The sequence below is a fragment of the Furipterus horrens genome, unplaced genomic scaffold, assembly GCF_987537825.1.
Source record: "Furipterus horrens unplaced genomic scaffold, mFurHor1.1.pri manual_scaffold_2, whole genome shotgun sequence".
Taxonomy (NCBI): Eukaryota; Metazoa; Chordata; class Mammalia; order Chiroptera; family Furipteridae; genus Furipterus; species Furipterus horrens.
In genome coordinates, this window is record NW_028327172.1 from 48,247,695 (window position 1) to 48,318,684 (window position 70,990).

At 51.3% G+C, this 70,990-nt stretch overlaps 1 protein-coding gene and 1 pseudogene across 2 annotated transcripts; both read right to left on the reverse strand.

Moving 5' to 3' along the window:
- Nucleotides 1–40: 40 nt before the first annotated feature.
- On the reverse strand, nt 41–11,064 carry LRRC32 (leucine rich repeat containing 32). Of its 2 annotated transcripts, none has more exons than XM_090265664.1 (3): nt 10,932–11,064; nt 6,134–6,224; nt 41–2,805 (listed from the first exon to the last, which is right to left on the reverse strand). In XM_090265664.1, exons 2-3 carry the CDS (start codon nt 6,218–6,220, stop codon nt 913–915), a joined length of 1,980 nt encoding a protein of 659 aa, XP_090121790.1. In that variant the 5' UTR covers nt 6,221–6,224; nt 10,932–11,064; the 3' UTR covers nt 41–912. The 2 variants fall into 2 exon arrangements, with proteins under 2 accessions (XP_090121790.1, XP_090121793.1); XM_090265667.1 differs by lacking the exon at nt 10,932–11,064 and adding an exon at nt 10,211–10,350.
- Nucleotides 11,065–27,270: 16,206 nt separating this feature from the next.
- LOC150018529 (guanylate cyclase D-like) lies at nt 27,271–56,373 on the reverse strand (annotated as a pseudogene).
- Nucleotides 56,374–70,990: the final 14,617 nt, after the last annotated feature.

The following is a 70,990-nucleotide window of genomic DNA, read 5'->3' on the forward strand; positions in this document are numbered from 1 at the left end:
AGCTGGTTGTCATAAAGAGGCAGATGCAGGCTTGGGTTTGTCACAGCTGCCAAGCCTGGTGCAAAACAGAACCAGAGACCTAAGGCTCTAAGTCCTGTCTCCCCAGCCAGGGTGGGGCTGGGATGGAGCAGGGACTGGGGGCTAGGGCAGTATTGGGGCCAGTGTGTGCAAACTATAGTGCCAGGTGGGGAAAAAGCCTGTCCAGAGCAAGAAACGAAATGGACCAGTGCTGGCCAGAGCCCAGGGCAACAGCCTCTTAACCCGGACCTGCTGGAGCCGCCACAGCCTACCCAATAGCACTGGATCCAAGACACTCATGTGGCTCCAGTTCTCTTCCAGTTGCAACTTCTTCACGTTCCAGAGAAGCTGAAAGTCATTACCAGATGATGTGACAAACAATCTGCTTGGAAAAATCTCAGACAAATCCTCTTGGTCTTTCCCCTCCCTGGCCCTGGCCTGGCAGGGGCGGGCCTCCTCGCACTTAGCTTGTGCTGACGAGCTTTGGGGCCCTGGGCTCCACAGTCTGCGTGGTCACTACACAGCTCTGTGACCACCTCTCCACCCAGATTAGGAGATGCTTGAAGACAAGGATGTGTCCCCTTCACCGGTGTTCCCAGGACCAGAGCGGGGTGTGGCATAAAACAGATGTCTGGTGAAGCTTTGTTGATCCGATGGGTCCACCTCATTTTTTGTCACTCCCAATACTGCTCAACTTCCAGCTTCCACAGCTGGCCCACATGCGCGGCCTGGGAGGTGGGTCACCTACTAATGCAGCAGGATTCAGAGACCAGGGTTCTGGGAACCCTGGCCCACTGTGTGACCTTGGGTCAGACCTCACCCTTTTCTGCACCTCCAGCTCCCTCACTGACCTGGAAGGGTCTCCCAGCTGAGGGGTTCTGCAGCCTGGCTTCTCTAGGCTTTGTACTGTTGGTTGAACTTCTGCTGGCGGACACAGCAACAGGTGGCCAGCATGATGAGGACAATAGCAGAGACAAGTGCAAAGGTGAGGATGATGATGAGGTTGACATTCTTGAGCCCCCCCTTCTCACAATCCTCGGGACGCACGTGGCTAAGGAACACCTCCTCCTGGGAACTGAAGCGGCAGATCAGGTCCTGGGTGGCATCCATGTCCACACGACCCTGATGCAGCTGGGTCGCCAGCCAGCCGTTGCCGCAGCAGCTGAGTGGATTCCCCTGCAGGTAGAGGCGCCGGAGGCTAGTCTCCAGGCCGCCCATGGAGCTGCTCGGCAGCAGGCTGAAGCTGTTGTTCCTCAGGTCTAGCACCTCCAGGGACACGGCCTGTGTCCAGGCTGGCAGGCGGCTCAGGCGGTTCTCGGCAAGATTGAGCCTCTTGAGGCAGCTGAAGCGGGGCAAGTCTACCTGCAGGACCTCCATCCCGTTGCCCTGCAGGGCCAGGACCTCCAAGGAGGCCTCCAGCCCTGCCAAGGCCCCGGTGGCCACATCCAGCCCAGGGTTGGAAGAGAGGTCTAGCTCAGTAAGTGGCGTATGGAGGAAGGTACCTGCCCAGAGTCTCTCCATCTCATTGTCCACCAAGTTTAGGATGCAGAGGGAGGAGATGTCAGAGAAGACCACACAGCCAGAGGCTTCAGGCCGCCCTGGCCCCCCACAGGGCCTGACCCGGTTTCTCTGCAGGTTGAGCTTTTGTAAGCTGGCCAGACCAGCAAAGGTGTATGGGGGCAGATCCTGCAGGGCGTTGTCCTGTAGAAGCAGTGTCCGCAGAGAGCCCAGGGCTCTGGTGCCCAGCTGCAGCGTCTCCAGTGCATTGTGGCTGATGTCCAGGAGCTTGAGGCAGGGCAGGGAGCCTGCACGTGGAGCCTCAAAGGTCCGCAAGCAGTTTCCGCTGAGGTTCAGGAAGTGCAGGGAGGTCAGGTGATCGAGAAATCCCTCAGGGACAAGCTCAATCTCATTGTAGCTCAAGTCCAGATTCAAGAGCTGGGAGAGGGAGCGGGTGCTGGCATTCAAGCTGGGGTTCGAAAGGGGCAAGGCTGACCAGCCTTCAGAAGGTGCATGGATGGCCTTGCCATCCTGGGGCGGCCCCGCAGGGAACCGGATGAGGTTGTTGGACACGTTAAGGTGGATAAGTCTTGGGAGTGCAGACAAGTCAGGGAAGTGGAGCAGTTTGTTTTCCCGCAGGTCAAGCCAGGTGAGCTGGTACCCGGCCTGGGGCTCTGGGGCCATCTGAAATGCCTCAATACTGTTGCAGCTCAGGTCCAACACCTGCAGCTGCTGGAGGCTGAAGTCGGAGATGCAGGTGAGGGAGTTCCTGGATAGGTTGAGGTGGGTCAGGCTGGGCAGGGCCTCGAAGGCACCGTCCTCGATGTCCATCAGCACGTTGCTATGTAGGTCCAGCCACTCGAGGGCAGGTGTGCCCCAGAAGGTCTGGCGGGCAAGGCGGGTCAGGCTGTTTTCTGCCAGTGTGAGGGTGCGCAGGGCTGGCGCCTCCCCCAGCAGTTGCTCTAGCAGGCCACTGTACAGGCTGTTCCCAGACAGGTCCAGGGACGTCATGTGCAGCAGGGGGCCCAGACCACCAATGCTCAGTGCCAGGCGGTTATGGGCCAGGTTGAGGTGCTCTAAGTGAGACAGGGCCTGGAAGACACCTGGCTGGAGGAAGCTGATCTCGTTGGAGCTCAGGTCCAGGTGACGAAGCTCTGTGTAGAAGCCCAGGGGCGAGGCCAGGATACTCCGAAGCTGATTTCCAGACAGGTCGAGGGCCTCAATGTCCCACGGGAGCACCGAGGGGACCTGGAGTAGGCCGAGGCTCTGGCACAAGGCATTTTTGTTCACCTAGGGAGGGAGAGGCAGGGAGAGCAGCAGGCATTAGTGGTTGTAGTAGGAGCTGGAATCAGACACATGCCTCTAGGAAGGATGACTTGACCCCCACCCTGCTCCTGTCCGTCTCTGGCACCCAGTACAGCACTGGCATCAGGAATGGACCCAAGGAGGTTTTGATGGGTAGACAGACAGAGACATAATAGAAAGTTAGAAGGACAAATGAACAAACAAAAACCCTCTCAGCCCCACCTGTGGGCTTCCTCCTTGCTGTTCTTTGTGCTGGTTATGCCCTTCCCAACCAGATCTGCATGCTGAGCTCCTGGCGTCTCCTCTGCCAGGAAGCTTTCCCTGACTGCTGGCCAGGTCGGGGCTTCCTCTGGGTTCTCACAGCCTCTGTGCTTGCTCTGCATAGTTTTGGCCCCTGAAATGTGGCTATCTGTGTGGGAACCCGCTAGACAGTGAGCTCAGAGCAAACGGACTGGTTTGATTGATGCAAATGCCTTGGACCTGGCCCACAGCAGGTGCTCAGTAAATTCTTTTAATTAATGTAAGAGTCACAGACATCATCAGCTTACTAAAGGTCTGAGGGATTGACTCAACCACTTTACTAAAAGGAAGAAAAGGGATGATCCATATATTCAGACTAAAATCAGACTGTTAGAGCAAAAATGGTCCTGCCCACCCAATTCCCAGATGGGGAGACCGAGCTTAAAGATGGAAGTGACCCGCATGAGGTCATGGTGAGGCAGTAGCTAAGCCATCAGGGCAGGAACAGCAGCCTGGCTGGGGGTCCCCTTCCTGGCCCAGCCATCAGCTTCCCCTTGAGACCCCCAAGGGGAGGCTGCCCTCCACCAGGCACCTGTGCATCTCTTCCTCCTCCATGCGGCACATGGGACACCCCTGCAGGTGAGCAGAAACATGTAAACCAGAAACACCCTGGCCACCTTGCCAGTCCTGCCTAGTTGCCTGTCCCTTCCTCTCTCACAGACTCTCAGCCAGCTGGGGCCACCAGGCACGGCCTCCTCATCCTGTCCTCGCTCCCGGACCATCCCAATTAAGAAGGAACAGCAAAAGGGACACAAGTACAATGACTCTCTCTAACTGTGGGGCACTGGCTGTGAGTCAGGCTTGTGCTGAATGCACAGACCCCTAACCTCATTTAATCTTCTAAGACGTATTTACCGCATTATACCCTCTAAAGAAATTGAGGCGGGGGCTGAGGGGGCGGTCGCTGACCTCAACCAGATAGTCAGAGACTCAAAATTGCTATTGTGAGTTCCTTCTCTGATTGGTGCTGCCATGTTCTGACCACTGGGCCCTCAGCTGGTTGAGCACCCAGGTTGAGTCCTTCAGCACAGTAAATAGCACCCACCACCACCTCCTCAGTATTTACTCTTGGGGGAATGAGGGCACTGTCCTGTGCATCACATGTTATCCTACAGGCAAGCCCACACCCCGTTTCACCTCTGGGCCATCAGCCCCTGAGAGTTGAGTCAGGACACAAAGCTGGCCAAGCCCGGAATCTAAGACTTGCTTTTTGCCTAGGACCCCTGTCAGAGGCCAGAGGGGGCTGCTGGTAGGCAGCGCTCCCCTGGACTGCCTGGCTCGCCAGGTCCATCCAGGGAGGAGCTTGAGGGCCAGGGCAGCTCTGAGCTCTCCACCGCCAGGGCACCCACCACTGCCTGTGCCCGGAGCCCCCCACCATGACCAATGCACCTGGGAAAGAGTCTTGGGGGAATAAGCCCTTAGCCAAGTTCAGAGCTTCCCTTGACAACCTTCTCTGCACTCTCTCTGGGACGCTAGGACACCACTGCCCAGCTTTTATTTTTCTTTTTTTCTTCTTTTTTAAGGGAAATGGACTGGTCACCCCACTCCATTTTACCTCCTGCACAGAGAAGAGAAGCAAGGTAGTAGGAGTCATGGGCAGTGGAAAGCATAAGCTCTGGAGAGCTGGGTTTGAATACTGCTCTGTTATTTCCTGTCTTTAGAATCTGGTGGGTCATATCTCTTCTCTCAGCCTTGGTTTCCCCACCTAAGAAAAGGGGTTCTGGGTAGGAGAAGAGGAGAAAACGCCCTCAGCATGGTGCAGACACCTTGTGAGCCCTCGGCATGTGGCATTTTCTCTTTTACTATTTTAAAAATCATCATAATTCCTTCTATGGTCATCCAGAAAGTACTTTCCTACCTGTTACCTTATTTGTCCCCAACCCAAAGTTCACCTAGTTCCCCTTCCTGTTGGGTGGCCCAGGGCCCTTGCTTCACTGAGCCTGTCTCTCCCGGTAGCATGTGGGGCTGTATCTGGTGAATCTAAGGCCGCCTCTGCCTGTCATTCTGGGATCTGCGACTCTCAATAAAGCTCCGAAGAGCAAGAGGTGAGGTGAGAGGAGCAGGACACTGAACCCCAGGGACGGGCTGCCCGGCCTCAGCTGCAGCACATCCAGCCTACCGAAGAAGCCGTTCATTCTGTTGTGAGCTTCCAGTCCCAGGTCCAAGTCAGCTACCAGAGGGCCTGTCCCTTCCCCGGCACAAACTCCTGCCTTTACCTCAGGGGCTGCTCAGCCTCACAAGTGGACCCAGGTCCTCTCTTTTCCCTGTGCCCTACAAAGTGACAGTAACTTCAGGGCTGGTCTCCCTGGCTTGGGGCAGGTAAAAGGAACAAAGTGAATCAAACCTGGTCCCTGCCTTCAAGAAGTTCTTGGTCTAACAGGTGAGACAGCCTTGGGCCCATTTGTCAACTTCACCATGAGCTCAGTACTGAGATGGAGGAAAGCGTGGGGCTGTGGAAGCCCAGAAAAGAGAGCAAACTGAACCAAGTCAACCTGAGATCAGAGAGGGCTTTCTGAAGGAGGCAGTATTTGACTTGGGCAGTAATGAGAGAGACTTCCCAGCAGGGGTGTGACAGATGGGCCCAAGTCAAGGAGCTCAGTTAGGAAAGGGGATTTGTCTCCAGGAGGGACCCAATACAGAAGGGCCCTTCCCAGATGGCCCACCTTGATTCTTCATCACCCAGCTAGACCCACTGCCCTATGGGGGCAGCTTGGATGAATAGAGTCCAATACTGGCCCCACTGGTCCTAGCTGAATGACCTTGGGCAAGTCACCCAACCTTTCTAGGCCTCAGCTTCCAGCTCCGTAAAACGGGAATAATGGTACTTACCTGGCAAGATTAATAGTAAATAAGGTTTAATCATTCTAGCAGGTGCTAACCAAATGCAAGGTTTAAATGCATTCCCTTTCCTCTTCTGACTCCTCTAACTTCTGATTTCCAGGGCTGAGACAGTAGAACACCCTAGGGCTGGGGAGCGGGGGTGGAGCTCACCCACCCGGGCAGGGCTTCTTACCATTTTACAGGGCACCTTGTCCTGGTGTTGGGAGGTAGCCAGGACCAGGGTCAGCACGGCCAGGAATAGCAGAATCCGGTGGCTCATGTCTCTGCACAGGGCAGGGAGGAAAAGGGAATACTATAAAACCTCAGGCTCCCTCCCATTGCCACCCCCTCCCCTCATCCTGTCTGTGCCTGCGTTCAGGAACCCCAGAGAGACCACAGTTGTATCTGAAATAAAGGTGCAGTGATAGGGCACCTTGGGAAAGGGGTGGGAAATGGGGCTGTAGGCCATCACAAAGGGCCTCCAATGCCAAGCCAAGGAATTAGGCCATCCCCCCAGCAAGAGTTTCTAAGCAGTGGGTGACATGGTCAGATCTGGGTTTCAAAAGACCACACCTGGTAGAAGACATATGGAGGGAGTGAGCAGGAGGCGGAGGGGCCCTAGGGCTGCCCTGGGCCAACCTCAGGGCAGGTGAGGTAGGAATCTAGGCCTGTGACTCCATTTCTACCTGGGCCGCAAGCAGGTCACCCCATCCTAGCTCCTCAGACCCCAAAAGGGATTCATCACACACACACACCCCCAACCCTGAACTTTTATTTTGCCTTTTTTCTTTTGATTTTCTGATTCTCAAGCCCCTGTCATTGTTTGAAGCCTGGGCCCAGAGCCTTGACAGGAAGCCCCATCAGGAGGTCTGCCCTGCCCCCAGCGCTGTGGCTGTGAACTTCCCCAGGAGCTGGCTGCCAGGCCCTTTACTTTCACTGAAGCCACAGCCAGTGCCAGGGCAGGGGGACACTCAGGCCTGCCGGACCAGCCTTGTCTCTATGGACAGCCAGGGTGAGGCTGAGGGGGAGCATAGAGGCCCTCAGCAGGGTGGAATCCCAGGACTGCTAGGGGCTCACCCACTGAAGACCTGGGTCAAGTGCTAGGAATACACAGATCAATGTACCAATTTCATTCATTCATTCATTCATTCATTCCTCATGCACACTTTTACTGAATGTCTTCTCACATCTAGCTCTGTGCTGGGAATTGGGGACACAAATAAATGCACAGAAGTGACCATAATACATACAGAGCACTAAGAAGACGGGACAAATGAAGCCCCCCAAGAGTACAGGACTCAGAGTTACTTTATCCGACTGCTCCCTCTGACTCCTCCTCTTACCTGCTCTGTGACCTTATGCAAATCACTTTAACCTCTCTGAGCCTCAGTTTCCTTTTCTGAGGTTAATGCCAACTTCATCAAGTTTTGTTGAAGATCAGATGAGATATATTCTATGAAAGTGCCTTCAGAGAGCCCTTATTACAAACCATGCACTCTTCTCCACACTTCACATGTATTAACTCATTTAATCATCACGACAATTCAATGACTTGGCCTCCTGATTACCATTCCCATTTTATAGACGGGGAAACTGCAGCTCAGAGAGATTAAGAAACACATCCAAGATCTCATAGCTCACAAGTCTGGCTCCTGGGTCTGTGCCCTTAAACCCTACACTGTGAGTTCTCCCACAGGTGCTCAATAAGTGGGTGCTGAATTGTGACTCTGAGGGTGCTTTAGAAGAGGCACGTATAGGGCCTTTGAGAGCTGTGTTTTACTGTTGGAACCCACTAGTGTTTCTATAATAAATTTTAAATCAAGGTGGCTGCTCTGAGGTCCTTTATTGTTCAAACAGTGTTCTTTTAAACTCTGTTCCTTGGGTTCCCCTAGGCCATGGGCCTCTGCCCCCAGAGCTGCTCTCTCTTCTCACCTGCATTATAGGTCAGACTTACACAGGAAATTTTGTTCTGCTGTTTAAAAAGCAGAAGCTCACCTCCCATCTGAAAGCTGGTAAACTCAGAATTGAATGGAAACCCCTCAGGGAGGCCTTCAAGGCCCTGGGGAGTGTGCCATGCCTGGCCAGCTCTTCTCCCCAACTATAGTCCTTACTGTTCCCTCTCCCACTCTGGGTTCTGGAAGCTTCCTATTTCCTTCAGTTCTCAGGGACCCTTTACACTGCCCCAAACCTTCACTTCCTCCCTTCTCTTGTAATGAATACCTCCTCATCCTTTGGGTCTTAGCTGAGATGTCCCCTCCTTCAAGAAGCCTTCCCTGGTTCCCGAAGTCTGGGCTAGCTATTGGTTCTTCCTCCAAGTTCTCACCGTCTCTGAGCTTCCAATGAGCACAGCAAGCACTCTACGGTTCACCCCCTCACCCCTTCACTCCTGTGAAAGTGCCCCTAGGGCAGAGGGGGCTCACTCTCCTCTGGGGCCCGCCTCAAACCACTGGGCAGACCGGGGAAGACACTGAGAATGAACATGAGGAACCTCAGTGACACGGTAACACTGGCAAGAGCAGCTGCTCTCCTTAACTCTCCCTTCACCTCCTGCCACACTCCTTCTCCTGTCAGCGGGTTCTGCCTGTTCTCCCTGAGAAACAACCCCCAGATCTACCCATGTTCCTCCTCCATCATTGCCACAGACAAAGCCGCCACCATGACCCTGGGCCTCGACCACAGCAACACCCTGCTCCCACCCAGACACCTTTCAGTCTGTCCTACACAAAGCTGCCAGAGAGGCATTGTTAAATCATAGATCAAATCACGAATCTCACAGCTTAAAAACCTCCAGTATAATCCAAGCTTTACACCTCTCCTCTCTGACTCCATCTACCATTTGCCCTTCCCTCACCAAGTTCTGGCGTTCGCCATTCTCTCGCCACTCCTCAAACACAGCAAGTGAATTCCTGCCTCAGAGCCTTTGCCCCGCTGCTTCCTCCACCTGGAATGCTCTTTCCCAGACCCACACATGTTTTATTGTTTTCATCGCATTGATCATTTCCTGATAATTAATTTTTTATTCTATGAGAACAGGGCTCTATTAAGTGGTACTCACCAAAGATCTATTGAACAAACAGCAGAGAGAAGGGTAGAAGTGCTACTGAAATGGGCTGAGGGGTAAGTGTGAGGTGAGGACAAGGAAGGGCTTGGCGTAGCAGAACCGGAAGGCATCGCTGCCCAAGGGGGCCCCCATTTCCTCCTCCTCTGCCTGCCCAATCCCACCCTGCCCCCAAAGTGGGCATCAGAGCATTCAGCAGGGACTACCCCTGCACCAGTGGAACCCCGCCCTGGCATCTGACAGCAGAGGCCCCTCAGCTGTGGGCATCCACCAGCAGTGCCCAATACAAAGTGTGCAGGATTTGAGGGCAACTCACTAAAGAGGGAGGACGGGGGTGCTCTTAGACCCAGGCTCACAACCAGACTGCTGCTCTCCCCAGCCTGTTCTCTGGGCAAGTCCCTTAACCCTTCAGTGCTTCAGTGTCCCATTGGTGGGGCAAGTAGCTTGTTTCCCATTCTGCCACTGGCTACCCTGGCCATTGTGATGACCAAGCTAAGAATGCCTGTAAAAGTGCTCCGGACATGGGTCGTCTTTTTAGCTGGGACAAGGAGCACAGGGCTGAACAGCCAACGCAAGTTCTGCTGAGGATAGAGGCCTTAGGCCTGCAGACAAGGGGCCTAGGCAAAAGGAGGCAAAAGATATATTAGGACTCTGACTGGGAGAATTGTCAAAGAATATCTATGTCTGTGTCAGAGAGAGTGAAACAGAGAGAGAGATAGGCAGAGGAAATGAGGTGCGGCAATTCCTACTATCATAAATAAGCCCATCCTTACTATGCAAGACATCAGACACTCTTCTAAGTACCTGACCTATTATTATCTCACACAACAAACCAACAAAGTAGTTCCTATAATTTCCATTTTACAGATGAGAAAAACTGAGGCTCAGAATGATGAAATGACTTACCCTATAGTTACCCAGCTCATAAGTGTTTGGGGAATTAGCCCAGGTCGACATGGCCCAAATGCCATTTTCTCCAGCAGGGGCCAAACTGCCTGCCCCTTTTAGAACTGTCCTCAATTTGCCCATGAGTAAAATGAGGCTCGGAGAGGTGACTTACCCAAAGCCACACAGTCAGTAAGTAGAATCAGGATCAGATCCAGTTTATTTGCCTCCAGAGCAAATGTTTCCACTGCACCAGGACAAGATCTCTCCTCTAACCCTGTCTAATGCCAGCCCCCGCCCCCAGTATCCACCAGTTGACAGACTCACAGTGGTTGGGGTGCTTCTGCCCTCCTTTCAAGCCAGGATCACTGGCAGAGTGGGGCCCTGGGAGAGCTGCTGTGGATGCCCCTCCGCTGCAGTGAATCACTAAGGGCAGACATGTGCAGCCCACGGGGAATTAGACCTTAACCCAAAGGAATGTGGCTGTGATGGCGGAATTTCAGGCAGCCAGGGGCGGGGGGAGGGGGGGCGGAGTGCTGTCCTTCACATCTAGCCACCCATGAAGAAGGCTGGCTTCGGAGCCCCTTGGAGAGAGATGGGCGTGTCCCCCCCCTCCTGCCCCCCCCCATACACACCAGGTGGGTAGGCTCTCTGGTGGGGTGGGATGGAAACCAAGCCTGACCAGGTCAGAGGATAATAGGAGACCAGTATTCAAATTCTGAACTGCCCTGGATTAGCCAGCTGTATGCTTCCGCCAAGCGCGGGCCTTTCTGCCCTTATTATCCTATCTGTCAAATGGGAACGACGGCCTCTCCTTTTGCGGGAAAGATCAGTTGAGACAGGAGCCTGGGAGACCTCTGGGGCCACAGGATGGTCAACCCTGGGTCCACTCGTGAAGTCGGGCGGCAACGGGAGGGGGATCTTGGGGATGGGGGATAGGCGTCCTGATGGACTGGCCCCAGCCCAGCTCCACGCCCTCTGCTCTAGAGGAGCCAGGACAGCGGGCTCCCTAGAGGGCTGGCCAGCCTCGCCGCTTGGCGGCTCCTACCTGGCTCAGCGCGGCCGCCGCTCCTCTCCCCGGCAGCCACCGCACATTTTGCGCAAACCCGCCCCCGGTCCCACCCGCGCCAGACGCTGGGGTCACAGCCCGAGGAGGCGCACAGTAACTCCACTGCCCCCCGGGAGCGGGACCCGCGACGGGGCGACTCGGGCTCCAATTTAAATACCTCTCCCGCCCCACCACGCCCCCCCCTCGGCCAAGCCGCGGGGTCCTAGCGCCCGGCCGACGCTCTCCAGCAAGTCTCGGTTTATCCGGAACCCACGAGGCAGTGAAGCATCTTCTTTCCGCTGAAACCCCAGCTGGGAAGGGCGAGTTGGAGGGGGCGGAATGAAAGGGCCGGAGGGAAAGGGGTCACTGAGGAAGCCCAATGGGAGCGAGGCCCGGTCCCGGGCCGCTACACGTGCAGTTCGCGGCCCGTGAGGGGCGGGTGGCTCTAGGAGCCGCAGGTCCGCAGAGGAAATCCGGCCTGGCCCCCATTTTCCCGCTGCCAGCGCCACCGCACTTAGAATAGGGGGGTTGGGGGGGGGGGCGCAAACAGTAGTGACCTCAGGTTTGAACGTGGAAGGAAATGGCCCTTCACTGGCCTGGGACAGCCACCGAAAGGGTTCCCCACCCTACAGCAGTCTCCTCTGGACAGCCCAGGCAAGTTACTTCCCCCACTGGATGTGCTCTAGTATGTAGACCTGTCGCCGACCCTTAAGTAGCACTGTGAAATGGTACCATCACGTTTCCAGATTTCAGACTGAGAAACTGAGGTTAGGGATGGGGACAGCGAATAAAAATAAAAACCGATGGTCTGCGATTGGTAAGATTCCCCGTTTATATCTGGGAGAGATGAGTCTCAGAAAAGTTAAACGGCATATCCAAAGTCATACAGCCCATAAGAGGCAGGGATCTGAGCCTAATTTTTCCATAAAGCTAATTCCAGGCCAATCTGAGTGCCCCTTTCCAAGCACCATTTTGCTCGGGGTGTTTTAAAGAGCTGTGCAAAGTAGCATCATGGTGGCATTACTGTCTTTTATGTCAGAGGTTGAAGCACATCTTCCCCAAAGCCACCCTGTCTTCTAGATGCCTTGACCCTACCAAATCACCAGTACCGTGCCCTGCTGGCTGTGGACTCGAGGATGTGGGTGCTTGCGGGGAGGAGGGTAAGGGCTTTCGTTGAGGTCCTGCTTCCCAGGGTAGAATGGAATTCTTCTTCCACAGTGTTTCTCTTCCCTGATGAAGTGGCACAGGGTGCCCCATTTTACAGATGAGAAAGGGACCACCCAAAGCTTGTGGTAAGTCAAGGTAAAGCTGGGCTTAGAAGCTGGGATTCCTGGATGCTAAATGGCTGCTGGCTTTCCTTTCTCCCACCTGGCTAACTGTGGGGATGGCCTAGAGAAGACAGACCATGAGAGTAGGTGGCCCATCAGGGAAACTTCCCTAAGGAGGGGCCTAAGCTGCAATGAAGACCTGGGAAGGGAAGGTTGCCAGTTGTGGGCAGGGTGTCCAGACCTCTCTGCCTTCCCTCCCAGCCGCCTGAGGCCTCAGATCCCAGCTAGTCACCCCAGCTCTTTCTCTGGGCTCTAGTGCTCACGGAGGTCAAATGGAACCTCAGTTTCCCTGTCTGTAAAGTGGGGAAGATAGAAGCTACTTCTCAAGGTTGATGCCAGAACTAAGTGTAGTGAACCCAGCCTGGGGCCTGCACCCAGTGGTTGTTAGGTAACTTCTCACTGTGTTTGATGGTGATTGGTGATAACCTCTGCTATTCCCTGCAGGCTTCCTTTCCCAGATCCTTATGCAAGAGGCCAATATCCAGGAAGTGATTGCCAGCAGCCCTCCAGCATGGGCAGAACATGGCTGAGTTGGATTCAGGCAATTCCCAGCTCTCCCACCCAACCTGATCCCCCTAGGCCAGCTGATTACTCCCTCACCCTTTCCTGAGCTGCTGCCAAGCTGCAAATAATGGACTGGCACACAGCACTGCCTGGAGCTGGAGTAGGGCAGGCCTGGGACCATGGCAGGCTGGGGGAGAGTGGCCCGCCTTCCCATGCACCCTCAAAGGCTGTGGGTTGTGGTTAGTTAGTTCATGGGGTTCCACCTCAGTGCGCAGATAGGGCTCCCCAAGAGCTAGACACAGATGGGCAACCAAGTGTGCTTACCTGCTGCAGATGCCTCTTGGGACCGGGGAATCTAAAAAATGGGAACCCCACATGCTCAGCACCCTTTACTCCATCTCTTTACTTCTTCAGCAGTCACGTTGCTGTGTGACTTTCAGCAGATTGCTTGATTGTTCTGACCTCAGTTGGCTGATCTGCAAAGTACCGCTAATAATAGCACCTGACGTCCTGGCTGGCTGTGAAGATAAAATGCAACAATGTGTCTCAAATAGCTGGTTTGGGGCCTGGCCCATGGTCCTTGCTCAGTAAACATGATCCCTTCGCTAGTGGGTCCCTGAGAACTGGTAAATAAAAGTGCCCACCACTTACCTTTGTGCAGCGCCCAGTCCAGATGGGAGGCAGAGGAAGACATAGGATGATTGAGGCCTCAAAGGCAGAGTTTGGGAGTCTGAGCTTGATCTGGAGGAGTTGCAACTGAGCAGGGTGGGATTTGTTTGGCAACCATGTGAAAAGTGGCTTTCTTTAAACACCACCAAGGCCAATTTTCCATCTGCTCACACACCTCCAGGAATGGGGAGTTCTCCTGGACGGCCCATCAATGGGCAGCTCAGTGTTCCCTGTGTTGGTATTTTTGTGGATATGCTACCAGTCCCGCATGCATCCGTCAGTGAAAACAGGAGACACATCTCTTCCTGTCTCCTCAGGAGTACCATCCTGAGGTGAGAAAACCCTTTCAGGCACCAAGTCATGCTCAAGACTCCTTGAGAGGATTTCACCTTAGGTAAAAATGATACCCAAGGGTCCCAAGTGAAGAGCAGATGACCCAGGAAGGTAATCATGTGCATATCCTGTGTGACCTTGGCCAAGCTGCTAACTGTAGAACTGGAGTGAGAAGGATCGTGGCACCCTGGACCCACAATTTAGTCTCTACTACTTATTGCTGAATACCCACTGTAGGCCAGTCCTTCATCTCATGTGGCAAATTAGGATAAAGACAGCCACAGACAGCCTTCCAGTTAGGTGTCTTTATTCTCAATTACTCCTAAGAAACTAAGGCTCAGAGAAATTAGGTAGCTGGCCCAAGTCATGTAGCTTGGCAACCAGGAATGGAACCCAGGTCTCCAGGCTCCCAGTCCAGATCTCAGAGCAAAGATGTGGCTATTCTCACTCCTTGCCCCTGCCTATCTCCTCTGTGGGCCCCTGGGAGTCAGGAAGTTCCCTCATCGGCCCCTACTGGGGCCTTGCCTTATGGGGCAGAACCCTGGGTTCCCCAGTGCTTCTGCCAAACCTCCCTTGCTCCCAGGGGAAACTGGGCTCAGATGTACCAGCTCTGGTCCACCTCCCGGAGGATGGTATAACAGGAGAGCAAATGCTGCTGGGCATCCACACTTGTGGGGAGTTTGTGGGCCAGAAGCCAACACTGGGCGCTTGGGGAACAGACGCTATAAAAGGACAGGTGGTGTGGCCCTTGCTCTGAAGAATAGCTGAAGTGTTAAATGGGAAAACTGAGGGCTTGCAGAACTGGGCCTGGTGCCAGGTACTTTACTTGAATTATCTCCTCCTCACAGCCATTGACGAAGAGAGGACTATCATTGCCCGTCTTTATAGGAGAGGGACTGAGCCTCGGAGGGATTCTGTGACTTGTCCATAGTCACACAGCTGACAGGTGGGAAAGGGCACCGCAGCCATTCCCATCTGAGTCCTCAGACTCCAAGGCCCTCGTGTGCAGCCAGCAACTGGCTTGGCTGGCTTTCTGTTCTCACTGGTGTACAAGTCACCCCCTCACTGTGGCACTTGGAGCTACCAATGCAGGGAAGGCACCCCAGCAGCCACACCAGGGGCTTTTGGCTCTGCGTCCTGTCAGTGAGAGCTGAAGTTGAGGAGTCTGGGGTCTCCCAGGGGCCCCAAGGGAGCGAGGGGATATTAGGTTAGAAAACGGGGGGAAGCAGGCAGGGCAGGATCAGAAGTGTTTCCACAGCTCTACTCTGCTGTGTCATGGACCGTGAAACCACAGCTCTCTGCAGCACCCAGGTTGCTGGGAACCTGAGGTTTGTCCCTTTGAGCCACACAACTTTTTCCTCCATTTTAACCATTTGAAGGTTAAATGCAATATACCCTTTTCCTGATAATTCAGGGTTATTGGTATGGGCGTTGGTTATGGCCCATGGTGTCATCAAGTGTCATCTTCATGTTAACAGCAGCCACAGAGCCAAGCCCAGGGTGAGACAGCAGCAGACACGTGAGTGCCTCTGAGGGCAGCGCGAATGAGAGGAAGACCCACCACAAGGGAGCTGGATGACCATGGACAAGTCATTTCCCCCCAGCTGTCTCAGTTTCTCATCTGTAAAATTAGGCAGTCATTCTGCCACTTCAAGAGTGGGGGTAAGGGTTGACATGATGTCACTGTGGAAATCTGAGTGGACTAGGGGTTGGGTCAATATAATTATTGATACTGTCTTCCTCATGTGGAAGTTGGTCATTAACTGAAGGGACCTGTTGGCAGATAGAGCACCCAGTGATGGGAGACAATGATTGAGAGGGAGCTGAGTAGGAGGGACTCCATCTCTGCAGCCTCAGTTGTCCCAGAGCAGAGGTGGGTCCTGGGTTCCTTGGAGAGTATGGCTGTGGCCCAGATAGGACATCCCCTGTTTGGAGTACCTTGCCTCCAGAGGTTCCCTGGAGATCCCTTCTCAACTTCCCAACCTTTTCCAACTTGGGATTCTTTGCTCTGCTGAGCTCCCAGAGGGCGTTGGGCTCCTGCCCTTATCTGGGAGGTCAACCCCTGAGGGCTGGAAGAGCTTCCGGAAGCAGACTCATGGGTACCCAGGATCACCCATGCAGATAATGATCACCTCTTGAAGTGTCAGAGAATCCCCTCCCCCACCCTACTTCTCTCTCTTGCCTCACATGAGGTACTCAAGGTACACACAGCAAGCCCCTTGGGGGCTGTAGCCCAGGTCCTCTCAAACTGTGGAGAGTATCAGAATCCCCAAGGGTGTTAAAGCAGACTGCGAGGAGCTGTAGTTTCCTCCCTCTTGGGTGGAGTGAGCAGCGGCCTGAGGAGAGCAGAGCCCATGGAGACAAGCAGCCCAGGTTTCTGAGAGGGACCCACTTGGGTTCCCATCCTCACTGTGCTGCTCACTGCTGTGTGACTTTGAGTTGGTGGCCTCACCTCTCTGAACCCATTCTGTCTCTGGAAAGTGGAGCTATAATGGATCACTAGGGCTACTTAAAGAGTGAGCTTCTTGTGTCAAGTGCCTGCCCACCCGTGGCACTCACCCATGGCTTGTGGTTCCCAGCTGGGTTATTGTTCGCATGTTTTTGGCAGCAGCTTCATCTGCTTCATGCTGGTTTAGTTCAGGGAGGGGAGTAGAGTGGTTTGTGAAGCTTTCCCTGGCAGGGGATGTGGGGAGGAGAGCGGCTGTGACTGCCTTTCAGGGGCAGTGAGAGTGGGACAGGTGGGGCCCCCAGTGGGTGGACAAGGGGGTGGAGGCCTGGGCACACCAAGCTCTCACTGGGACCGCCCTCTTTAGCATAGACCACTGTGACCCAGTGTCATACTTACATTCCCTTCCTCCTGACCGTAGGGCCCCCCTAAAATATGTCAAATCCTGGTCTTTGAGGGGAATCTGAGGCTTAAGTAGGGCAGGAATTAGCTCAGGTCACACAGCCAGGAGATCCATTAAAGTGGGAGCTGAGACACTGCCCCTCTCTGCTGTATCAGGCTATCATGCCTCCCCCCGTGCCATCTCTACACACACACGCTCCCCCCACGGGCACAGTACACTTCCAGAAATGTACTCCTGCCCCCAACACACACACATTTACACAGCCTTCATATATACCCTCAAACAGCACAGGCCACGCAGGGGCACAATTCATGAAAATAACAAGCATGCATCAACCTCACCTGAAAGTTTCACAAAGGCACATGTGCTAGCCACAAACATTTCAAACATTTCACAGAGACACCCTCAAAAGTGACCATACATGGATGCATACACCCTCACAAATTCAATTCTCATATATACAGCATGCACGAAGCACACAATATAAGCACGTACATTGAACATAAATGATATGCACACCAAACACCAGTCACAAACGCACCACACACATTGCCAACAAATGCACATCGTATCACATATGTACAACAGAGACTTAAAACACCCAGGCTCTCAAACCCAGTGCACACGCACCAGACACTGCACAGATCAGCATGCCGTCTGCGGATGTGGACATGCACAGACACATGTGCACATGTGCGCATGCCCATGGGAACTAGGCTGTGATCTTGCATTGTTGGTGACTCTGCTTTCCTCAGAAGCAGACCGCACATGAGTTGCAAATCTTTCCCTAGGGCTGATTTCCTCAGGTGTGAAAGGGAAGAAGGGGAAAGGGCACAGTATGACAGACTGCTGTGCCTCCCAGGGATCCCATGATTAATCCTGATGGGATGCTGTGAGCCCAAAATCCCAAGAATCTGGAGGCTAGGCTGGGGTCCAGGGTGCAGAGGGCTGAATCCTATCTCCTGAGGACTGGATGCCCATCTTGGTCCCCATAACCAGCCCCTTTCTCTAGGTCTGGAAGCCTGGGAATGGGGGTTCAGCCATTCAGACTGCTGCCCTCTGGCCTCTTCTGTCTGCTTGCCTTCCCTCTCCCCTGTGTGCTGGGGCAGGAGACCTGAGTTTGAGGCCTGAACCAGATCCCTGAAACCAACCTCACCTCTGCCTGCCTCAGGGCCTGCCTGGCCCAGGGTGGGGCTGTGCTGTGCTCCCCGCTGGCAGAGGCTGCCTCTTGGGAAAGCTTTAGGCAGCCCCTCCCCCTGCAGGCTCTCCCATCAGCATGGACCCTCCCACTTCACAAATCCTTCCAGGCCTCCCAGGTCCCTAGCCAGCTACTGCCTGGCCCTCTTGTCTCCTCCTAGCCAGACCTGTCAAAGTTGTCACCTACGCTTGCTGTCTCCATTTACATTCACTCTCCTCACATCTTCCTCCACTTGTCTCCAGCCCCATCATTCCACCCAGCTCATCCCTGGCCCTTGTGTCCAGAACTGCAATGGACAGACACTCTTGTCTCCAGCTGCTTTGGCCACTTGGTCACTTGGCTGCATTCTTCACAGCTGCTCACTCCCTCCTTCCTGAACCTTCTGCTTCCCTTGGTACCTGTCATACCTTCTCCTGGTTCACTTCCTATTTGTCCAGCATTTCCTCCTGGATTCTTGGGCTGGCCCCTCCTTTTCCTCCTCTTCCTCTTCTTCCTCAACCTGATCTTCAAAGTCCTGGGTCTCCCTCCGGCTTTGGCCTTGGCTTCTTTCTCTCCTCCTCTTCCCCCACCCAGGGGAGCTTCCTGCCCCAGAGTCTCCCTTTCCTGTTCATCCAGCCAGCCACTCACCCTCCAAATGGAGGCCAGATGGAGTCTCTCCAAAGACAGATTTGACTAGGTCACACCCCTGCTGAAAACCCTTTGATGGCCCTGGGGTTCCAAGCACACGTCACATTTCCCATTTTCCTGTCTCTTTCACTACTCAGGGGGGCCAGGTTCCATATCATGCACCCACATACATCCTCCATCTTCCCCTCTCTTCTTCCTGGTCTCTCCCACTGTGCTCAGTTATCTCTGTCAAACTCCCTCTCCTCCCTCCCTCTCTCTCCATTTAGAGGGCTAAAGGGACTAACTTATGAGGCTCCCATAGACAGGGGAAGCTGTGGCCACAAGAATGAGAAAACCACCCTCCCCGTGGGCTGCCCACAGGGGTAACCTTAAAGACATCCTGCCCAAATCAGCTCTTTAAAAGGCCCCTGGATGGCCAGAGTAAACTGGCTTCCCTGCTCTTCCGCTCCTACTGCCCCACTTTCACTGCAAGTTACGACCTTGACCTCTGTTCACAGCATACTCTGATGTCTGCCCCATTCAGCTCCTCCATCTGCCAACCGGACACCTGGCTGTTGGCCTTGGCTTTACCCGGGACCCCGGCCTCACCTGCCTGACCCTCTGGACCTCACCCCAGAACTCACCCCATTTCCTTTGGCTGGTCCCACCCTGCGTCTGGTGACTGAAGCTGTTGCTGGATCTGCGTCACCTTTTCCCGTGTAATATGTATCTGTGGCTGGCAAGGCAGTCAGGGTGGTGTCTGTGGTGGGGGCTTTGGGGTCAAGGTCCAGTTCTGACTGACTTGCTGAGTGATTTTGGACTGAGTCTCAGTAGTTTCATTGAAAATAGGGTAGAATGATGTCTACCTTGTATGCTTGTAGGGAAGATTAAAGTGCAGACATTCTATCCATATTGGTTACTTCTTTTCAATGAAATAAAGACCATCCCATGGGCTGCCTGCAGGGGAGCCTTGAAGATATGTGCTTGGGAAGGCCTGCATTTGACCTTTAAAAGTCCCCTGGGCCTTAAATTGAGCTTGTAGTTGTTCTTTGGGTAACTATCAATGAAGCAGGAAGCTGAGACTGGGTGCTGGTTAGCTTGGGACAACAGGGGGTTGGGAGACAAGAGAGTGGTGAGGAAGAGGGGGGAAGGGGATGCTGCCAGGGAAGGGCCTAGGAGGGAAACTGGGAGGTTCGGAGGGGTTCACAAAGCTTAGCTGCACACACGTGATGAAATACTCTCTTCTCTGGTTCCCAGGAAATCTCCCGCAAGTTCTCCATTCCTCACTGATACACTGGGAAGTTGGGTCTGGTTTTAGGTTTATACCAAAGTGTTGAGTATGGGCTCAAGGTGGGCACAAGGGGCAACAAAGACTGCCCCCACGGCTTAGCTTTCCCCAGGCCATGATGAAAGTAATGACCAAGAGGATAGATTTTGCACCTGGACACAGTGGTGAAAGGGGAAGGTTAGACAGTCTCCAGGCCACCAGCTGCAGGTCTTGGAAGGTGTTATAACTGCTAATAAGAATATTTTTATATAAAAATCCCCTATGTTGACACTGGGGTCTGAGCAATTAAGAGGACAAGGTGGGGTTAGGCATCGGGGTGGGAAAGGGCAGAGAGGACGCGATATGGTAGCAGTGAGGCAGCAGTGGCAGCCATGTGTGGTGGATAAAAAATTGGGAGGGATACCTTAGGAGCGAGTGATCCCAGCCCCAGGCCAGACCACGCAGCCCATGGTTCTAGCACCGGGAAAATAAAGCCTCATAACTTCTGGCTGTAAAATCCTGTGGGGGTTGGGGTAGCAGAAGAAATTACTGGTCTCTCAGGAGAGTTGTTTAAAAGGCTCACACCATCCTAGAACACACACAAACCCACCCACTCTGGGAACCACCAGCAGGGCAACAGCCAGAAGGAGGCCAGTTGCATACAGTCAGGGGGTGAAGTGACTGGAAATGGGGTGAGTGCTGAGAGGGCCTCCAGTAGCCAGACAGCAGCCCTGTCACCTCTCTGACCCCCTCTCCCACATAACAGAGCCACAAAGTGGTGACCTGGTTTGCCCCACCCTGGCGAATACCTAAGGCTCCACCCTTTACAACTTAACAGGTGCACTAAGACAGGAAGTCAAACAGCTCTACCTAATACACAGGCACAAACACAGGGAGGCTGCCAAATTGAGGAGACAAAGAAATATGGCCCAAATGAAAGAACAAAACAAAACCCCAGAAGGGAGGGGGAAGGGGGATAATGGGGGAAATGGTGCAGGGATTAAGAAGCATAATTGATAGGTACAAAATAGACAGGGGGATGTTAAGAATAGTTTAGGAAAGGATGAAGCCAAAGAACTTACATGCACGACTATGGGCATGAACTAAGGCGGGAGGCGGAACCAGATTGGGGGAGGAGGTAAAGGGAGAAAAATTGGAACAACTGTAATAGCATAATCAATAGATATACTTAAAAAAATAAAAAATAAAAAAATAAAAGAGCTTCCTTCTCCTGTCTGTTAATGGGGACTGTTAATGGTACTTGTCTCCTAGGAGGAGTTGTGGTAGGCCATGTGAGCTAATGTCCAGAAAAGCACTGAATAAGATAGAATGACACCTACATGTTATTTAATAGGAAAAGCAAATGGCTGCAGACATGACAGACCTCTGACACATGCCCACTTAGGCCAGGCCTTTCGTGTAGGAACAGGACACTGAGATCTGCTGTCCTCTCACTGTCCTTCAGTCGTCAGGGGAATTCCTCAAGCAAAACTTCTCTGAGGGATGGGGTCCCACCTATTACTCTGTGCTGCACCATCCTCCCTCTCTGTCTGGGAAGTCGAACCCAGGGAACCTGAGCAGGGGCCAGGAATCTCAGAGTTGTGGAAGGGGCTTCTGGTTCTCTCTGGAACGGCTTGCCTGCCCTCTAGTGGACGTCTAAAGTGTCTCACTCCCTCCAGCTTGTGTAAATCCAGAGCAGGAGTGCTGTGCAAGCAAGTCCAGCGGCGGGGGGGCGGGGGAGGCAGCATCGCAAGTCCTCAGGTAAGAACTGGGGCTTTGGTGAACTACAGCCCCAGGTGAACTCAGCAGCAATGGGCTGCAAGGACGGCTCCCTGAGACAATGTACACACAACATGCTCAGGCCTCCTGTTCTGCGTCACTTCACCTCTCCCTGTAAGAGTACAGACTCAGCTTCAACAGTCTTTGAGAAAATCTGGACTTTCATGCATTCATGCAGGTGAATTTCCTTAAAGTGAGGTTCACCTGCCATCACAGTGGCCTCCTCCACCTCCCCCACCCTGTTATATTTCTCCTCTCACCAGGGTCACAGAAAGAGGTCTCAGACCCAGCCCTGCCCTCCAGAAGCCCCAAGACTGCTAGACATGGTGCCCAGGAGGCTGAGGAGCCAGAGAGAAAGGTGTCCCTTCCCACAGCACTTGAAGGTGGAAGGGAAGATTTCAGGGAAGCCTTCCTGGAGGAAATGGCAAAGGAGCAGAGGTGTGGAGGGTGAGAAGTTAGCCAGAAGGGGTGGGAAGCAAAGGGGCTGGGAAAGAGCACCCAGGCTGGTGCCGGGTTGGAGGTAGAATGTCCATGGCAGCAGGAGGGGTGGTAGCAAGGAGAGAGGGAACGCAGCCGGGGAAGCCACAGGCTGGCACAGCTAGCATGCAGGGTCCCAGCTAAGCATTAGACTAAGCAAGCCCAGGTGCAGAGAGCAGCAGAGGAGAAACTAGGCAGGAGACGTCAGGAGCGGAGATGGTTCATTAAAGGCCTTTGGGCTAGCCAGTTCATTAGCTTGTTCCTTCATCTACTCGCCCTCCCAATGCACACCTCTTCATGGACACTGGAATGAAGGAATGAACTAGGTCATGTTGCTGCCATCAAGTGAGAGTCAGGCATGGCAACTATGTAATTGAACACAGAGGGCAGTTGGAAAGGGTTTTGGGAGGAGATGGCTTTTCAGGTGGATTTTGAAGGATGTATAGGAGTTCACCAAATGTTGAAAAGGTCATCTAGGTAGAGAAAACAGCAAGAGCAAGCTGTGGCATCATGAGGGGCTTGGGGAAGAGCAAGCAGTCTGTCATGGCCGGAGAGCTGAATGTGTAGGAGGCAGATGAGGTGAGGGCAACGTGTGTTGGGCTTTGAATGCCAGATTCATGTATTTGGACTTTTCTAAGGAGTCCATCCCTGATTGTGCCTGCCTGAAGAACCATGAATCAAGCAAGTTCAGGTCACCTGGCCCTGCGAGGACCTTCTGAGGCCCCATAGGCCCAACGGTCATCACAGGAACCCCATCCCCTAGAGATGTTAAGAGTGTCCTGTTGCTGGGAACCATCCCCAAAGAACAGGAGAGTAGTCCCAGACTGACAGGGGAAGATAGGGGGACTTCAGAGGGACCAGCTGGCACTGACTCAAAGCACGAAAGTCATGGTGTGGGGGCCCCATCTTTGGGGTTCCACCTGGGCATGTGCCCGGAAGCCCCATGCAAATGCTGAGCTGACTCCTCACAGGAGGAGGGCCAGACCTGAGAGCCTCCTCAGCCTCATCTGTCCTCACCTCCATTTGAAGAAGAGGAAGCTGTGTGGCCCCTGAGGCCATCCCCTCTGGGAGCCTTTCAGGGACCATTGCCATTTCTCTGGGATGTTGTAGCACAGTAACCACCTCAGATCAAGAGACTGACTTCACCCTCTCAGCCTCCGTTTTCTCATCTAGAAAGTGCGCAAATAACTCTTCTCTCAGACGGCAGCTGTGGTTGAGAACTGATGAGTGGAAGCTCCAGGCACAGGGTCTGTCCCAGAGCAGGCCGCGGGGTAATGTGGAATCAATGAGCCCAAAACCTCCCAGGACAGAGGAAACCAGCCCAGCCCCTGGCAGGGGCATAGCACAGGAGCCAGGCAGGCACTGGGTAGCCTACCTCCTCTGAGACCTTGTGCCTGGCTGATGGGAGAAGGCTGAAGAGAAGTGAGGACCTCAGTGTGTGGTGGTCTATTTATATGAATTGTGTCAGCTTTGGAGCCAGAGTTCCCTCCCAGAGCCCCCAGGTTCTGCCCTGAGGGTTTGAGCAGAGGGTAGGCAAAGGGCCAGAGGTGGTCCCTCTAAACCATTCAAGAGTAAGGACATCGTGGCTGGATGCAGACACACTTAGACATATAACCCACACATGTATAAGGCATGCATTTGGACACACACCACACATTCAGACACACATTGCGTGCAGAGACAATATAAGGAGATCCATCACTGTTCTCAGACTGGTGCCCAGACAGACATACTTAGACACATAACATACACAGCCAAAGCAGCATACATGCAGACACACCAGGGCCCACGTATACACAAATGCATATATACGGCTCACACAGACACATAAATGCACACATACACGGACAGACAGCATGCACATAGGCATTCACAGACATGCACACGTGCACTGTCAGTTGTAGCGTGGGCACTTTGAGCTCTGACATCCAGATAGCATGCACAAATCCACACAGGCCTGTCGTACATATGTGCACCCTAAGTCACAGCTGCAGCACACTCCTCAGGTAAGAGCGTGTGTTCAGGGCCAGTGCTGCCTTCGACCTAACAGCAGCCTGTCAGGCAGGCAGGCAGGCAGGCAGGGCAGGGGCCTGGGTTCCTGTTGCGCAGCGAGGAGCTGAGGCTTAGAGGGGCCCACTGACCGGCTCACGGTAGGAAAGCTGGGCGCTGGTTTGAATTCTGGTCTCCTTGTATCTGCCCACCAGGTTGAATCTCCCTTACCCAAAGTGTGCTCTTGGATCCTCATGCCCAGAGGGACCTCACAGTCACCTAGACCAGACAGACCTTCCTCTTACATATGAAGGGATTGAGGCCCCAAGAGAAAATCCACAACTTAAAGTGGGCCACACTGGGGTGAGCGGAGGGACTCTGTGACTCACTGGTCCATGTGTCTGTTCCCCACCCCATGGCTGCACTGCACACCCAGACACAATCTCGCACGCAGCCTTGGACACGTCCCATAGGGAATGTGCAGACCCTCCCTTCCCATCACTCTCGCAGCTCGCTCAGGGCCAGACCCTCGAGCTGTTTCCATAGCCCTCTCGGTGAATTCCACAATGACATGGTGGGGTAAGGGTGACTGGCCTCATTTTGCATTTGAAGAAACTGAGGGGTAAAAAGGTTAGGGCCATAGTCATGCAGGTAGGAACCGGTAGTGGCATCTCCCCAAGCCAAGTCCAGTGCTTCCCATCAACCGCAGTTCACCGCTGCAAACACATGTCACCCACATCCCTTTTACATCAGTTCTCTCTCTCACACACACACTCACACAAACACACACACACACACACTCAACCTGGCCCCTGTAAGCACAACCAGCAGGCAGAACATTTTCCCAATTCCCAAGGGGTCTTTTGAAGAAGGATCAGTTTGTTTAGGGTTGAACCTGGCCCCAGGCCCCCAGCCCTCTCCCCCTGTCAGGGAAATGAATTCCACATGCTCCTGGTCTGCCTGAGGGTTTTGGTGAACATTCTTTGATGTAGGAAGCCAGTTTAATGAGTTGGCTGTGGGCTTTTCTTTCTTTTTTCCTGTAAGAAGTCTCATTTTCCTAAAAGTCAGGCATTATCATTCTCCTCCCCTCCCCCAGAGATTCCAGGAGCCCATGACCTGGACTCCCAGCACAGTGCTCACAGATGCTCTAAGGATTGGACAGGCTCCAGGAAGAGAGGCAGGGAAGGAGACAGCGTTCTTTGAGTATTCACTGTGGGCCGAGACTTGTGTTAGGAACAAGGCTTGTGTGGGCGCTCTCAACTCCCATTTTAGAGATGACAAAACAAAGGCTCCAAAAAGAGGTGTCATGTGAGAAGGTGGCCCTGCTGAGCCTGGAGCCCTCCTCTGCCTGGCTCCAGTTCCTGGTCGCCCTTCCGCTGGTGCCACTGGGGCAAATGAGCTCGTCCCCCTGCGCCTGGGCACCTGGGCTGTACAATGGGGACGGTGTTCTTGATGTGAGGAATAATGAGCTTTATAATAACGAGCTCTCTGAGTCAAAACGATTTGTCGAGAACAAAGCACTGCCTGAAAGGAATGGAATATTTCTATTTTTATTGTTTTTGCATCAAGAGGCCAGTTTACCCACAGGATTCATACTAGAACACATCAATTAATATCGCCCCAGGGCACTTATTAATGAGTGACCGGTTGGCTGCTAGGGAGCTCAGCAAGAGAATTCTTTGAGGGGAGTGAAGTGGGAAGAGGGGTTGGAGGTGTCCAGGCACAAGAGCCAGCCCCAGCTCTGTGCCTTCTTACTGAGGACATGACCTAGGAAAGCCATTAGAGTGAGGGGCTCTGTGACGCTCTGGGTATTATGCACATCCAAGGTAGGGACACCGGACCCCTACCCTGCACACGCTCATTTTCCCATTCACTTCCCGCATGTGCCTAGAGGAGAGTAGAGCTGGGTTATTGCGTTTGCACAGAGAGGGGAGCAAGGCTCTGAATGACTCACAGCAACCTGGCAGGGGATGCCTTTGAGCCTGGTTAGCAGAAGCAGAGGGGAGAGAAGGGGCCACGATATGGAGTGTTTCTCTGACACGTGACAGGAGGCACTTCTGTGGGGCCCACTGCCTGAGTAGCGGCTACACCAAGACATGGAGGGAACTTTTGCCCCTTGCCCCTAATCTCCACCAGTCTCCCCAAACATTCCCAGATGTAAAGATGAATAACTTACGCAGATTTGAAAAATACAGAAAGTGAGGATAAAAGCATCTTTAGAAAATTTGACTTAAAAAAAATCAAGCTATAGCAATTCACGTAAAATGTGGTAACTGCCTTATAAATGCAACTCTAAGACAAATTCCCATCCAACTGGCATCCTTGCCCTTCCTGTAGTGATTCTGTGTGTCTGTGTGTCTGTGATATCACTTCTGAGCAGGCTGAGGGGCATGCGTGGTGTTTCTGTGTATGTGTGTGTGTGTGCACGCACGTGCACGCACACACACCTGACGCCCATGATGAGTACAGTGGGTATATGCACATCTGTGCACTTGTGTGTGTGTGTACACATGCACATGGTCTCTGTGTGCTCACTTGCCAGTCCATGGGCCTAGGTTGCCTGGAGGCCTGGGAGAAGAATCTCTACTCTCCTCCCTCCCTGACCCAAGAAGATGAAAACGTTTCTGGCACTTTCTAAAGTTTCTGGCTGGGAGTGGAAAAGTCATCAGCTAAGGGAGCTTGGGGGACAAACGGCTGCCAGACCTGCTGGCTCCCACTCCTGGGACAGGGTGGGTTGGGGAGGGCTGGGAGCTGGGCTGCCCAGCACCTGCGTGACCAGGGCCTGCTGGAGAGAGACAGGAGCTCCAAAGCTCACCTTCCCTGGGCGCCAGCCCTGGGGGCTGTGCAGGCGCAGGGCGGCCAGCATGGCCAGGCTTGCTCATACAGGGGAAAGTTCCATAAATGCGCCAGCAGGAAGTACCAGGGAGTAACGAGGACTATGGGGACGTGATGCTGGGACACGGGGTAGAGGGTGACAGCAGGGCTCTAAGTGTATGTGATCAGAGCTGCCTCATGAAAGAGGCAGCATCAGAGCTGAGACCTGCAACACAGGAAGGGACCAGGCCAGGGCATTCTGGGTACAGGGGACTGTGAGAGCAAAGGCCCTGGGGTGGGAAGAAGCTCCGTGTATATGAAAGAACAGTGAGAGGGCCCCAAGAAGGTGGCTTGACAGCGGAAGGTGGTAGGAGAGATGAGGCCAGCAGGTGGGCACAGGCCAGAGGGAGCCGGGCCTCAGAGGCAGCATGAAAGAGTTTAGGTTTGAGCCTTAAAGGAACAGGAAACTCCAGAGGGTTAAACAGGGAACTTTCATATTGATCACTTTTGTGTTTTCTTTAAAAGATCACTCTGGCTGCCAGTGGAGACCAATGAAGGGGCCCAGTGGATGGGGGGGAAATGGCGAGGAGCCCCTGCAGTGGCTGGAAGGTTGGGGGTCTGATGGGAGATGAGCTGCGGGATTGCTGAGGGTTCCAGGACAGTTGTCCGGCTTTCTGAGGGAGGACAGCAAGGCCACCCGTGAGAAGCGAACTCTGGAGGAGAATCCAGCTGCCAGGTGGACCCAGGGGTCTGAGAAGCCATGAGGGCTGCAGAAGGAATGAATGAGGGGCAGTGTGAGTGGCATGGCCCTGGGGCTCAGAGGGGCAATGGGGGCCCGAGGCCCATAAGGGGCATCATTGGCATCTGGATAGGACAGAAGATCCCAAGGAAGGGTTGGGGAGAGGAAAGGAGCCCCAGGAGGATGAGCTAGAGAGGATGGAGCACAGCTGGAGTGCCCAGGTGGCTGGGAGAGCCGTTTCTAGGAAGCAGAAGGTCGAAGGGGAAATGATGCTGAGCAGTCAGGTTGAGAACTAAAACTGCTCACAGATCGAATGACATGAGTGGCGGTCACCAGTGACCTTCACAGAGCGTTCTGGGTGGGTGGGGGTGGAAGTCAGACTGCGGGGGCTGGGCAGGCAGTGGGAGGTGAGGAAGTGAGGTCAGCATCAGCAGACGGCCTTCTGAGAAGTGCAGCTACACACGTGGAGGCAGGAGGCACGGTGGGAAGGGAGGGCTGCAAGGTCAGAGGGCGGCTTGCTCTAGGAGGGGCGAGAGAGGTGAGTTGGGATAGAGGTCCTCCATAGGCAGGGAAAAGGCACAGAGGACCAAAGCCGCACTCCTGGGGGTGGGGGGAGGGGTGGCCCGCGGCTGTTGTGGTGCATGGGAAGGTGCAGAGAGGACAGGGACCTGCCTAAGGTCACACAAAATAGTCCATATCCCAGACCCAGGCCCCATCTTCACACCCTGCTGCCACGCCAGTAAGCCATCCACACAAAGACTTTCTGCAGAACTGTAGGACTCAGGGCTGTGTGGAGACCTTTTGGCTTCTCACCCAGGAGACTGGCATGTCCTTAATAAATAGGGTCTATCTGTGTCTTCTGTACACCGGTGACTTCTCCATATGCCAGCGTTTGCCCATCCATGCCCTGTCCCCCTCCCTGCCTCACTGAAGCCCGCTGTTTGTTGGGAGAGGGCACCCGGCGTTGGATGGGGTCAGCTCCTGTCCTCTGACACAGCTCTGCCCTAGGGTTCCTGGCGGTCCTAAGGCCTTGGGGTGCCCTGACAGCAGGGTAGAAAGGAAATGGCTGCTGCAGTTGGCCCCCTGCCAGTCACCCCTGTCTACATCAGTCCATCCACTTAGAGGACACACAGCCTGGGCTGCTCTAGTGCTGGTCCTTTCCCAGGAAGCCCAGGTGTGTCCCACACATTTCTCATGTTTGAGAGATGGAAGGGAGAAGCTGGGGGGCAGGCATCTTGGAAGAACTGAGAGGAGCCAGTGGGGAGTTCTGATAAAGGAAAAACTCTGATCAGGGAGCTGTGATGGATCATGTGGGCTCTAGCCATCCCCAGTCTCAGTTTCCCCACTGGTGGGATGACCTGTGGGTCCCTGTGGGTCCAGCGACCTTCTTATTTATAGAAAACTGTAATTCTCAGTAATTGGCAACACCTGTGACCCTTGTCTTCCAACCTCCACAAAAGTAGTCTGAATAGTGACAAAGGCCCAATAATATTTATCAACGCATTACCCATAGGCAGCTCAAAATGGGAAGAGTCTACGTGCTCAGCCACAATAGAAAGGGTGAGCTAATCATGGCTCACCCAGATGTTGCAATCCCAATGCTGTCACTACGAGTGTGTTTATGAAAGTGCTCTGAACAATGCAGAAGGCACGCGAGACGTGGAGCTGAGAGCTCGTGTCCGAATGGGAAGTCATCGAGGCAGCATGACCTCATACATAACAAGTGCATCAGAAGCAGGCTGGCAGGAACCATGCTCAGGTGCTAGCAGTGCTGTCTCTCAGGAGTGGGAAGATGGCGATTATTTTATCGTTAAAGAATTCTGTATTTTCCAAGTTTTCCACACTGGGCAGGTAAGACTTTTATAATCAGAAAAATAACAAATATCAAATTTTGCACACAAAAAGGCCAAACTTCTGGGGAAATCCTTCTTACGCACCCAAGTTTGATGTCCAGAGGTGCGAGGAGGGGTCTGGGGAAGCCTGCCTCCCCTACCAGCCTATTGGTCTCCTCCACACCCTTCCCCTGGAAGAGATAGGAAAGAGGATTGAGTAACCTTCTCAAGCAGAGAGCAAGGCAGAGGCATGCAATTCCAACAGCTTGGTGGAGAGCAGCCTAGAGCCTGGAGGCAGACTATCTGGGTCCAAATCCTGGCTCTTTCACTTGCTAGCTGCATTACTTTGACCAACTTACTTCACCTCTCTGTGCCTCAGTTGCCCTAATACCTCTATGCGGATTAAATGAGTTCGTACTTATCTGTCAGAGAAATAATGAATCATGAATTCTATGACCAGCAGATCCGGAACACTAAGATGCCAGGATTCTATGATCTGTGATTCTTTCCAACTGCTTAAGGGCCTGGTGGCCCCCCCTGGGATGGGGATGCAGCTGCCTAGAGGTTAGGAGTGAAGGGGGCATGAGGGGCACTAGGGTCAGGGCTAGCTGGTCTAGAGGTTTCATACCCCACCCTGGGACAGAGGTAGATATTGCCCCTTGGAGCCCCCAGGCCAGCCTGAAGAAACTGAGATTGACTTGCTGCCCTCCCCATTCCCTCTTCACATCCCCTTCTGTCATCAGAGTGTCTCTGTTCCCCAGGACACCCAGTGCCCACTCCCCCAAACAAGACACACTTGCCCGAACTTACCCCAGCTCACTCTCCCATAACCTCAACCTCCAGGGCAAAGGAGTTTATATTGTTGGCCCTCACAGGCTGTGTGACCAGAGACAAGTCACTGCCCCTCTCTGACCTGTACCCTACTACTCTAACATTCCACAGCATAGTGCAGTGAGTACCCTGGAGCACCAAATTTCTGAGGCCCGGTCACAGCCCTGGGCCTTTAAATGCCTGGGCTGCTCTAGTCTCCCCACCAGGCCTGACTCTAGCTGAGGAACTGGGGAAAAGAGAGAGAGAGAAGGGTAGAAAAAAAAAATCATTCATAGAAATACTGTACAATTTAATGAATATTAATATTAAAAAAGAATGAAGGGGTTACAGAGTTGTCTCTGGGGTGCTCATGGGCAAGCGTAGCCCAATATCACACCTACAACAGCAGAAGTCTTGTCTTTAGATGGGTGAGCACACAGAGAAGGCACGATAGTTTCTGCTGCGGAAAGGAAGAAGCATGTTCCTGAGGCAGGCTTCAGTGAGTGGTGACATCTATGTCAGTGTTCTGAGGGATGAGCAGGAGCCCAGGGGAAAACACAGGCTTTGGAGTCCCCAGCCCTGGGATATACACTATGAGACTTTGCACAAGTCACTTTGCCTCTCTAATTTAATTTCCTCAACTATAAATTGAGGACCTAGGTCCCCGTTTCATTATTGCTGTGAGTAATAACCATGTTAATATATTTTGTGCACCAACTTGCCGCCTAGGTAGGCCATCAATAAAAGTGACTTCTCGGCCCTGGCCTTCTCATGAGGAGCCAAGTGAGAGAATAGTTCCAGGAAGAAATATTTCCTCAGAATTTGGGGAGTGGTAAAAACATGTAAAGATGATCAGCTCCACCCCCAGCACCAGGGAGGCATTCCTTTAGCCACATCAGTCCGGTGAGACTCTCTCCTGCTTCCCACAGACACTGGACCTTTAACTTTTCTCACCAATACCAGGAAATAAAGTCTCTCACTCTTTAGCTCAGTCTGGCCTCTGATGTGCATTTTGTAGCCTTCATCCAGGCTGAGCAGTGTCTGGACAGTGCCTCTGCTGACAGGCATTCTGTATGCTGAGAAGGAAGGTAGTAATTCAAGCCACCATCTGGTGGCAGCATATTTTGTGTTTGGTGACATCCTGAATGGCCTGTGACAGCCCCAGTTCTTGCCAGTAATATGCACAGTTCTGAGTCATGCCATACCTTTTGCCTGTTTCTGGTCTCTCTAGTAGATAGTTGGTCCCTAAAATGGAGACCTTGAAGAAAAGCACCATAGACAGATAGAGTGTTAAGAGGAACTCAAGATAAAGTCAGAACCTCTGGGAACATAATTTCCACTTGCAGGGAAGTCTATGAAGGCTGAGTCAGAGCAGATAAGAAGTGTTTGTTTTTTTCTTTTAAAAGCAGGACTCTGGAATTCCGGACTTCCGGCCAACATGGAGGCATAGACAGACATGCTGCATCTCCCTCCACAACTAAAAAGGAATACAACTACCTTAAAACTAGTAACAACAAGGAGTTCCAGAAAATCAAACTGCATGGAAGTCCAGCAAACAAAGATATAAAGAAGAAACACTCATCCAGTCAGGTAGCAGGGGCAGAGCTGGGGCAGAGAGGACTCGGTGTGGTGGTGGCGGCAGCTGTGGCAGTGGCAGGCCAGCAGAAAGTGCAGTCACATGTTTTAAAAAGTTGGGAGGAACACCTGGGGAGCATTCCCAGCCCCAGACCAGATCATGAAGCTCACGGTCCCAGCACCAGGGAAAATCAAGCCTCATTGCTTCTGGCTGTGCAAACCAATGGGGGTTGGGGTGGAGGAAGAAACTGCGGTATCTCAGCAGAGTCCACTTGTTTAAAGGGCCCCCACTGTCCTAGAACATCCACAGACACACCCACTCTGGAAACGGTGGCCAGGGCAACAGCTAGAAGGGCGCCAGTCCAGTGAGGAAATCGGAGAGGTGCCTGGAAAAGGGGCAAGTGCTGGGCAGGCGGCATTGTTCCCTCTCGGACCCCCCCCCCCACATAAGCGCCACAACAAGGTGAAACAGGTGGCCCTGTATCGACCAATCCCTAAGGCCCCACCCCTTACAACGAAACTGGGGTGACAGCTCTACCTTGGACACGGAGGCAAATAAACACAGGAGCCTGTCAGAATGAGGAGACAGAGAAGTATGGCCCAAAAGGGGGAATGGATCAAGGTTCCAGTGGGAGAACTAAGAGATGAGGAGATAGCCAACATAACAGATGAGGAGATAGCCAGCCTAACAGATGCAGAATTCAAAACACTGGTGATAAAGATGCTCACAGGCTTGACAGATATGTTTGAGTATGGCAAACGCATAAGAGAAGAAGAGAAGGCTATGCTAAATGAAACGAAGGAAAATCCACACAAAACCAATGGTGAAGGGAAGGGAACTGGAGTTCAAATCAATGATTTGGAACCTAAGGAAGAAAAAAACAGTCAACCAGTGCAGAATGAGGAAGCAAGAATTGAAAAAAACAAGGAAAACTTCCCAAATTTGTGAAAGAGATGGACATACAGGTCCATGAAGAATGGAGGGTTCCAGGCGAGGTGGACCCAGAGAGGACCACACCAGGATGCGTCATGATTGAGATGCCAAAGGTGAAAGATAAAGAGAGAGAGTCCTGGGGGCAGCAAGAGAGGCGGAGAGTTGCCTACAGTGGGGTCCCTATAGGACTATAAGCTGATTTCTCAGAGGACACTTTGCAGGCAGGAAGGAACTGGCAAGAAGTATTCAAGGTGATGAAAGGCAACCTGCAACCAGTATTACTGTATCCAGCAAGGTTATCATTTGAAATGGAAGGGCAGATGAAGTGCTTCCCAGACAAGGTGAAGCTAAAAGAGTCCATCATCACCAAGCCATTATTATATGAAATGTCAAAGGGCCTTACTTAAGAAAAAGAAGATCAAAACTATGAACACTAAAATGACAACAAACTCACAACTATCAACAACTTAATCTAAAAAGTAAGAACAAAATCCAAAGCAAACCAGAATAGGAACAGAATCATAGGTATGGGGATCATTTGGAGGGTTATAAGCTGGGAAGGGGGAAGGAGGAGAAATGGGGAAATCATTCAGGGATTAAGAAGCATAATCGGATAATACAAAATAGACAGGGGTAAGTTAATAATATAGGAAAGGGTGAAGCCAAAGAACTTATATGCACGACCCATGGACATGAACTAAGGCGGATGGGATTGCTGGAGGGAAGGGGGGTACTGGGCGGAGGGAAGGGGGTTACTGGGCAGAGGGGAGCAAAGGGGGAAAAAACTGGAACTACTGTAACAACATAATCAATAAAATATAGTTAAAAAAAAAAAAAAAAGCTGGACTCCCCAGTAGGGCCACCACGTCTGGTTATGCAGGATGGGCACTGGACTACCTGAGGAGCACACAAGCTGTGTGGCCAGAAGCAGAGGCTTTAGGGCTTCAACTTTTTGGCTGCTCTAACCAGACCACAGAGTGGCTCCTGCTGCCAGCAAGAACCTAAAATGGCATTTAAAAATTAGAAGGGGTCTCCTCATTGTAAAAATGGGGAAACCAAGACCTAGCAGAAGAGCATTTTGTCCAAGGATGTTTCGCAAACCAGTTGCAGTCCGAGCTAGGACTTAGGTTTCCTGCTTCTTGAGTCACTGTTTTCTCCGCTAATTTTCTCATGAAATCATCACAAAAACCTCGTGGAAAGTTAAAATAACCAGTGACATACATCATTTCCCGACAGCTGCTTTACTAACAACTAGGGTATGCTGCCACCAGGTGGTGATTTGGTTACTTAGCACAGTTTCAAACAGCCAGGCAGATCTTTCCCTGGGCAGGATAGAAATTGGAGACGCTCATGCAGTCCTGTGGACTCCAGCTGAGACACCATGTTAACAGTGTCTCCAAAGAGGCAGTACTGAGGCGTGGTGAGACCCACGACCCCTGCCACACAGGGCCCTGAAACCCAAATGTGCTTAGTGGCTCCAGCAGGCTCTGGACCACAGAGAGCTCCTTCTGACAGCCTTGTCCTTCCCTACTCACACTGTCACCCCTACCCCACATCCTGGGATCCAGCTAGGGGGTGAGGATGAAGCTATATGCAGTTTCCGACAACATCTAGGGAGGAGATGACATCTGTGCCAGGTTCTGGGCTGGCGGGGATGGGGGTGGGGGTGGGGGTGGACACAGATAAATTGAAGCCAGTCTCTGCTCCTGGCTCAGTGGGGAGATATGTAAACTATATGCTCAATGGTGTGAAACAGGAAGCACCAGAACTGTGCCAACTCAGAGAGGGAACTGTGACCCAGCCCAGAGAACTTCCTAGAGGAGGTGGTGCATAAGCTATGTCGTGAAGAATGAGAGAATGAGTCAGCAGGGAACAGCAGGTGCCAGGGCACAGAAGCAGAGCCCATGTGTCTGTGGGGAACTGCAAGCAGCTGAGTTTGGATGGAGGGCCAAGTGGGGAGTGGTGGGAGGTGAGGTTGGAGAGATTAGCAAGGGCCTCGGTGATGATGGGGACAGGGCATTTGGACTTTATCCTCTAGGAGGAACTATGGAGGGAGAAAGGAATGGGGGCATGAGAAAGATATATCAAAGGCCCTGAGGTTTCTCTCAGACCCACTCCAGCAAACATTTAGTTGTTTGCATGACCACAGAAGGTCTCTGTCCTACCTCTTCCCTCAGACTATCTGCTCCTCAGCAGGGACTTATACACTCTTGACTGATGTTGTGACAAAAAAAAAGTAAATTTCTAAACACAGATTCTGTGATTTATGACACCTTAAAATAGAAAAAATGTAATTTTTTTCTATCATACAGTTTTAGAATCTCTGAATTCCAGAAGCACATCATTGAGGTTGCCTCAGCCAATAAATACTCCAGGCAGACTTGGGAGTTGGTCTGGTCCATCAACCCCACAGCCCCCAGCCCATACCTGAGTGCAGCCCAGCCCTGATGCAAATGGGCAGGTTGGGCACATGCCTCATCTGGAAGTCGCCCACAGAACTGAGGAGGTCCAGGGCCATGTTGGCAGTCTCAGCTGTGTGCCAACTCCTGTTGTGTCGGGGCAGCCCCAATGCCACCATGTAGGCATCCCCAATGGTCCCCACCTAGTAATCACAGCCTTCACACTCCAGCCTGAGAGCACACTCTCCCTGGTTTTCCCCACATCCTACACAAGGCCACCCTTCAGGAGCCCACAGGGCCATCTCTGCCAGGCCCCTCATTTCAGACACTCCAGAAATGCCTGGATCTGCATATTTCAGATTGCCTTTGTTTGAACTGCAGGCGGCCTCGCCTGTCTCATCTCCTCTGATCCCAGGCCATGAGCTCCTTGGTGGCAGCTGGAGGTGCCCTGTCTGCACAATGCCACAGTGACAGATCAAAGTTTCATCTGCAAAAGAGCACATGTATATTGAATACATATCCTGTTTTCCAAACCTCATTGGCCTTCCAATATGTACTGAAAAGGATGTAGATTTTGGAATCAGGCAGATGTGGGTTCAAGCCCTGGCTCTACCATTTATCTTGGGTAGACCACTTCACTTGTGTGAGCCTGTTTCTTCTTATGTGGAATGCACAGTAAAGATGCAGTATTGAAAGAACCAGGCTCATCATAGATCCTCAATAAAAGGAGACTTTTGTCTCCATCATCATCATCATCATCATCATCATCATCACCATCATTTCCTTGGCCAATGGCTTTAGAGAAGACAGAATCACAGAATCTCAGAATTGGGAGGGACTTTAAAGATCACCCACCTTCCTCCCCAGTTCCAGTGGCTGTCCTGGCCTGCTCAGCTCTCTAAATAGGAAGGTCCCTCTTTCTTAAGGTAGTCACTTCTCCCTTCAGGCAACCCTGACTTTCAAAAATCGAATTGAATTGAAACTAGCCCCTTGCCTGCTGATTCCAGCTCTAACATCTGAATTCAATCCACAAACTTTTCCTAAAGGTCTTCACTGTTCCTAAGGCCCTGTTCTGGGAGCTGAGGAAACACGTGTACTGTGGCTTTGCCCCGCCATATGCCAGACCAGCCAAGGTGAAGATGGTACCTGCCCCTCCCGAGTCTGCCCCTCTGCAGCTACAGAGCTCAGTTCCTGTACTGCCACTCCTATAGCCGGCACATACTGGCACCACCGAGGCTGGGGAGCAGAGCTCTCCTTCCAGCCAGGCACCCACACTCTCCCTTAGCATCTGGTGGACAATAATATTAGTGATGATGCTTTCCCTGACCACAGAGGATGCTGTAAATCAATACACAACATTTGCTGTGGACTGTGCCCTACTACCTATGTCCCCCAAATCTCTTCCTCACCCCAGCTGTCTCTACCCTGACACCAGGAAGGGATCTGCCCCAATCACACCATATTTGGCTCAGATATTAAATTTGCTGCCCATGGCCAGTGGCTTAAAATTCACGCCCCATGACCTAGCAATCAGGGACTCCCATAATTTGCAGAATTTCCTGACTTATTACTAACAGTTGCTCCAGGTTCCCCCTGCTTCAGCCTAATGGGAACCTTTCTATTTCCACAGAGACACAGGGCACTTGCTCACCTCCAGGACTTGATCATCAGGTCCCTCTGCCTGACATGCTCTCCCTGTATCCCTATCTGTTGAGAAGCAAGCCTTCCATCAGCCCAGCTCACAGCTGATTGAGTCCATAAAATCTTCCTGGTCACCAGCTGGGGGAAAGATTTTTCCCACCTCAGGGCTGTGTGACCTCCCTCCCCCTCCACGTCACCTGCTGTTGTCCACCCAGTATTTATGGGCTGGTGGTGAATGTGGCAGGAACAGGGGCAGGGCTACCCCACCCACCCACCCAACTGTGTCTGTTTCCACAGAGGAGAGAGACCTCCCAAACCACACCCCAGGAAAGAAAAATGTGAGTGAGCCCCAGCTTTGTCCCTGCCTATCCCCTTCTTAGAAGAAGGCAAGATTAAGTGCTGAAATACTTGTATAGCAGTTATTATGTGCTGGACATTGTTCCAAATCCTTTATAAATATCATGCATTAGGCCTTCACAGGAATTCTGTGAAATAGGTATCATTACTATTACCATTTTGCAGATGGAACCTGGGCCAGAGAGGTTAAGTCACTCACCAACATCACACAGCATAGATCTGAGCTTGGTCAGTCCAGTTTCAGAGCCCACACACTATGCTGCCTCTTGATGCACATGGCTTGGCCCTTTCTCTCTCTCTTTTGAGGAGAGAGAATCTGCCTGCCATGTGGCGTTTGCCTCTGATCCTGCACGTGCTTAGCGCAAGTGTCTGGGCTGAGTCCTGCCTCTCCTAAGCAGCCTGGGAGACCTGCTACTGGATGGGCCCCACCACCAGCCCACCAGGTGTGCAACTGCAATTCAAGGACAGTGCACCTGCTCTGGGGACCCAGCACTGCCTCAGATGGGTGACCAAGGTCCAGACTGGGGACAAGGAGCAGTAGAAAGCCCCACGGTGGCCACACACCCAGACCACATTCTCAAAACTATGAAAGTTGACCTCTAGCTCTCCATCTGCCTACTGCCTGAGCTAGAAGGGAGAGCATGGTATAATCGACCTCAGCAACAGAAAGCTGACCAGGCACAGAAGCCACTTTCAAGGAACTCAGACTTCTAAAGATGACCTCTCAAAGACTTAGTCAGATCTTAGATCATGGCTGCAAGTGAGGGCCATGACTCCTTGTACACTGTTGTGGTCCTTTCGCAGATTGGAGAACACAGCCAGGAGAGAGGTGAGAGCAACAGCTTCCATACTGACAAGCACAGATTGAATTCTAACTCCACAACTGGCTTGCTGTGTGACCTTGGGTAAGTCTCCTACCTCTCGGAGCCAGTGTTCTTGTCGGTCCAGTAGGGATAACAATCCATCTCTCTGAAAGGCACTGCAAGGGCTAAATGAGATACCCTGTGACAGTCCCTAGGCTGGGCCATCTCTCTGTAGATGCTTAACTAGCGCCGATGCCCCCTGTTCCCAGTCCGTGCTTTCAGGAAGAGGCCTCAGTGGCTGCACCTGCAGTGCTACATGCTACATCGTGTTGGTGGGTGAATGAACGATAGCATTTTCTTTCATGTTGCTTCATCTGTAGAACAATTGTAAGCCATAAACACTTTCATCTCTGTTTACAAATGGGAACCTGAGGTTCAGAGTGGTGAAGTGATTTGTCTAGAGTCCCTTGGCAGCATGGCTGGGGCCAGACTCACCCTGTGGGGCTGCCCACATGGGCTTTGTTCTGGAGTTCTTTCCATAAAAGGGCTCACTCAGCACGTACTGAGAGGGAATTGTAGTCCCCCGTGGAACCAGGAAATGATTGCCTGGTTGCCTCCCAACCCAGACTGGATTAAAGCGCAGTAACCAGATCCTGCTGGGGATGCAGGGGAAACCAAGGTGGATGGCGTGAGTGATGAGAGACACGCTTGCACATCATGAGAAATGGGCCTCCTCTTTCCCCACATCTGGAGGGTTGTGCGGGACTTGTTTTATTTCATTTCACTCTGCCAGAAAGATGCAGACCTCTTGGCCAGAGTTCAGAGTAGATTAGAAGGCGTGATTCAGAGCTGGGAGGGACACATGTGTGAGAAAAGATTAACAGGGGAAGAAGAGACAGGCCAGGGGTAGCTCAGGGCAGATCAAAGCTGCAGGGCTCAGCAAGATGGGACGAGATGAGGAATCTTTTCCTGGAGCCCACAGGGCCAGGGTGGCTCTGGAGGCAAAAGGAAAATCCAGCCAGCACAGGAGACAAGGCTTCAGAACCACAGACTGGGGCAGGAACGTGGGGGTCCTGAACAGGGAACAGGAGGGAAGCTGCATGCTTGGAAGGTCAATGGCTCAGGTCTCTGCCGGTCGGTGTTTGGCAGCGTGATGCAGTGGACAGAGCCAGGTGGCAGTCAGTGCTGGTGGTGGTGGTGGACATAGCCAATCCCTGTTTCGGCTTTGCCACCCACCAACTGTATGACCTCGGGCAAGTCACTTCTACTCTGGGCCTCAATGAACAACTCATTCAGTTAACATACGAGTATATTCCCTGAGGATCTATCGTATGTTGGACATTGCCAGGCCCTGGGGACAGAGAGGTTATGTTGGAACCATAAAGTGTGGCTGTGTTGTCCTGGGGTAGTTATGAGAGCCTCACACAGCAGCTCCTAACCATGTCTGGAAGGGCAAGGAAGCTAACCTGAGACCAGGATGACCAGCAGGGAGCCAGGTGAAGAGGAGGGAGAGCAGGGTTCCAGGAGGAGGGAACAGCGTGTGCAAAGGTCTAGTGGCCAGAGAGAGCACAGCATGTGTGAGGACCACAGAGGCCTGTGGATGTGCAGTGACCAGAGATGCACCTGGGGAGGGAGGCGGAGCCAGCTCCTGAAGGACCTTGTGGTTTTATTCTGAGGACATCCATATCATGGGGATGGTGAGCCCCCTAAAGGGGAGTCTTGGGACTAGAATGCCCAAGTTCAAATTTCAGCTTCTTATCCTCCTGGGACTATGTAATTAGATAAGCCACTTAGGCATATCAGTTTCCCCATTTATAAATTAGGGGTACCAGTACCTACCTCATAGATTATTATGATGATTAAATGAGTTAATATACATATATAAAGTGCCAGTGTATAGTAAACACTCAATAGGTACTGATTACTGTTGTTGGGATACTGTACACAATGCTATCAGCAAACCGGCACTTCGAATGGTTAGTTCTCCCTTCTGAAGCCTCCTGTCCAAGCATCGCTTCCACTCTGGTTTCAGCCCCAAGGCCTGGCCTTCCCCATCGCTGTGTCCTTGCAGAGCTATGGGGAGGGGGCTGGGGCTGTGGAGTTTGAGTATGGCCATTTCCTGGGACCTCCCTTCCCACCTCTACTGTGTCTAAAGCTGATTTAAGACCCCCAGCAACTGACTTCCGGCCAAGATGGAGGCGTAGACAGACATGCTGCATCTCCCTCCACAACTAAGAAGGAATACAACTCCCTCAAAACGAGAAACAACCAGAAGTTCCAGAAAAATCAAACTACATGGAAGTCCAACAAACAAAGATATAAAGAAGAAATACTCATCCAGACAGGTAGGAGGAGTGGAGCCGGGGCAGAGAGGACTCGGTGTGGTGGTGGCAGCAGCAGCAGCAGCGGCAACAGCAGCAGGCCAGCAGAAAGTGAAGTTACACCTTTTAAAAAGTCAGGAAGGACACCTGGGGAGCATTCCCAGCTCCCCACCAGACCGCGAAGTTCACTGTCCCAGCACCGGAGAAAAATCAAGCCTCATTGCTTTTGACTGTGCAAACCTGTGGAGGTTGGGATAGAGGCAGAAACTGCTGATTTCTCAGCAGAGTCCACTTGTTTAAAGGGCCCCCACAGTCCTAGAACGTCCACAGACCCACCCACTCTGAGAACGATGGCCAGGACAGCAGCTAGAGGGGCACCAGTCCGGTGCAGATGTGGGAGAGGTGCCTGGAAAAGGAACGAGTACGGGGAAAGCGGCATTGTTCCTTCTCAGACCCCTCCCCCACAGACAGTGCCACAATGTCGTGAAACAGGTTGCCCGCTACTGACAAATACCTAAGGCTCCGCCCCTCACAACGTAGTAGGAGCGACAGCTCTCCCTGGGACATAGAAGCAAGCAAACACAGAAGACTTCCGGCCAAGATGGAGGCCTAGACTGACACACTCCATCTCCCACCACAGCTAAGAAGGAATACAATTACTGCAAAACCAGAAATAACCAGAAGTTCCAGAAAATAAATGGAAGTCCAATGTATGAAGTCATAAAGCAGTGGTGCTCGTCCAGACAGGTAGGAGGGGCGAACCTGGGGAGAAGAGTTCAGGCTGTGCTGTCCGTGGCAGCAGCAGTGACGGAGGCAGGACAGCGGTAAGCACAGACACCCGTATTTAGGGGGAGGCGAGAAGCGCCTGGGGAGCACCCCTGGCTGCAGCCTAGACCCATCAGCTTGCGATTCCAAAGTTGGGGAAGGCAGACCTCCATTGCCTTGGACTATGAGGACTGGAGGGGGTAGGGATGGAGGAGGAGGCTCCCAGTCTCTCAGCAGAGAGTGAACGGCAGGAAACCATCTTGGACCCCCACCCCCGCAGAAAACCCACAGTGTGGTGAGATGGGTCGCCTGGCTGTAACGAGAGCATGGGGCTCTGCCCGCTATAGCATAGAAGGTGTGACAGCCCTGCCCAGGAAGCAAAGGTAAAACAAAACGGTCAGGATGGCACAGATCATGAGAGATATCCCAGTGATGCAGCTGACCAGACAGCAAATATCTAATCTAACGAAGCAGCAGATAGGAAATCTTTCTGAGGCTCAGTTCAGAGCTTTGGTTATAAAAATGCTTACAGACCTAACAGCAGATCTTAAACAAGACAGGGAAGAAATGAAGGCTAGTTCTGCAGAAATGAACAAAAACACATACGAGACTAGTGGTGAAGGAAAGAAAACCAGGGATCAAATCAACAAATTGGAACATAGGAAAGGAACAAACAGTCAACCAGTGCAGAAAGAGAAAACGAGAAGTGAGGAAAATGAGGAGAGGCTCAAAAACTTATCAAACAGCTATAAGCGGGTCAACATCCAAATTATAGGGCTGCCAGAAGGTGAAGAAGAACTAGAAATGGAAAAATTATGTGAAAAAATAACGAAGCAGAACTTCCGTAACTTGGGGAAGGAAATAGACTTACAGGTCCAGGAAGCACAGAGAGTTCCAAGAAAACTGGACCCAGGGAGAACCACACCAAGACACATTGTAATCAAAATGTCAAAAATTGATAAAGAGAGAATCTTAAAAGCAGTAAGACAGAAGAAGAGAATTACATACAAAGGGGTCCCAGTAAGACTCTCAGCTGATTTCTCAAAAGAAACTGCAGGCAAGAAGGGACTGGCAAGAAATATTCAAAGTAATGAAAAGCAAAAACCTACAACCACGATTACTCTATCCAGTGAAGCTGTCATTCAGAATAGAAGGGCAGAGAAAGTGCTTCCAGGACAAAGTAAAACTGAAGGAGTTCATCAGATCCAAACCACTGTTATATGAAATGTTAAAGGGACTTGTTTAGGAGAAGGAGGAAAAATTATGAACATTAAAATGAAAACTGTATCACAACAACCAACAACAGAAGCTAGAGAACCGAAACAAAGGCAGACTAAGTAGGCAACGAGAGTGGAAAAAGAATTATAGATACAGGGAACATTTTGAGGGGAGGTCAGTGGGGAGGGGGAAAGGGGGAAAGGGAGGGAGATGGTGCAGGAATTAAGAAGCATAGTAGGAGGGAGTGGAGTATATTGGAAGATGTTGAGAAGAACTATATGCACAACCAATGAACATGGACTAAGGTGGGGGGACAGCTTGAGGGAGGGGGTTCACTGGATGGAGGGGAACAAAGGGAAAAGAAATTGGGACAACTGTAATAGCATAAACAACGAAGCATATTAAAAAAAAAAAAAAAAAAAAAAGACCCCCAGCAACTGGATCAGAATAAAGGGCAGGGCTGGGATGCGAAGGTCCCCACAGTAGGCTCAGAGAGGCAGGGAGCTGGTCTGAGTTTACAAAGCACTTCCACAGGGGGTAGGATCCAACCATCCTCTGTGACCCCTTCCCCTCTGAGGCTGGGGTCATTATTTCTGTTTGATAAAGAAACAGAGGTCCAGAGAGGTGAAGTGATTTGTCCAAAGCCACACAGAAGCAGGTGGCCAGGCTGGGATTCAAAGCCAGGATCAAGGGGTGCTCAGATCATGGAGGATCTTGACAGCTCTCCCAAGGCCCCCACTGCCGTCTCCATGTCTCACCTACCCACCCACTTACTCCCACCACTGGTCCACTTCACGTCCAGCCACCACAACCCATTTAGCATTTGTCACACTCACCAGGCCCACTCTCAAGCCCCAAGCTTTAGTCCATATTCCCCCACTGCTTCCTGGGAGCCGCCACACCCAGGCTGAACAATGCTAGGGAGACAGCGCCTCTTCCAAGAGCCTTTCTTGCTCTTTGTTCTGCATGTCTATCCTTGGCTGGATTGAAGGCCTTCTCAGCCTTCTCTGCCTCCTCTGATCATTACTTCCACTGTGGGTTGCCTTCATCTTTCACCTACAGCACCAAGAGCACTCTGAACGCAGGCACAGGAGCTGGCTCATCGGTCTGCATCACCCAACTGGCCGGTTGGAGGCTGAGAGACCATGTGGACCAGAGCTGAGTTGTCCCAGCCAAGGCTCCAGAGATGCAAGAGGCCCAATCAAGATCAGCAGAGCTTCCTCATCCACAGCTGACCACAGATGAGTGAATGAGTCCAACTGAGTCCAGAGAACTTTCCAGCTCACCTATAGGCCTGTGAGCAATAATAAATATTTATTATTAAGCTTGGGGTTACTTGTTACACAGCAATAGCAACCGGATAAAAACACATGAATAAATGACTGGAAGTAAATGTATGACAAACACAGTGGTAAAGGGAGGAGCACTAGGATGCCAGCCTCCTGGCACTCTCACTTTACGCACACCATGGCTGCCCAGAACAGCATCAAACAGCGTGGAGAGGTCATTGAGTGGGCCCACCACTTTCATGGGCTCACTCAGGGCTGAGATAGCGGTGAAACCCAGAATGTCACTGAAGTACATGGTAACTTGGTCACAGTACTCCAGCTCCACAGTTGCCCAATTCTCAAAGCTTTAGCCACAGACCTGGAGGGATGGGAGGGGTCAGAGTCACAAGATAGAAGGACCCCCTTTCCACAGTTTGGAGGTAAGGGGGAAATATTTAGGGGAAAATCCTAGGTTGAGAACCAGGAGATCTGAGACAGGTCTGGTTGTGTGCTGGCTACCCTCCAGCAAATACCTATCCCTCTCTGCACATTACTTTTTCTGAATGTGAGGTAGCAGAGAATCAATACCCATGTGCCCAGCACAGTGCCTAGCACATGTAAGAACTCTATGAAAATATGTTGGATAAATAAACAATAAATGAATTGAATGAATTCATGGAGCCCAGATTTACTAAGCACATACTGTGTTCCAGGTCCCATGACCAGAGCCACCAAAGCTAGAGACACATCAGGTCCTAAGGGGCCACTCATGGAGGGAACATCTGAAAGAGCAGCCTTTCCATCCCCTGCCTCTCCAGCTCCAGTTCCTCAGTCCGCTCCTGGGTCAGGTCCTCCAGGTTCTGGGACTCCTTCTCCAGCATCCGCAGCGTTGAGTCAGCAACATTGGTCTTCTTGCCTTGGCTGATGCTTTTGAATTGAAGATGGAACAAAAATTCCAATGTATCCATGAGGGTCTTGTCTGTGCATTCAGCCCACAGCTTGGTAGTTTTGGCCACAGGAATGAACCAGACACAGTCCCTGCCTGGAGGAGATGGATTGGTGGGAACCAAATATGTGATAGATGGGGGTGGCAGCTCTGATGAGAGAAAGCACAGATGGCTGGGAGGAAAAATGGGTCAGTTCTATGTGGGGCGAGCAGAGAGGACTCTGCAAAGGAGCCTGTGCCCAGCCCAGCATTCCCGTTAACAAATACTAATCCTACTGCACTAGTTCTTACAACACCGTGGACAAAGCATTCTTTGTTCTTCTCAAAGATGAACGGATGGATGGACAGATGGATGGATGGATGGATGGACGGATGGACAGATAAATGGATGGATGGAAGAATGGATGGATACTAGATTGGTGGGTAGATGTGATGTATGTATGAATGAATAAGTGAATGGATAAATGGGTGGATAGAAAGCTAGAAAAGATATATATAGATTATTTATATAATTATCTATTTCTACCTCTCTGTTTCTATCTGTGTTCCAAAAAATATTTAAGTGTTAAGAAAATAAAGAAATGCCACAAAATAAAACAAAAAAATGTAAGAACACTGGGACCAAAGGAGAACAAAGTTAAAAAAAAAAAAAAAGATAATCTAGGAGTGTGGTCTCTGTGCAAAATGCAGGCTCTGACTTGGTCACAAGTTTGGATATGAGCTTCCTAAGAACAACAAAGGAAAGAGGAAAATATAGATTACATGATCCATGGAGTCTACAAGACAATGGAGCACTAAACTAGTTCAGAAGAGACACACTTAGTGCTGGCATTGAGCAGAGAGAAGTGATTCTCTTAGGTCTTCCTATGAGGACATCCACGTGTGGTTATGAACCGTGCCTTCAACAGCAACCTTATAACCTCTCTTGACCATGTTCTGCGGGGGCTGTGGAGTGGAGGGTGGGAAGGGAGACATGAAGATGTCACCTTGGGCTTGATGGGTGGGCCCTATGGGAGCCATTAGCCAGCTCAGTCAGGCCCACACACTCCACTGCCCCACCAACTCATCCAGACTTGCCTCACCCCTCCCACTGCAGTCCCCAAGGCAGGCTTGGGGGCCCCAGTGCCCCTTGTGTCTCCCGCTCATTCTGCAGAGAACCAGTACTGCCACCTCAGCCACAGACGGCCTCTCTGCTCCAGCGCCAGGAGGCCCAGTACAGGGTTGGGGTTCCGAGCACCGGCTCTGCAGACAGATGAGCCTGTGTTTGGATTCTAGCCCTCAGATACCTTAGGCAAGTCTGCTCACCTCTCTGTGCCTCAGTGTCCCTCCTGTAAAGCCCAGATAATAACAATGCTTCTCCGAACTATAACAAGGATTAAATAAAATAAGCGGAGCACTTAGCATGGGGCTTAGCTCTCAGGAAGGCACTTAGAGGGGGCCTCTTGGGCCCCACCCTCAGGGGTTACGTTGCTGGCCTGCTGCCCCTCTCTGCATGGGGTTTTAGGCCCCAGGGATAGCTTGGGGCTCCCACTGGACAAAGTGAGGTGAATTGATCAGCCATTTCCTGTGAGCACCCAGCTCCTCCGGAGAGCACTTACCTGGGCGTAGAGCTGGTCCAGGCTGGGCCTGTCCTCTGGAGCCTCCTAACACTACTTCTCCAGCAGCTGGATGCACTCAGGTGGCCATGGTCAGGGGACACAGAGGCCAGCACAGGGGAGGGGGCGACACCACCTTTCTGAAGATTTCTGCAACAAACTATGTGGGTGGTGGGCCTGAGGTCCCCAGGAGGGCTGTGGAAGAAGCCTGGGGTCCTGGGAGGGAGAACAGGGTAGGCCTGTCGGTGGTGGGGATGAGACCCTGGGGGTACTCCTCGGCCCCTGCTCCTGGCCCCAGAGCAGCCTAGCCAGCAGACCCAGGATTATTGCTTTCCCGGGTCTGCCCTGGGTGTGACTAGAGAAAGGGTCTCAGGTCTCGGGAAAGGGTCTACCTCTAGGTATGTCTAGAAGAGTGGGTTTTAATTCTTGGTCTGCTGCCACCTCTCTGTGAGATGGTGGACAAGGCAGTGCCCTCTCTGAGCCTCAGTCTCCCCATCTGTGAAATGAGATTAATAAACTGTCTTCTTGAAAGGGGTGCTGAGGAAGGAGATGACAGGTGGTGGGTGCCTGATGCCCAGCGGACTCTCCCCACCCCCAGATGCTGTTGCTACTCTGTTGCCAGGGATGCCCACCTGGCTTCTTTGACAAGCTCTGTCTCCTGGAGACTTTCTGGTGCCACCACCCTGAAGCAAACTGTCTGCTTATCGTCATCATCATCACCATCATCATTGTTTCCCCAAGGTGACCCCTGCCGTGGACCTTCTGTCCCCACTGCATGTGACAAAGACCACCATGCTAACCTGAGGTCAGACAGATCTGTGTTTTAGTTTTGGCTCTGCCACTTGACGTCACTCAGTGCCTTGGCTTCTCCACCTAACATCGGATGCCAATAACCTCAAGAAGCTGTGCAGCAGCCTGGGGAGCTGAGAGATTCCCAAGGACACTGGGAGGAACAGGGGCTGGGCACAAGTCCAGGCTCTCAACGGATCAGGAGGAAACTTCGAGATTATCCGTTTACCTGTGCAAGTTACATGGCCTCTCGGAGCCTCAGCTGCCTCACCCATAAAAGGAGCACAACAGTCGCACAGGCGGCGTAGGGCTCTCAGGAGGCGTGGTGGACTCATCTCCTCCAAGGAGGGCTGCGAGGCTCCTCTCCTGGGTGAGGAGGAGGGCATCCTGGGAGCCATCGAGAAGCTCCCTTCTGGGTTTCACTCTCCTTCCCACCTCTTTGTTGGCCTCCTTGTTGAGGGTAGTACCTGCCTCTACAGACTGGGAAACTGAGGTTGCTGGAGTTAAGTAAGGTGCCCACAGCCACAGGGCTGCTAAAAAGCAGACTTTAGAACTGGGCTGGATCTCCTCCCAACCTGCGCGATGTCCTCCGCCCGCCCAGAGGCCCCCAGCCTGCAGGCCTCAGACCCGAGGGCCTCTGAGGAAAGGGTCTGGAAGCTGTATGTGCTCACGAAGGAGTGTGAGCAGATGGAACCAATAATACATCACGTACACCCATGTACAACACTTTTTCAAAAGTATTCAGATGGTGTGGTGATGACTAAAATACAAATCCGTTTCAAAGTGTTATTGATTTCAGAGCAGATTTTGTCTTTGGATTTTTTTTTTCAGTCAGTGGATATTTAAAGTCACATAGGAGCATATAAGGCTCCAACCTCTGCTGACACTGAAATGGAGTCCTCCTATGCAGACGTGCTGGGAACCGCTGGGCCAGGCCTGGCGGGGTCTCGTGTTCCCTCCACGGTGCCAGGCCCGCTGTCCGCACCCACTGTCTCACCTTGACTTGTGGACCCTGCCGGCAGCTGAGAGAGAAAGCACATCCAGCTCCGTGGGGAAGATGCTCCATGGATGAGGTCGAGAGATTTTAGAGCAAGAGCACTGAGCTTGGATCAGGGGACTTCTGCCCAAATCCTGACCCACTGCTCACCACTGAGAAGTCCCTTCTCTCTGAGCCTCACTTAACTACCTCTGAAAAGAGTGCACTTACCCACCTCACAAGTGCCTACACATGCAGGATCTTAAAAATATGTTATTTCTAACCAAGTCTGCTTCCAAGTGGGAGAGTCGGGTGAGAACCTGAGATCCGCATTAGCGCCCCCCTGAAACCACCCCGGCAGATTTTTATTGGGTGCCCATGTGAGCCAGGCACTTTGTCTAAAGTATGTCCCTGAATCCTCACTACTCTGGGAGGCAGGCAGGATGGCCTCCATTCTACAGAGTAGGAAACTGAGGCCCAGAGCCTCAAAGGAACTTACTCAGCGTCATCAGACAAACTGGTGTGGAGCTGGGTTTAGGTCGGTGTTCCCCAGTGACTGTGTCCTTAACATTTTACTCCCTGAGACCAGGGGAAGCACCCCAGGAAATAGCAGGCCCTGGTCTCACAGCCCAACCCACACTTGGCCATGGGATCCCAGGCCTGGTCCCTGCACCTGAAGCAGGATGGAGGTCCGGCCTGAAGCACCCTGCATGGGCAGCATGGCTGGCGGGCCCTGTCTAGCTGGTTTTCCCCCTCTCAGCGGGCAGATGGAGGAGGGGTGCAGCTGCGGAGTGTTGAACAAATGGCCTGACGAATCTCTCTCCTTCCCACTCCTCCACCTCATAAATTTTGGGCCTGGAATGCTCATTATTTACTGACTATTGCTTTGATGGAGAAAGGAAGCGGGGCCGGGCCTCCTTGTGAGTTCAAGATTATCCACGGGAGCTGGGAGGGGATGGTGGGCTCAGCTCCACCCCTGCTCTGCACTTCGAGTGAGATGTCAGGGTATCTATGGGAACAGGTCCCAGGAACAGGATAGAGGCAGCAGGGGAACCACAGGAAGAGCAGCCTGGAGTCCAGGAAGCCCTGACAGGGACCATGGAAGGGGAGGAAACGTTCCTGAAGTTGGGCTCTGGTGCTGGGGTCAGAAGAGAGAAAATGTCTAAGACCAGGTGACCATGGGGAAGGTGTGAGTGATTCCCCAAAAGTATGGGGACAGAGATGCTCTTGAAGGAGTCCCACCCAGGCAGAGAACTAGGCCCCCAAGACTGGACAGCCTGGCCATATCAGACATGGGCTGGATATCTGGCACATTTCAAATTTGATTCCCAGTTTAAAGGTGAGAAAGCTGAGGCTCAGAGAGGGTAAGTGATTTGTGTAAGGTCACCCAGTAAGTGACACAGCCGGGGAAGAACTGAGATCTGTATCCACACAAAGTCTGTGCTAGGCAGTGGGGTGGCTCCTGCATGGGCGTCTGCACACTTGGCAGTGACACTGGGAGAGGCAGGAAGGGGCTGGGGCTTTCACCCAGAAACCAGTGTCCTCAGCCCTGGAATTGTCAGCTGCCATTTCGGCAGAGTTGCTGAAGGCTGCCTGGCTTACGCCAAAGAAACCCACCTCCTATGGTCAAACGAGGCAAGTGTGTCTGTGTGGGTATTTTCAGGCCCAAATTTCCTGATGGTCACAGAGCTCCCTGACTACATGAGGAGGAGGATGCTGTGCCTTCTGCTGAGAGCCCTGAGGAGCTGTAGGATAGGCCTCGAGTCAGAACCTCCTGCAGGATAATACCAACACTAAGGACATCTCCTTTGAGGGTGCCCCCCGCCCCAGGCTCTCCAGGCACCCACAGCAGCTCTGGAGCCGTCCACAGCAGCTCTGCAATCACAGGGCAGGGCCACACTGTGCCACCCACTAAGCACCCAAGCTGGGCTGAGCTGGGCAGGCATTTTACACATGTGGTGTCACCATCCTCTCCCTTCAGTCATGGGAGGAGGTAGGTTCCTCCCCGTTCACAGGCAAGGGGCCCAAGGCTCAGAGAGAATAGCCATCAGTTTCAGGCCACCCTTTCCCCTGCCTCGCAAGCATCCATTTAAACATAGGCCTCAGAACCACTGGCAGTCCCCTTCCCACCCGTGAACTGACCTTCCAGCACTGGCCGTGGGCAGGGAGTCCACTGAGCGCCCAGGAGCTCCACATAACTGCGGTCAGTGACCTTTAGCACAAAGCATCTATCCACCACACAGTTTCAGAACTTGAAGCAGCCATGTGGGAAATGTCAATGGTACAGACACCGCACACCCTGAATGGACATAATAGGGGTCCATTAGGCTTATGGTGAATGAAGGGGACCCTGGTCCTCTCAGAATTCCCATGGACCCCAGAAAACCTTCTTGTCTCCCCCCACTCTTTGCCATACTATTCAGACTTTTCTCAAAGTAAAGATAGCCCAGGTCTCAGAAGTCTGAGCATCTTGTCTTCCTCCCCTCCCGGTTTAGACCACAGCTCCAGGCCCAGGGGAGGGTTCTCACATGAATCAAATCCAGCAGCAGGGAGGCCTTGAAGGTTCAATCCAACTTCAGAGCCACATTCTGCAGTAGGTCCTCCAGGCTGCCCCGGGCACAGTACTTCAGCATTAGAGAGCACTGATCCCAGGAGCCATGAAGAAACCCAGGCAGGTGGCAACATTCTCATGCCGCAGCTCCGGCATGTGCCAGGGCAATGAGCATCTTTAGGAGCCTCCAGGGGTTAGACCAGGTTCGAGCCACATCTGGGCCCTCGGTACATGAAGCACATGGCTGAGCATAGAAAGACATCCAAAATGTGGGGTGGGTGGATGGACAATGGATGGATGGATGGATGGATGGATGGATGGACAGATGAGTGGATGAATGGGTGAGTGAGTGGAAACATAATAGATGAATAGTGAATGAGCTGTAACTAATTCCACAGTGCAGGGATCTAAGCCTGTTTCCCAACCTAAGTGACACCATGAACCTGAAACCGCCAAGACTCTGACTGATAAGGAGAGGAAGAGGTGCAGAAGGGATCAGCTCCAAGCAGAAAGCAGCCTCCCTGATGGCTGCCCAACTGGTCAGAGACCTTGAACTCAACCAGCAATGCTAGCATTTGCTCAAGCAAGAATGATGGACCCCTTGTCTGGTAAGGCCCTCCTCACAAAAATAGTTCAGGGGTCAACTAAGAAGGGGAGGCCTGAATACTCTCCCCTCTTAGAGATTCACACGGCCTCAAATCCTCTGACATTACTGCCTTCAAGAGGTGGGGTCTCTGTCCCCCACTCCCTTGAGTCTGAGCCGGCTCTGTGGCATGGTGACCAATGGAACATGGTGGAAGTGCTCCTGTGTATTTCAGGTCTGAGTCTCAGAACACTAGCAGCTTCTATTTCCTGTCCCTTAGAGTCCTCTCTGTTAGAGCCCTGAATGGCCACAAAATGTTCCTCTACCCAGAGTCAGCATGCTGGAGAGACCACATGGAGAGGGCCTGAGACTACACGGAGTGGGAAGACAGGTGCAGTCCTGCCGAGGTGCTTAGCATGTGAGTGAAGCCAAACGAGGCTCTCTGGATGGAGAGTCAGCAAACATTTTTGCAAAAGTCCAGATGGTAAAAACGTTAGGCTTTGTGGGCCATACAGTCTCTGACACAAATACCCACCTCTGCCATTGTTCTGCCAAAGCAGTCATAGACAATATATAAACAAAGGAGCATGGTTGTATTCCAATAAAACTTTATCTGTAAAAACAGGTAGTGAGCCTGATTTGGCCTGTGGGCCATCGTTTGCCAACTTCTGATCATTTATAAGCTGAATATCACTGAGTGATCCCCAATCAATGCAAGTGAAACTGAGAAATTGTCTAGCTGAGCCATGCCCAAATTTTCTGCCCACAAAATTGTAGAATATCATAAAATAATTTGGGAGATTATTTTATTTTATTTTTTATGGTTAATGTATTTATTTAATTTTTTGAGTATATTTTATTGATTATGTTGTTACAGTAGTCCCAATTTTTTTCCCTTTGCTCCCCTCTGCCCAATACCCCCTCCTCTCCAACAATCCCACCCCCCTTAGTTCATGTCCATGGATCGTGCATATAAATTCTTTGGCTTCACTCTTTCCTATATTATTCTTAACTTCCCCCTGTCTATTTTGTACCAACCAATTATACTTCTTAATCCCTGCACCATTTCCCCATTTCTCCTCCTTCCTCCTCCCCTGCTGATAACCCTCCAAATGATCCCATACCTATGATTCTGTTCCTATTCTGCTTTGCTTAGTTGGATTTTGTTTTTAATTTTTAGATTCAGTTGTTGATAGTTGTGAGTTTGTTGTCATTTTAATGTTCATAGTTTTGATCTTCTTTTTCTTAAGTAAGTCCCTTTGACATTTCATATAATAATGGCTTGGTGATGATGAACTTCTTCAGCTTTACCTTGTCTGGGAAGCACTTCATCTGTCCTTCCATTCTAAATGATAGCTTTGCTGGATAGAGTAATCTTGGTTGTGGGTCCTTGTTTTTCATCACATTGACTACTTCTTGCCAGTTCCTTCTTATCTGCAAAGTTTCTTTTGAGAAATCAGCTGATAGGCTTATAGGCACTCCTTTGTCGGTAACTCTCTGCTTTTCTCTTGCTGCTTTTAAGATTCTCTCTTTATCTTGAACCTTTGGCATTTTAATTACAATGTGTCTTGGTGTGGTTCTCCTTGGGTCTAGCTTGTTTGGGACTCTTGGTGCTTCCAGGACTTGTATGTCTATTTCCTTCCCCAAATTTGGGAAGTTTTTCTTCATTATTTTTTTCACATGAGCATTCAATTTCTTGCCCTTCCTCTTCTCCTTCTCTCACCCCTATGATTCAGATGTTGGCACGTTTAAAGTTGTCCCAGAGATTCCTAAGCCTCTCCTCATTTTTTTCAATTCTTGTTTCCTCATTCTGTACTGGCTGGCTGTTTTTTTCTTCCTTATGTTCCAAATCATTGATTTGAACCCCAGTTTCCTTCCCTTCACCACTGGTTTTGTGTGGATTTTCCTTTGTTTCATTTAGCATAGCCTTCACGTCTTCCCTTATGTGTCTGCCATACTTAAGCATATCTCTCAAGCCTGTATTTTTATCACCAGTGTTTTGAACTCTATGTCTGCTAGGTTGGCTATCTCCTCGTCACTTAGGTCTCCCACTGGGACCTTGATCCGTTCCTCCTTTTGAGCCATACTTCTCTATCTCCTCATCTTGACAGGCTCCTGTGTTTGTTTGCCTCTGTGTCTTAGGTAGAGCTGTCACACCAGTTACGTTGTAAGGGGTGGAGCCTTAGGTATTCATCAGTACAGGGCAACCTGTTTCACCACATTGTGGCACTGTATTGGGCGACGGGTCTGAGAGGGAACACTGCCACTTGCTCAGCACTCGCCCCTTTTCCAGGCACTTCTCCCACTTCCAAATGGGACTGGTGCCTCTCTAGCTGTTGCCCTGGCTGTTGTTCCCAAAGTGGGTGGGTCTGCAAACATCTAGGATTATGGGGGCCTTATGAACAAGCAGACTCTACTTAGAGACCGGCAGTTTCTTCCTCTGCCCCAACACCCACTGGTTTGCACAGTCAGAAGCAATGATGCTTTATTTTCCCTGGCGCTGGAACTGTGCCATGTGGTCTGGTCTGGAGCTGGGAACACTCCCCAGGTGTCCCTCCTTACTTTTTAAAATGCATGACTGTGCTTTCCGCCAGCCTGCCACAGCCGCTGCTGCGGCCATCACCACTCCATGCCCTCTCCACCCTGCCTCCACCCCTCCTACCTGTCTGGATGAGTATTTCTTCTTTATATCTTTGTTTGTTGGACTTCCATGCAGCTCGATTTTCTAGAACTGCTGGTTGTCTCTGGTTTTGAGGTAGTTGTATTCCTTAGTTGTGGAGGGAGACGCAGTGTGTTTGTCTAGGCCTCCATCTTAGCTGGAAGTCTGGGAGATTATTTTACTTTTTGCTTTAAGCCACTGTATTTGGGGGTAAGTTGTTACACAGTCATAGATAACCAGACAGCATATTAAAAGTCCTGAGAAGTCCTGTTGCTAACTCAAGCAATTTCCAAACTTATTTAACCACAATTAAACCTTTTCTTTCAGGGAACATCTATGCACATTGGTTACAAAATACCTACCTTAGTCTCTATGAACCTGATTTCAGATGGAAATAATAATAATAAAACAATAATAAAAGTTACAATTTATCAAAGGTACACTACTTACCAGGGACAGTGCTAGGTTATTTCATATATTCTCTCTTATCATCAGAGCTCCCCTGGGTGGTTTCATTATCTCCATTTCACAGGAAAGCCAAGTGTCCTGTGGAGGCAGAATTCCACCTGGGATCTTCCCGACTCAGATCCTGTGCTCTGTCCCCCATCCCACAGTGCCTCTCAGGATGGTCACAATCCCAGGGGTGAAGGGACTTATGTTATTAGTGATGACAAGTGACTGGAAGATCCCCAGGAGAAGGAATCCTGTCTCTTCTTCATTGCTGTATCCTCCAAATTCTGAACACAGCTGGACACATAGTTGATGCTCAATAAAAGTGAATAAGTGGCAGGTGAGTGGAGGGATGGAGGCTACAGATGAGGTCCTTCGTTGGTGTTGATTATGCATGTGGTGCTACTGATGGAAGGGTCTGTGCCTCTGGTGGTTATGGTGATGATCATGCTAAGGTGGTGACATGACTTCGGGATGCTGGTGTTTGATGGTGACAGTGATGGTATACAACTGTGATTGAGGTGGTGGTGATCGTGATAATAGGAGGACTTCCTTTCTGAGGCTAGAGGTTTCCACATTGAGTAGGGATCAATAGGGGGTCTCCTAAAGGCACCTGTCCCCTGTCCACCCTCCAGGCCCTCTTCAGCCCTAAGTTTCTCAGGAGGCTGAGGCAGCTCAGCTGCAGCTTCAGTCTTCTCCAGCCATACCTACTCTCCCTGTTCAGGGAAAAACACAAGTTCAGCTGCTGCTAGTTCCCAGCTGGGGGACCTCGGGCAGATCCCTTACCTCTCTCAGCCTCAGCTTCTTTCCCATAAATGCGCTCTCTCTGTGTGCCCTGAGGGCAGGGGAAACAAAAGTTGGACTTTTACTCCAACCCCCGGGGTTGAGCCAGGGGCTCGGCTTGGCTGACAAACTGGAGTTTCAGTCCTAACACCACCACTTCCAAGTTCTGTGACCTTGGGCAGGTGACCAGATCTCTGAACTTCATGTTGTAGTTCTGTAAAATGTGGATGATAACCCCACCTCTATTGCAAGGGCTAACGAGATGGTGGATATAAAGGTGTTAGTTCCTTGCCCCAAGGTCAAATTTACTCTGCAGGGCCTCAGGCACCCATGACACCCCACACCATGGAAGTGAGGGGGCTCTGTGACCCATGAACTGCAGGGGAGGCCAGAGGGGAGGGTTGGAGAGGCGGAGGCCTCCAGTCCAGAGCTAGCTGTAACCTTAGCCCTCTCTCCCCTCTCAACTACAGATTTCTGTCTCCTCAACCTCAGCAGCAACCTCTCAGCTAACTAAGAGGAGCAGACAAAACATCCTTTGTACATCTTTAAAGCCTCCTTTCAGCAGAAAACAAAAAGAGATGGAATTCCCCAGGGAGACAGTAGAAAAGGAGCAAGAGCCTCCTGTCTCTTCCTGTAGAAACAGTTAGCCGGGCTCATCAAGTGTGAGCCATGGAGGAGGGGAAATGGAGCACCGCTGAATTGCTGCATTTGAGAACACAGCTCCTGTGAAATTGCAGTGTCCTCAGCAACTTCAGAATCTTGTCAGTCTAACCTCTGACCTTCCCGGGTCTCAGTCAGCTGGTGGCCCACACTCTGCTTGGAGGCTGTCCTCGGCTGGGTGCTGCCCCCATGTATTAGGGCCTCAGGGACCAGGATCTCACTGCCCCCCACAGAAGCAGGCAGGAGAGTGACCTAAGCTGTCCCTTGTGCTGCGAGAGGCCCTGGGGTGGACCCCCATGATTTTGCCCAGAAACTAGTTGTTCCCCAAGGTCAGATCATGATCCTTGGCAGACTGGGAGTTGGGAATCCTGCTTCCCAGTTCTAGCCCTGCCACTGACTTGCTATGGGACCCAGGAAAATCACCGCCCTTCTTCAGACCTCAGTTTCCCATTCTGTAACAGGGCGGGGCATACAGAGACCCAAGAGTCTGTGGGCTCCCTTGGCTTCTCCCAAACTGACTCCAGCTCCCAGGTCTGGGCATGGGGGTAGCATAGGCTCTCACCTGGTACAGAGCCACATTGGTAGGCTCCTGGGAGGCTTCCAGGCTCCTTGCTGGTCATGGATCTCAGGCTCCCACCATCTTCCACACTTCTTGATTCGCTCACGCTAACCATATGCAGCATCTGGAGGGGTCAGGCACCATCAAGAGTTTAGATTGGGCCTCAGTCTGCTGCCTACCCACCCAGCCTAGTGCCTGCCCCGCCTACCTGGCTGCTCAGGGGCCAATGGATGCAGGCGAGCTCCTGGGCTGACAGCAGGATTCGGTGGGGCCCCGCACCAGCTGCAGTTGCTGGATGCCCGATCTGAGATGAGGGAAAGTATAGGGCAAAGGGGATGGCATGAATGTCACTCCTGCCTCTGTCTGGCCCCTTTGACATGCCTCTGACCCTGAGCCCTCACCTACCCTCTCCCCATTTCCCTTTCTGCCTCCGCAGCAGTCCCAGCTGGGCTAAGATGGCACCACCAAGCGGTGCCCCCACAGAGTATCCCTCAGCCCTGGCTCAGCTGGACTCCCAGCCTGATGGACCTGCCAGTCTCAGCCTCAGGGTTCCCATGTCGCCTGGAGGCCTCATGGGGCAACCAGAGCCTGGGGTGAGGGCTGCCCCCTCCTGGACGTGGCTGAGGCTCAGGGAACGCGGGCAACTTAAGACCCAAAAAGAACTATTTCCAAAGCCAAAGGTCATCCTGGCCAGCCCCCCAATGCACAGCTGCCTGGCTGAAGTTCGGTGGGGATGGGGTCTTGTCCCAGTCCCAGGCTTCTTCCCCAGGGCTCCTAGGGAAGCTCTCCAACCTTGACAGAGTCTGACAGAGGCTCTAGGATGGACAGGACTGTGAGATGGTCCTGAGGACCTGGGGACAGAGGACAGGAAAGGCCCCTGCAGACTGCCAGGGCTATGCACCCAGGATAGAGGCCCTGTGGGACCAGGGCTCAGAGGGGCAGAGCCAGGCTCAGGCACACAGTCTCACTAGATGAGGCAAGTGAGGGCCCTGACAGCTAGCAGGACACTGCCAGGGCCACAGCGAGGAGGCTGCCGGGGCTGCAAACCTAGTGAGCAATCAGGGGAAGACGTCAGTCCCAACAGTAACAACCACACCAGGGGTACAGCCCCTTCATTCTTCTCCTGCACCTGCCTCTTGGTTCCCCTCTGGGAAATGGGGACACAACCTCTGCCCACCCCTTCCCCAGGAGTGCAGCTCAGAATGGCCCCCAATGAGGAAACTCCCAGCTGCAGCTGGATCGTCACACACACATAGTGATTTTCAGTATTACTGTCTGGGTTCTCACCTCAGGTTCCCTGTCTTGGGGCCCCAAGGACCCTGCTCACATCCCATTATGGTCCTGATCACACTATGGCCTCTTGTCTGCAGGTGTCAGGTCCCTTTTCACTAGACAGAGAACAGTGGGACAGCAGGGCCTGTGCCTCTGTCCTTTCAGAGTCCCTGACTCCTCACACAGGGCAGGGGCTGGATCCTTGTCAGTTGTTACCCAACTTCTTTTTGGACGCCCTTCACGATGGGCCACTCACTGCTTGCTTTGTCAGTCAGCTTCATTGTCATTCTCTTGGACTGTTGGACGTGTCCTCCTTACACTGAATCCGAATCTCAAGGAGCTGAGTCCTATGAGCCAAAACCGAGCCGGCAGCCACATCCCCCACCCAACACTCTTCTGATTCACCGCAGTGACCTCAGAAAAACTTCCCCCTCTCTCACACTCCCAGCACTCTCCTTCCAATCTTCACAGTTTGCTAGAGACACAGAGAAAGGAAGGGAAGAATGTTTGCAAGAAAAGAGCAGCTGAGCCAGAAATGACAAATAGAGAAATTAAGTCAGAGATAGAAAAATAGAAGCAAAAGAGATACAAGAGGAGAATTGACCAAGGAGGCCAAAAGACTGCATAATATGAGAAAGAAGACAGAGACAAATGTGTGTGCGCACACATACATGCACACACACATAAAACATTAAGAAAGAGAGAGTACACCAGAGACTAGACAGGGTCACTTTGTCAAATAAAGAACAGGTCATGTGCCCACAGTGGAGGTGGGACTGTTGGCCACACAGGAAGGCCTGGACTGGGGGAGGAGCGTATGCACACCTGTGCATGCCCCCCCTATCCCCCCGCTCCGAATCCATTGAGGGTCAGTGCTGACCTACCTGCTCTAGCTCCAGGCGGGCAGCCACCCCTCCACTGGCCCCAGAAGCTCTGAAGGCCTTGTCCATGGGGCTCAGACCCTGAGCACTGCGTCACAGACCTCTCCAAGGGGCCCCCTCTGGCCAGTGACTGCGTAGGAGTGGTTTCCACAGGGCAAGGGGAGGGGCATGGTGTCACAGGGCAAGAACACCAGCCTCCCAACCACCAGGCCCCAGGCCCACGCGTGTCTCAGCAGGGCCACCTGCTCAGAGTCACCCGGAGCGCTGAGCACATGCACAGCACCACATTGGAAGCAGACACAGCAGCAGGCTTACTTTTGCAGGCCTTTCCTGCAGCCCAGAGGCTGTGGGCCCTGAAGAGCTGCTCAGAGCTCTTAGGTCCACCCCACCCCTCTGCTGCCACTGCCCAGCTCCCTCTCCTCCCCATCTGTCTGGGGAAAGGAGAAATATCCCCTCTATCTGTTCCTTCTGTAACAGTAACACCCAGGACCACTAAATCTGGGTTTGACTTGGTGAAAAAAAGATCCCCTCAACAGAGGATAGATTTCTATTAATATGTCCCTGCTAGCCTGCACACCCAGTCATTTTGACCAGCTTCCCACCTTCCCTCTGCCCTATGGGCTCTGACAATTGCTGATGTATGTGGACAGCTTGCCCTGTGTTATCCTAAAGTACTTTTGCAAGCATTTAGTTATCTGATATCCCAACAGTACTAAGAAGTATGTCTATCATTACCTCTCCTCTCAGATGGGAAAGCCAAGGCCCAGAGGGGTTAAGGAGCAGCTCTGAGTATGTTTACACCCATGGTGGCAGGGCCAGGATTGGAACCTGGGCAGCCTGGCTCGCAGCTTGTGATCTTTTTTTCTAAGATAAAAAAATTAACATAATGTATATACCATCAAATTTACCCTTTAAAAAATTTACAACTCAAAAAAAAAGTGAACTCAGTGGTTTCAGTATATACATAAGGTTGTGTAACCATCACCACTATTTAATTCTAGAACATTTTTTATCACCCCGAAACCAACCCGGTACCCATTAATAGTCACTCCCCATTCCTTCCTCCCCTTAGTCCCAGTTAACTAACTGCTCGTCTGCCTTGTCTCTGTGGATTTGCCTGTTCTGGGCATTTCATATAAATGGAATCATATAATATGTGGTCCTTTGTGACTGGTTCCTTTTTCCCTTAGAATGATGTTTTCCAGGTACATCCATATAATATATCAGTACTTCATTCACTGTCATGGCTACACAATATTCCACTGTGTGGACAGACCACATTTTGTTGATCTATTTATCATCAGCTTGTAAACTGAACTGTGACTCTGGGTAGCATCCTCAAGGTCTAAGCAGATATGAATGCACTCCCCTTTGCCTTAGTAAAATAAATTGTCTCTGGGTAATAAGGTGGCCAATTTCATCCCCAGGTACCCAGTTCAGAAGGGAGCCCTGCCCACAGTAAGTATCCCACACCTCTACCCAAAGTAAAGGTGCTCTGTGTCTTAGGTCCCTGATCAGGGCTGCAACCCCAGCTTACAAAGGACCACCACTTGCTTTGAATGTGGCCCAGGTTCCTAATGCAATCCTTTTCTCCAAAAAATCCAGGAATGTGGAGTCATCAGGAAGGCCGAGGGTCTCCTTGACGGAGCCTGAGAACCCCTGGGCGTGTGGAAGTCAGAGCCAAAAGCCCCAGTGCCTGCTGAGTTCCTGGGTAGACGTGCTACATGGGCATGGACAGGAGCCACCCCCTCTTGTCCCCAGAATAGTGGCAGAAGGCCTTCTGAAGGAGACCCACTAGGACTGCGGGGAAACAGAACCAGGGCTTCCTTTGTCCCATCTCCTCCATCTGGCTTCTGTTCCACTTCTCACCAAGCCTCCCCTTTCTCTTGGGAGGAGCTAGAGCCACTGTTTTATATTTGGCCACAAGAGGGAGTTAGTTGATGCATAATCCTGGGGAGGTTAATGAGTAAAAGCCTGCATTGATTTTAAGCAGTGCTCACTGTGTGCAGGGCAGGGTTCTAAACCCTTTATCTGCAGTAGTTTATCTCATCTTCACAACACTGTGAAGTAAGGGCTTTTATTAGGTTCCTATTATTGATGAGGAAACTATAGCACAGAGAGGTTTAGTGGCTTGCCTGAGGTCACACAGCTGGTAGGAAGTGGGGCCAAGTATGGGATCCTGATTATCTGAGTCCAGAGAATGTGCCCCTAACCACTCTGCCACCTGGCTGCTGAAAGGCAGCAGAGTGGCTGAACTCAGTCTCCTGCAACCATGTTGGAGAAGGAGTCTGATGTGGTGCCCCAGGAAGGCATAAGATCCAGTCTCACCCTTAGAAACTGCCTGGCTGATAGGGAGATTGGTCCCAGACGAGAGCAGAACTGACCACAGTGCAGGTAGTAGGCAGGGCTGGGGGGCGGGGGGCTCTGAGGGCCTCCTGAGAAGGCTCGAAAAGGGCTTCCCAGGGGATACCCAACCAGAACCAGCCAAGACTTGGAAGTGTAGATGGAGAGAGTAAAAGGACACACTCCAGAGGCCAACAGTGATGGTCTGTTCAGAGCAGAGGAATAAGAAGGGCCTTGGAATTACACAGAGGAATAAACCCTAATTTGATCACTCACTAGCTCCTAACCTTGGGCAAGATGCTTAACTTCTCTGAGCCTCAGTTTCCTCATCTGTAAAACAGAGAGAAGAGGAAAGCTACCTGGTAGTGTTGTGTGAAGACTGAAATGTGTAAGGCACGATGTGGATACTCATCGTGGCAAGTAGGTAAGTAAGTAGCACTCACTAAAGGGAAGTAAGTGGGTGCTCATTGAATGGCACAGTTTCACTATCACCATCATCACTATCTTTGGATCTCTGAGGGGAGGCAGGTGCACTGTGGTGTAAGAGAGCTGGACAGAAAGTGGGAGCATGAGTTTCAGCCCCAGTCCTGCCTCTGCCCCACTCAAAGCCTCAGCCTCTCCAGCTGTAAAGAAGCCAGTTTGCAGGGCTGGCCAACTGTGGTTCCCTCAGGTCTGCAATACTATGGTTCTCCAGGCTCAGGACTCAGTGACCTGGGGACAGCTGCTCTTCTGCCAGCCCCTGAGGAGCCCTCTGTACCCTCCCTCCCCTTCTGCCATGATCCTGAAAATGGTCCCCTAGCATCCCTGCCCTTGAGGATGGGCTCCTTGGAGGAGCTGGGCTCTTCTGGGCTCACAGAGAGCTAATCATCTCTAGTTGGGAACAGGAGCATAAGTGGCTGATACTAATGACAGCCACCTGGCCCCTCAACCTGTGACCCACTGCTTCACCTCTATTCCCAGAGGCCCCGAGAAGAGACAAATTGACTCTGAATGGGACAGTGATTTGTCTGAGATCTCGCAGAAAGTTTGAGCTGGGCTGAACCAGGGCTTGACTTCCCGTGGCCAGTCAAAGACAAAAATCACCTCTTTTGATTGAATACCTAGAACATCAGAGCTGAAGCACACTTGGAAATCTAAACATCGAATCCAATTCCTTTGAGGCACAGAAAGGAGGAATAAGAGGGGCCTTCCCTGGGTCCCACAAAGCAGCAGCAGGCTCCCCTGGCCTCACTGCCCTGCTGACCATGCTCAGTGTCCCAGGAATTCTGCATCTGATGGCCAGCAGGGACTCGCAGAAGGCTCAGGTCTGCAGCAAGATCAGCCAATGGCTGGGGCAGGTGCCAGCTCTAGCCCCAGCTCTGCTGCTGGTTTGTGGGATGGAGTCCATATTTCTTTCTATGCTTCAGTTTTTCCATTTGTACAGAGAGGGCTCAGTTTAGATGTTTAGGTCTCCAAAGGTCCTTCAGCTCTGATGTTCTGGCTGTTAATAAAAATTAGGGAACAGGTGACTTTGGTCTCTGAAGTTGGCCACATCCGCTCCCCCAGACCTCCCCCCAGGAGTACGTGGGCTGCCAATGGTCCCACCTCTAGTACAATGGGTTAATGCACCACCTTCCTGGGGGGAGGTCATTTGTATTTTTAGACTCAAGGAGATGGACACCAAGGACCAAGAATTAGCCATGGACTTCTTGGCTTGTAGAGCCAAGTTCATGAAGTTAGTTCATGAAGTTAGTCAACTCCATACTGTCATCATCTAAAAAGATGAAGGCACTTTAGCTACATTAACAGACAAAACACCAAAATAGGGAATATGATAGGAAACTGGGGAACAGGAATGGGTGGTTCCTGTCAGAGCCAGGGCTCCTTTGACTTCTGTATCCAAGGGTCCCCATCCTGACCCCCAACCTGATCCTTCTTGCCTTTCTTCAGGACAAGATCCCTAAAGACCCACCTGCCAGACTGCGCTGTTGGGCCTGACTCACTGTCTCTCTGGAATCCTAGGTTCTGCATCAGGGTCCTCAGAGGTCAAGCCTTTCAAACAGACTCTGGCCTGGGGAGCCCCCATTGCCACCACAGCCAGCGTGGTCACCACTCCTGTTGCCTGTCAGCTTTCAGAGACCCCTGCCTGGGGACTGCTTCCTATACTGCTCATTCCCTCCTTGTCCCCCTCAGGATCATGAAGAAGCCACTTGGAAAAGTTGATCTCTTTAGATCCCAGGGTTCTGGGGAACCAAGCCAGAAAGGAAGGAGTGAGTACCTGAGGGAGAGAGGGGAGGCGGGAGGGAGGGAGGGAAGATGTCTTCAGCACTCCGGACAGCTCCAGACCTGGCTGGGACTCCCAGGAGGAAGGGGACCAGCCGGCACTAAAGAAACCAGCATTATTGCACCCCAATAAATTCAAGAAAAAAGAAAAAAACAAGCATTATTTAATATCCACAATGTGCCAAAACTATTTATACAACCCACTGAGACAGGTATTATTATTACTGTATTCCCACTTTAATAGATAAGGGAAGCACAAGAGGTTAAGTGATTTGATCAGGGGCACAGAGCTAGTAAGTGGAGCGGTGATTATAGATCCAGGTTTCTGCTCATCATACCACTGATTCTTTGAGAATTATAATGAAGGCTTTTCTATCTTCCCTTTTAGGGACCCTTATGAGGAGATAGCCACAGTTCTGCAGTGGACTTTCAGCTCTTCCTCCCCTACCTGCTCTCTTCTACCTAGGTGAAAGTAACCTTCACTAAGCACACTATGTATTTACCATGTGGTAGGGATCATGCATGCCTCCTCTCATTTAACCCTTACAACAGCCTTGTGAAGAAGTGTTGTATTTTGCCTTCTTCAGAATATCACTTTATTCGCTCAGCAATATTTACTGAGCACCAACTATGTTTCAGGCACTGTTCACTTGAGATACATCAACAAAGAAACAAAAAGACCCAAAGTTTTTGCCCCCCACAGAGCAACTTTATAGCAGAAGAAGAGAATGATGTATGTAAGTCAACAAACAATAAACATGATAATAGCCCTGGCTGCTGTGGTTCAGTGGATTGAGCATCAGCCTGCAAGCCAAGGGTTGCTGGTTTGATTCCCATTCAGGGCACATGACTAGGTTGCATGTCAGGTCCCCAGTTGGGGGCACAAGTGAGAGGCAACCACACAGTGATGTTTCTCTTCCTCTCTTTCTCCTTTCCCCCTCTCTAAAAATAAAATAAACAAACAAATTATTTTTAAAAAATAAATAAAAGCTAACATAAAAATATAAACGTGATAAATAAGTAGGTTTATCTTTTATGTTAGAAACTGATAAGTGGCATACAAAAGAAAAAGTAAAGACTTGTAATCGTCGTCGTCGGCAGCCGTCCGTCTCGAGAGACAATGGCGTAGCTTCCCGAGAGTCTATCTGCACCGCCGAGAATGGCTGTGCAGTCCGATTCGGGAGTGACAATCCCTGCCGCACTTGGTACAGGTGAAGGCAGATGGCTGTTGTTGCTGCTGCTGACGCTGCTTCCGCCTCGATCTTTTCTGGACCGCCTCCTCGTTGCGCGCAGCCTCTGCACGTGACGTACCTTGCCTGACCGCGAGCCTCCAGGCTAGGCGGTCGTCTGCTTGAACTTCCCATGTGTTGAGATTGAAAAGACTTGTAATAATGTCATATAATTCAGTACAAGTGTTTTCTATAATTCTACATAAGCTTTATAATTATAATTTAATGGTCAAGAAATACATTGAGTGGGTATTGTTGGATATTTTTATTTAGCCCTTATTTTGTTCTGGAAGGATTTTAGTGCCCTTGTGGATGTGCCAGACAGATGCCTGTTTGCTCTCAGATCCATTCCTTGACCTTCCCAAACCTGAATGGGCTTCTAAGAGGGAGGTTAGAGGGACCTCAGTCCTGGAGGGAGCCAACCCTGAAAACTTCACTTCCCAGAATCCCCTGCCACTGGCTTCTGCCCAGATTTAGCCAATAGGAGACACTCCCAAGAGATTGGAGGACAGGAAAAAGGGAGAAGACAGGAAAAAGGGAGAAACCAAGAGATCCCTCTCTCTTTTGTGTGTGTGTGTGCACACAGGAGGAGGCAGAGGAGAGAGAGAGAGAGAGAGAGAGAGAGAGAGAGGGAGAGAGAGAGAGAGAGAACACTTTGGACAGTGTCCCAGTGATGACTGAGTCTCCTCTCTGGTTCTGACCCCTTCAGGTGCCCTTCCTATGTGGCCTCAGTTTTTGGACTCAGGTATGACCACCTCCTTCCTCATTCTTTTCCCTCCCCGACAAGGGTGGAGGAGACTTCCTGCTGTGACCAATCCCTGAACTGCTTCTGATCCCAATGTAACAGAACCCCTGGGCTCTCCGACTGAAACAGAATCCACTGGCTGTTTTGTTAGGGGCCCTATTGCCTGCCACCAGAATTATAACTCTCAATACCAGGGTTTCATGAAAAGAAAAAGAACTGTTTATTTAACAGTTATATAGATTTAGATTATTTGCGGATTTCTGCCATTAAGTCTTATGTTCCTTAAAACACCCCCACACACATATTTCTGCCTCCCCCTACCAAACCAGGCTAGTTTTAGAAAAGTTAGAGAAACCATTTCCCTACTTCCTAGACACAGTTCAGCTTTACTGGTAGCTGCCAATCATTTGATTCTGATTAGGGAGGCCTTTCTGTGTTGTGGTGCCCGCCAGCTTTTAATCCAGAACCGCGTGGCCCAGCCTTTCCTTTCCCAAACCACAAAGTTATTCCCCCTTCTCCAAGCCGCAAGGTGTTCTCAAAGCTGCATGGTCCCCTTCTCAAAACCTCATGGTGTGCCCCTCTCAAAATCGCATGGAGTGTACCCAGTTAAAATGTCTGCCACTTATTTTTAAATCCCTGACTGCGTCCTGTGATGCAGTGGGCATGGTACCCAGTTCTGACCATTCACAGAACCTCATGTAGGCTCTGTAAGCTCTTTCCATACCATCCCCTGGTCCAAGACCCCTCCCATCTTCCTGAGGCCTTGGGAACATCAAATCTATTTGCATAACAAAGACACTAGCCACTAGCCCCAGGCATGCAAAGGCATCTTGAAAGCTGCTTCCTTTTTCCCATCCCCCAGCCGCAAGCTCTGGGGATTCCTGGACACCCCCATTCTGTAACACCAACACCTTTGTCATCCCTTCCCCATTCTAATTTTCCATTATCGAACTACTGGTGAGGATTCTCTTTTCCAGTGTGTACCCTGACTGATACATTATATATCCGATTTGTTTGCAATTTCTCACCATTGTGACTACTTCTTTAATAGATACCACACTTTTGTAACATTTTGAATTTTTCCTTATGATAAATCCTCAGGAATAGCCATACTGGATCAAAGAATAGGAATATTATTAAGGCTTTTGTTAAATATAGCTTCATGTTGCAAGTTCCAAAAATGTATTCAATCAATATATTCTTTAAATAATTATACATATTTGAATATGGACTTAACATTAGTTGATACAATGTTACTTTTAAGTGTTTTTTGGATGTGATAATGGCAAGGTGGTTATGTAATAAATTAGACTTTTTTTCAAGTAGGCATATTTTAATGTATATAAGGGGAAATGACATGACGTCTGGGATTTGTTTGAAATTATTACACAAAAAGAGGAGGGATAAATGAAGTACAGAAAAATCTTAACCTTTGAATCTAGGCTATGGCTGTACTTGGATTTATTTTACTATTCTTCCTACTTTTTTATATGTTTGAAAGCTTTCATAATAAAAGAAAATAGTGTTAATATCCATTAAAAATGTACAAGTTTCACCATATCCTTCTCAGCATTTAGTATTCTGCTTTTTCGAACTTAACCTGCATTTAAAAATATCATACATTGCATTCATTTTCCATATTGTATAACAAATTGCCACAAACTTAGGAACTTAAAACACATGTGTTATAGTTGCTGTAGATTAGAAGTCTGGGCACAGCTTAACTGGAACCTCTACTGAGGGTCTTACAGGCTGCAACCAAGGTATCAGCGAGGGCAAGTCCTCATCTGGAGGCTCAAGTAGGGATGGACTCCCTCAGACTGTTGGCAGCAGGATTCCTGGCAGCTTCCTTTGTCAAAACTAGCAACAGAGACAGTACCTAGTAACCTCCTGGATGAGATGGGTATTTTCCTTTTCCCAGATGAAAGTCATTCTGACAAATGACAATAGGACCCCTTGAGAAAAATTGATGACATACGCTTTCCTCAAAGGGACCGAGAATTCCGAGCAGTCAAGGGCTCTGAGCCTGTGATCTGCTCCATCTCAGTGACCTGGGAAAAGGGCAATGTGACCACATGGTGATGTCTCAAGATAGGTTTCTACCCAGCAGACCTAGAGACCCTGAAGTCAATTAGCCATCCCTAAAACACCGAAAGGACTGATAACCACTCCACATCTATGGCTTATTATCATCATCATGTTCATCTTGCTTCTGAAGGTGAAGAGCTGCCATCTGTCTGGGCTCCCATTAACCACACAGAGATCAGGAACTCCCATTACAACCCCCGAGGCTGCCTCTGGCTTACAGACGACAAGCACCCTAGTGTTCTTAAAGGGTGGTGAGGTACCCCCACTGCAATGAATTCATTCCTTAATGCTTTAGGAGAATGTCCTCAGTTTCTCCCAGGGATGTGAGCAGATTACATGTAACAGATCTGCTGCAATGTGTCCACTTTCCTGAGCCTTTGGACTCTTTCCTAGACAGGGTTCCAGGGAAGTTCTGGCATTTCAATCTCATTTAGTGACACAAGCGACCCCAGTGATATTGTTGATACAGATCAGCCTCCTGGGGCCCAGAAGAGGTGGGTAAAGGCAGGGAGAGGCTCTGGGAGGGCAAATGGAAGACATTGGCACAAGCATTCCCTGAGACAGTCAACAGGCGGGCAGCATTAGTCCATTCAGGCCTTGACCAAAAGGAGGTTTTCCCAGGAGCAGATAATGGGAGGTCTCCTAAAGGGAAGGGAGTGACACAGCAAATGTGATGTGCAGATCAGAGAGTGCCGGGCACATCCAGGTGTTAGCCACATGCCTGGAAGGAAAGGGTCAGTCAGGGTCAACACATGCAGCTGACCAGCAGGCCTGGGTCACGCCTGCGCCCAAATCTCCTTTCATCTGGAAGACACCCTATTTCTGAAGTGTGTCCACCTTTCTGGCTTGGCCCCTCCTTCACTAGGCACCTGGAGACCTCAGGACACCGACTCACAGTGGTCCTCCCAGGACTGACACCCCCGGCTAGAGCACCACTCTGTCTATCCTGCTGTCCACCCAACAGCATGGCCTTTCAGGTCCGGCTCTTGCCAGGGCTCACCTGACCAAACTTAGCCTTTAACCAATTTGTGCTGGGTCCCCAGCCTGGCAGTCAGACATGGTTTCTGTGTCTGAGGGGGTCATGGTGTGGTGTTTGCCTCCATAGAGAAAGTTGTGTGGCAATAACAGCTCTGGTAGAAAGGACAAGGTGTGCACGGAGCCAGAAGAAGAGATCAACTGCCTGGGCAGAGGCAAGAAAGGCTTCAAGGAGGTGTCATGCTTAATTACCTAATGCTGGGCAGCCATCTCAAATTTAAAGGCTTACCTCCACAACCAGTTATTTTGCTCATGAATCCACCATTTGGGCAGGGCTTGGAAGGAAAGGGTTATCTCTATGCCACAGCATTCGCTGGGGCATCTGCTGGCCTGAGGCAAGTTGTGGGGAGGGCACGGCTAGGGTCAGGAGGCAGTTCCTGGGAAGTGTGGTCAGGTCTCAGACACACGCAGAGGGCAGTTGCCTGGCATCAGGGTTGAGACCAGGAGGCGGCAGCCAAATGCTTCCGTGGCCATCACCAGGAGGCAGTACTGCCCTGACTGGTTCCCCTCCATATTGGAGGCTCTCTCTGAGGGTGTTAGAGTTCACTCTGTTTGCCCCCAGAAAATGGAAGCCTTTAGCTGAAGAAGGAGCACTAAGTGGTCTCTGTGCCACCTCTCAGACAGGGTAGGACCCCCATGGTGTCTCCACCCACGTTTGCACGGGTATCTCCTCCCCCAGTCATGGCCACTCGCTGCTCCCTGGGCTGGTTGCCCTGTTGAGGGTCGCTTGGCCGTTGAGGCTTCTGTCCTATTGACTTGAGAAACCTGCCTCTTTCTGACCTCAACACACTGTCCTACACTTTCTGCCCACAGAATAAGCTTGCCCCTTGTCCTCTTCATCAGCCCCAGATAGTCAGGAAGTGTTGCCAACATAAAGCACCAATATAGAACATCCACGGAGCCTGCACAAGAGCCAGGACAGTCACAAGAGCAAACATACAGCACACATTGCACTTAGGACTATTCTTGGTGCCTGGCATGTAACAATTTATTTAACATCACACACACTTCTCTGAGATAGGACAGGACTTTCTGCCTTGTTCATGTCTGTGTCCCCAAGACCCTGCCTGGCACTTATTAGATATGCAATAAGTATATGTTGAATTACTGACCCTATTTTGCTGATGAGAAACCCTAAGCACAGAGAAGTTATTACTTTCTGAAGACCATACAGCTCTTAAGCGTCAGAGTCTTGAATCTCAAACTAGGCATTGTACCTCCAGAATCCTTCCCCTGAACCCCAATATATGCTGCTTTTAAAAAAGAACATCTTTTTTCCCAGGAAAGGAGAAAAGCATCCCCATAATCACAATGACAGGACATAAGTGGCACTTACATGGCACTATGATATCTTCTCATCTCATTTAAACCTCATTATAACTTCCACAGTGTGAAGTTTGGAGGAGCAGGGGCCTTTGCAGTCCCGTTCAATGCTGTACCCCCAAAGCCAAGCCTGGCACATACTATATGTACAATAAATATAGATTGAGTGAGTTAACCTGACAGATGAGGGACTGGGGTTTATACAGCTTAAGAAACTTGCCCGACATGAAAAAATTAGTAAACGAGAAAGCCCTTATTTGGAACCAGTTTCTGTCCCAAAGGCAGTTTCTCCTGCACCTTGCTCTCTGGCCTCTCTAGGCCTCAGCTTCCCCAACAGTTAAATGGGGATCCTAATGCTCCCTAGGGCTACAGTAGGGGGAAAAGATACAATGGACAAGAAGGTGCTGTGCAAGCAGGAGAGGGACACCCAGATGCGATGTCTCCTTTTTTCTGTATCTGTGTCACCGGGGCCTACACAAGACCTGGTACAGAGCAGGAGTTGGGGGTGTTGCAATGAGAGGCCCAGTGAATGGCGGTGATGCCTACAGGACGTCAGTGAAACTGGGAGGGGGGCAGGGATGGATGGATCAGTGGGTGGATAGGTCGTCGGCAGCCGTCCGTCTCGAGAGACGATGGTGTAGCTTCTTAAGAGTCTATCTGCACCGCCAAGAATGGCTGTGCAGTCCGACTCGGGAGTGACACGGTATCTGTCTCCTCCCATGTTGAATCGACATCTTGCGATGATGCTGGAGTGTCCTCTCCAGTGAAGCTGAAGCTACAGAGCCTGGGCAGGGTGATATGGAGGGTCTGCTGTTGCCCATGCAGCAGACCCCCCCTCTCTTCGCAGCTGAAGGGCCCAAGGGAAAGACGGAGTCAATACAGCTTGGTTTCAGGTGCGCCGCAGGAGTTGCCGGTGTTGACTACAACGTCAAACCGCCTTAGGGACTCCCGCTCCGGATTTTCTGTCGGGGTTTACTCCCTTAGCCTTTCCCCTGAAGAGTATGCCGCAAGGCAGCGGAGGTTTTTTGGAGTCAGAGTTTTCCTTCTCTGATGTGCCCTGACTGGAAGATCGAACCAGCGACACTTAGCTCGCAGGCAGACGCTCAATCCACTGAGCCAAACCAGCCAGGACAGTGGATAGGTAGATGGATGGATATATATATATATATATATATGGATAGGTGGATAAGTGGATAGCTAAATGAAGAGTTCAATGGAAGGATGGACGACAAATGGATAAGTGAGGAAATAAATACCCTTTTAAAAAAGACATTAATATACCAAAGTGGACTCAGGCTGGTATTTTGATCTTTATCCAGCAGAGGGCACCAAGGCCCCAGTAATTGGCCTGGGACTAGTTTCTTGGAAGTAAAAAGGTTCCTGCAGGAGGGCACACCTGTAGCCGGCACTAGGCCTGGCCTGTGGCTTGTTGGCAGCTCTGGTAAGTGAAAGATTCAAAGGCACAGAGTTCCAGGTCAGAGTCCCTGGGGCACGGGGTGGGGGTGGCGTTGAGTGGGTGTTAAAGAGCACAGGCTTCCAGGCAGGCCCAGGCAGGCGCCTGCCTCCAATAGGAGGGGTCTAGGGGAGACTACTTTACACCTCAGAGCCCAGTTCCCTTTTGTAAAATGGAGAAATACATGTCCCTTCTAGGCTTATCATGAGGATTAAATGAGATACACTCTAGAGAATGCTCAGTACACTGGAGGCCCCTCAACACTTGCAAGTGAGGCGTTCACAGCTCAGACACATTGTATGACTTACAAGTACAAGGTGGGAAGTAAAGATGGTCTCTAAAATCCCTAGTGAGATTTCTGAGAGAATAGAAAAGTTCTGTTAGGATAAAAGTGGTTCTGAG

What these genes read in the sequence shown, in the direction of transcription:
- LRRC32 (XM_090265664.1), bottom strand. Translation starts at nt 6,220, where the DNA reads ATGAGCCACCGGATTCTGCTATTCCTGGCCGTGCTGACCCTGGTCCTG. An exon ending in ACAAGGTGCCCTGTAAAATG is followed by an intron (nt 2,806 to 6,133) that starts GTAAGAAGCCCT and finishes CTCCCTCCCTAG; the next exon opens with GTGAACAAAAATGCCTTGTG.